This window comes from Cottoperca gobio, chromosome 20 (assembly GCF_900634415.1).
Source record: "Cottoperca gobio chromosome 20, fCotGob3.1, whole genome shotgun sequence".
Lineage (NCBI taxonomy): Eukaryota > Metazoa > Chordata > Actinopteri > Perciformes > Bovichtidae > Cottoperca > Cottoperca gobio.
The window spans coordinates 14,467,746-14,539,834 of record NC_041374.1 but is presented as its reverse complement, the minus strand read 5'-3'; the positions used below and the strand labels follow the sequence as shown (position 1 = coordinate 14,539,834).

Genomic DNA, 72,089 nt, shown 5'->3' with positions numbered 1-72,089 from the left:
AGTGCAGAAATTAAGTTTTCCCCCCTACAGTCCTTTAATACTATTTTCTCTAGTGGTGAGTATGGAGGTATAGATAATAATTGTTTTTGGTTTGCTCCAATAAAGCTTCTAATTTGTAAAAATTTGCAAAAAAAATTCTGTGGAATGTTGTGTTTACTTGCAAGCTCCTCAAACGACATCAGTTTATCATCATTGAGCCGATATAGATCCTTAATTTTCTGTACACCCTTATCTGACCAAACCTTAAACCCACTATCAGCTCTGCCTGGAGTGAAGTCATCATTTCCCCAAATTGGACTAAAACGTGAGAGAGAAAGTACTTCCTCACTTCATGCCAGACTCTAATCATGTTCCTAGTAATAGGGTTAGTGGGTTTTTTTTGTAAGTTTCTTGAGACTAGTTGAGTACAAATACATGGGAAGAGGTAGCTCTAAAAATTGGTACTCCATCTCTCTCCAGGCAGGGAGGTTGTTGTTTGCAAAATAAAACAAAGTAGTCCTTAACCTTCCTAATAGTCCCCCCCCCTATCATAGGGCATATACAGGAGGGTTAAGTGCAAGCGGGCTCGTTTGTTGTTCCACAAAAAACTTCAAAATAATTTCCTTAACTTTGAAAATAAGTTTGGAGGAGGAGGCAGGGGGATGTTTTGGAATAGATACAGCAACTTGGGTATGTAGTATGTTCATTTTTAATATATTAATTCTCTCAATTAAGGAGATCGACATCGACTTCCCTCTATCAATTGTGCTGGTAATTGACTCCATAATAGGATCGTAATTAGAATTCACCACATCTGCTAGTGATTAATTTGGCCTGCCCTGGTGTGTGGTGTCTGGCCGCCCTGGTGCTTGGGGCTTTGTGCTCGCTGTTTTGAGTTAGCTGTTAGCGCTTCTAGCTGCTAGCTGCTAGCTGCTAGCTGCTAGCTGCTAGCTGCTAGCTGCTAGCTGCTAGCTGCTAGCTGCTAGCTGCTAGCTGCTAGCTGCTAGCTGCTAGCTGCTTTCCCGTGTCGTCTCCTTCTGCTGAATGACCAACGGCCTCAGACCATCTCGTCACTCATTGGTCAGTTAAAACCAGCCGTTGCGCGTTGCTCATTGGTCAGTTACAACTGAACACGATTGTCCATTGGTCAGTTACAGCTGAACACGTTCGATTCGTTTATTCAGGAAGTGACAAAGTGTCAAATCTATTCGAACTGATAGCAAAGGAGTTTCCCTTCATATAGATGTCAAATAAACCATATTATTTTTCTGTATTTTGATTTGGAAGCCTTTAAACCTCCCCAACTGCCAACTGCGGTGTGAGGCACTGATCTGTGACTTTTCCCTGTAATATCACTGCTAAATGCTTTAAAATACTTTATAATCCCACTAAAGCTAGTTTATAAATGTATTCTCTAAAGTTTGCTGGTAATTAAGCCCTATAAAACATTTCATATATATTTCAGACACTTATGAATCATTGTCTGAAGCACAGTGTAACTGTAAGCGCGTCACTTCCGGTACGTTTGTCTTGCTGGTTGTGTACTTCAGCTGTTCAATTCATTTTGTTATATTCTTGATCACATCGGCTAACTACTTGTCAGTTATCTAAACCTACACGTGCACTTCTTAAGCACTTACAACTCTCTCCTTATCCTTCTTCTCTTAGTGACTCTCGCTTAATCCTCAGTTGTTAACACTCCTTTTGGCTCTGCTAACGTTAGCTACTGTAGCTTGGCAGCTAGCGATGACATCTCTCTCTTCCTTTTCTGCTCTGTTGGGCCAGATAATTGGCTGACTTTCTGGGGAACTCCTGGTCTGATTAGCAGTGACGGCATCCATCCTACTGATGGAGCTGATCTCATATCTACTAATATTACAAAGTTTATAAATGGACCTAATCTATGACAACCCGGAGTTGAGACCAGCAGGCCGAGTTGCACTTTTACACACTTCTCTGTTCTTCCTTCTGGGCAGTCGCTCATTCAAATCCCCATAATGACTGTGATTGCCCCATGACCACTGAATATAATCAAATCAATGTTAAACAGAGGGGGTGTTATACAAAAAAACCTAATAAAAATTAACACCACCGCTGCTAAAGTGCAACTAAGTAGAAAAATTAAATGTGGGCTCTTAAACATCAGATCGTTGTCATCTAAAGCTGGACTAGTAAATGATTTAATATCAGATAATAAGATTGATTTATTTTGTCTCACTGAGACTTGGCTGAGACATGAAGAATATGTCAGTCTAGATGAATCCACTCCGTCTCGCCATAATAATACTCACGTTCCTCGAGGCACAGGCCGAGGAGGTGGAGTTGCAGACTCAAGCTTATTAATCAATCCTAAACCTAAAAGCCTTGTTCTTACACTTTCAACCCCAACATGGAAAACAATAAAGCCAATTTAATTTGTTTTACTGTTCTGAATTTATATCTGAATTCTCAGAATTTAGTCCTTAAAACAGATAAAGTAATTATCGTAGGTGACTTTAATATTCATGTGGATATCGATAACGACAGCCTTAATAACGCGTTTATCTCATTAGATTCAATTGGGTTCAGTCAGAATGTACATAAACCAACTCACTGTTTAAACCACACCCTGGACCTTGCAAAAAGTCCAGGGTTGAATCAACTCCCAGAGTTGATTTCAACACTTTTTCAGGGTTTATATTGGTCCACACTTTTAAATGAGTTAAATGAACACTTTCATAATAGTTAAATATGTAACACTGTGCCAGAGTTCCTTCTTCAACTCACAAAACAGAGTTAAAGTAACACTAATTAATATGTTATTAAATAATATATTAATTGATTCCAATAAGCAAATCCATTTTCATGGTATAATGTCAAAACTTTCATCTGAAACATTGTATGAGTTTGAATATCAAATGGCTTATGGAATTTATGCTCCGACATTTTTATTATGAACCTTTCCTCACTTTGTAACACTCGAAATGCATTCCCGTTTTCGTTTCCTGTAGGAATAATGTCACTAAACAACAGTGGGATGTTGTTCACAAGACACAATGTCTGAATAGAATTCAAACCAATACCATTGCCAGCAATGTCCAAAATGATCTTTGTGGGACATTTCTTTCGTTCTAAAAATCCGTAGTCAAAACCATAAATCCTGGAAAGTAAGTTCTGTGATATTAAGTCTTTTGTGAGATATTCAAAAAGCAATTTAATCTCACACTGAGTCACACCCTCAAAAAGGTCATGCATCAAGTGAGTAATTATTACAAACATGGAAATACTTCAATGAGTTAAGGGTACAAGTCTTTTTCAAACCATACAAGGAGTTCAATTGTGGGTTGCCTTGGAGACATTTGTAATGCATATCAAACATATTTTGTCCACGAAGGATCACTTTGGGATCTTCCTCACTGTATACTGTTTGAAAATCATGACTAAGGCCTTGGGTTTCCAGTAATTTTATATAATTTATCAACGGTTCCAGTATAACACCATCAACTTCTGGCTGCTGGGATACAAATTCTGACACATGAAACCGGTCAGTATTGTTTTAGCTTCTTACTCAGAGAGTGAGACCGGTACTAGCTGGTCAAGCAGTCTGGCTCTCAAGTCTCTGACTCTGGGTGACTCCTTCATTTTCCCCACATCAATGTTATACACTGTTGTCTGCAAGAATGTGTGCCTGGTGTGGAATGAGATGCTTATCCATGGTAATGTAGAAGCTGTCAATCTTGCTCTTCTGACGCCCAACAGCGAGGAGGTATGGCTGCCGACCCTTCTGGTTGCGGAGATGCTCCTCCAAACTGAAGCACGACTAGGGTTGAGATAAAGAAACCTAACATTACACACAAGAATAATGTGCAGCCACAGAGAAAACTACATTATACAAGTGATGAAGTTATTCAAACATCTTCTTACTGGCTAGTGCAAGATGGGAATGCTTATGAAGACTTCATTTCAATTTCCTTCACTTGTTAACAACCCTCTTTTACACATGTGACTAAGAAGGTCACGTGACAATTATAATCACCTTAATAATATAATTACCTTATGAAAGACTAAAAGTATTTTTGGAGATATGGCAAGTGCTTTAAACAAGCTAAACAAATACAACTCACTTGTCGTCTCATCAAGATCACTTCCTGTGGGACTCTCTGCTGACTGCAACAAGCGACACAACTCTGCGTGTTGAAGTAAGCCACTTAGCCTCTTTTATGACATTTGGACTGAAGAACACATCCCATTTCTGAAGGAGCCTGGAGGATGTTTCATGATCAAATAGGAGGGTGAAGTCTTGATCCACCTTTACGAAAGAAGATATTACTGTTACTACTACAGGAAATGTGTCAAGCCATTGTAAACATTTAATTCCAAACTTACCAATCCTTTGGTATCCAGGGATCTTGGGAAGGTGGAGAGGATATCAACACCTCTGCTTGGGTCATTAACAAGCTTCTGACGATGCTGAAAGGTTTCTCTCATTTTCTGAAAAATCAGGGAATTGTCTGTGGTATGGTTGAGCAAAGACATGTCCTCTTGGCAAGCATCCCCATCCAGCTGTCTTTCTACATTAACAGCTCGTTGGACCTTTGGGAGAAGTGACCATAGGGCTATTTGGTGATGGTGCAGATCCTCGACAAATCTTTCGTTGGATTGCTTTCAGACGCCAAGAAATGTATCCTGTGCTGCTTGTAGCATCATGGAATTGTTCCTGAAAAAAAAACAAAAAATTATTTTGGTCATACTTTAAAGAACTCAAATTTCAATGTCATACAAACGCCGTTGTGTCATAATATGCACGTTTGATATGCAACTTTCATACAAACAATATACAAACAATAATAAGGAATATTACATAGCCTTTCTTGGTATATGGATCCTTGAGGGAAGGGAACGGCGTCACTATCCCAAGAGCATACTCTTCTCTTATAGCTTTAGTGGGGATGTGCCCGAGAGGAGATATTAAATTCCTAATCAAAATGTGCACAATGGGCATGCAGTTATTTGGCACAAATGAAACAATATAAAAAATACACTTATGATTTTCAATCATTTCTATTGTATTGTAGTCAGCACAGCTTCAATCAACTAATAAAGAAAACATGATAACGCAAAACATAATGATAAACAGCTTTTCTAGAGAAAGCGTTAGTAGACACTGCATCAAGTGTATCCTCGATTCTTTGTCTCTTGCTCGGAACCTCATCGACATTCGCAATTGATGCGCTTGAGCTGAAGCTTGATTCGGACTTATCAGAAGCAGAGGAAAAAGGACCATTCAGAGAATCTAAAGAAAAAGAAAAAATATTAATCATTTTATTCTGTTCAGTGAGGTGTTTGATTATACTGGCCTTTTTATCTTACAATCACCTGAGAAAACTATCAGCACCACGTTGCCTCATGCACTGAGGTCTCTGAATATTTCTGTATTAACTTCTGTCTCCGTTGCCTCCTTGGATACAACTTTTGCATCAGGTGGCAGGCAAAATCTCTCAACTACTGGAAAAGACAGATCAGACTGAATGTCACAAAGCAAATTACTTTTCCTGTTAAATACATTGTTCACATAACAACATGTTCACCATTGTATAATACGTAGACAAATCAAGCATTTCCCCTTCACAAAACCGATTCCCTGGTGTATGCTTTACACCAGGGATGGGCAACTTTGAGGATAGGGAGGGCCTCAAAAAATGTGTCCTCACTACCAGAGGGCCACTTTGTGCCCATGCACTTCCATCAGTAGGATACTATAACCCCATCATTTAAATAGCCAACTATAGCGACTCATTTAATGAAAATAACTAAATATATACAGGCAATAAATGTTTATTGTACCAATTTTTATTTTTCAACATGTTTCCACAGCTTTCTCTGTATTACAACAGCACTATGAAACTTTCTATTTTTCATATTCAAATGCATTTAGTAGTCCTAATTCTTAAACTGCTGCTGCAGTGTTTATATGTCGGCTCTGTTCTTGGGTAATGTTTTCTCACATTCGGAGGCATCTTTGCGCATCTCTTCACATGAGGAGAAGTGTGCCAAGTTAGGACTGTCTCTGCAGAGTTGGTCTAACTCTGACATGGTTAACACTGTGAAATAACTCCAACCATAAACACCATTTAAATCAGAAAATGTTAAAGTAACACTTCGTGAGTTGAAATCAACTTGGAAATGTTTAACCCTGAAATGTCAATCCTCCCGTTTTTCCTGGGATTATCCCGTATTTTTCCTTCTATCCCGCTGTCCTCCCGTTTAAATATTTTCCTGTTATTATCCCTTATTTTTAACCTTTCAAAAATGAAAATAGGCCTAATTTAAAAGAAGTGTACAGTAGTAAAGTGGCCTCCGGTAAAGCAGGTGGCAGTATTATGTTTAACTTTAGTTGAAACACATTATCCGCCAGTAAACACACAGAAGAAGAAAACAGGAACAATAACACAGAAGAAGAAGACGAGAACATATGGATGAGAGTCACAGTGACCGGGAGATAGATGGAGACGCAGTTGTACCTGCCAAACAAGTTAAAACTTTATGCGAGTTTGACACCCCTGGATTAGACGCTTTGTTATATGGATTCATTCCTTTGATAAAAAAAAACCCATGTTGTGAATTTCTTACCTGGGGCCCATTGGTAACCAGGAGTCATTTTAGTAAAGTGTCTCATTGCCATCACCCGACGTGATGGTGTATGGATGAAATGCCTGTATTTCACAAAGTTAAATGTCTATTGCACTTGCATGGGGTTCACCCATACAACCCAATGGAGCTCTATGAGACAAACTGATCAAATCAAATCAAATTGATTTATATAGCCCAATATCACAAATTCCACATTTGTCTCAGTGTGCTTTACAGACTGTACATAATACGACACCCTCTGTCCTTAGACCCTCGCATCGCACAAGGAAAAACTTCCTAAAAGAAAGATTCATGATCCTGACGTAAACTTCATCAGTGGCAACCTGCCACATGAAAGACACAGAAACTCCGGGGATGATGCCCCGGATTCTGTGTTAGTAACATACATTTACATAATGCATACAGATAGAGAGGGAGAAGAAGAGAGAGGGAGGGGAGGAGAGAGGAAGAGAAGGAAGAGAGCAGGGAGGTGTCCCCTGGCAGTCTAAGCCTATAGCAGCATAACTAGGGGCTGATCCAAGGCCAACCTGAGCCAGCCCTAACTATAAGCTTTATCAAAAAGGAAAGTCTTTAAATGTGGAGAGGGTGTCTGCCTCCCGAACACAAACTGGAAGCTGGTTCCACTGGAGAGGAGCTTGATAGCTGAAGGCTCTAGCTCCCATTGTGCTCTTAGAGACTCTAGGAACCACAAGTAACCCTGCAGTCTGGGAGCGCAATGCTCTAGTTGGTTTATAAGGTACTATGAGATCTTTAAGATATGCTGGAGCCTGACCATTAATTGCTTTGTAAGTCAGGAGAAGGATTTTGAATTCTATTCTGTATTGTACTGGGAGCCAGTGCAGAGCAGCTAATAATGTAATATGATCCCGTTTCCTAGTTCTTGTCAATAGACGTGCCGCTGCATTTTGGATCAACTGAAGAGTCTTAAGAAACTTTTTGGGACAACCTGATAACTGTTTGTTAAGGTTTGTTGAATTATGCTTTTATGTTACGTTAGATTGACAGTTGGATAGTACTTGCTTACAGTTGACATCAATATTGTGGTCAGAACTTTCAGAGTAGCGTAATGGAAAAGATATGACCCCGACGTGATTTGAACACGCAACCTTCTGATCTGGAGTCAGACGCGCTACCGTTGCGCCACGAGGTCCAATACGCCTGTTATTGCTATAAAATGTTTTTATATAATTCATTTGGTAGGATATTGTAAGTAGAATTATTCATTCTTACTTGTATGTCAACATTTTTTTATCAATAAATTACAAAAAAACACAAACACAGTGACAGATATAAGACCTTCTCGACGTCACCCTCCAGTCTAGTGAATAATAATAATATATGCTATGAGTTTCTTCTTCCTTCTTGATGAATGAGCTTTTCTCACTCACTTTGGCCTGCGTCAGCACCATGGACAGCTGTAAGCTCAACAGCTGGCTCAACCGGCTTACCCCGCTAGTGCTGTTGCACTCATAAATGCTGCGTACTGAACGCGCATAACGCAGTTTGTTTTCGTTGCCATTAACATGAAAACGTTGGACGTTAGTTAGCTGCGCATTTAAAGCAACTTCAAATGTTTTTATACTCAGTAACTCACTATTACTCTACTATTCACGTTCCTATATTTATAATCCTTTGTCACCGTTAAATGTCATTGAAGAGATGAATGCTGGGAAGTTTCCACACGGATGTTTTTGGCTGAATTCTGAACTGAATCATTGTTAATGTTATGAGTAACGCCTGTTCTTTTCCTACTAGGAGTCAAAATGTATGCTGATAAAAAGGCCTCGTATCTGGGGCCCAACCCAGTGGGTTCTGTTCGGTTACAGTTGCTCTCAGTACTTGTTGCTGAAGATTCCTGAGCAAACTGCTGTGCTGTGCTGATGTCATGGTGAAACTACTTGGGTTGCAGTGTTCAGTAGTCTCATAGCAAATGCATAACATAGCCATTGTTGTTTGTAGTTTCAATGTGCTTCTTTGTTCTTGTTCTCAATTTTCCCCACACAGATCAGAGCCTCTGTGTTTTCTCATCTCCTCCCCTTGTCAGGGCAGCATTGAAGTCAATTCTTTTCTTACATTTGTTTCATCAAATGATACATCACTGCATGCAGAGAACACATTCATTGACAAACAACTCCAGAAATGACTGACATATGGATACACTTGACAAATGTTTACATAAAACCTTTCAGTGTTTTTATTTATTTATTTGACAAGCAGCAGGATCATGTTTGTCACCTCATTTTTTCTTTACATTTGAAAGTAGATACAATAGTCAGTATACCAGTTTTATTACAATATTTTTTTCCTAACTTCAGTACATTTAACAAAGAAAGAAAAATAAACACACAACTGCAAACGTGAGAAAAGAAAGCATGTTTTTTAATGTGTAGCCACCAATGTCTCATTGATGTCTCAACTCTTTCCCCGGGTTTCTTTTTTTTTCCTTTATTTTCGGTCGACTTAGTATGTTTATCAGCTCTTTCCTCTCGAACAGCGATAGGCATTTTCTTTTTGTCGTTTGACGCACAGGTGCGTGGCACTGGTGATGTTGTAAACAGCTTAAAATCAGAAGGTGGGTGGGGTTGGAAGAAGGGTCTTGTGGGTGGTGGTTGTTAGCTGGCTGTCTGACGTGACACGATGACCTTTCGTTTTCAAAGATGGAGGCACCAGTCCTGCTTTTAGTCACCGCATAGAAACACAGCAGACAGCGACAGTCCAAAACCTAAATGGATGAATGAGTCTGTTTTGTTATTTATTTCACGTTTTAAACCTGCATCTGCCGGTCAGTCACACAGGCGAGTGTTTGTGTGGAAGCGCTCCCTTGCTCGGCTCTTCTGCCTATGCCACGTAGCTGTACTCGTCTGCCGAGGTCTGGCTTCGCTCGATGTACTGCTTGTCGATGAGCACCTCAATGCACTTCTTGATCATGCTGATACTTGGGTTGAACCTGGCTTTGGACTGATTGATGACCTGCACACAGGGACAATTTAGAAAAACATGAGATTTAGCAGAACATCTAATGTTAAAACAGAGATGCAAGAATGCATGTAATGCAAGTATATGTGGGGATACATGAATCTAAAGTGTTACTTTATTTATCTTGTGAATCTGTGACTGAACATGTGCAGGATTTGAAAACATTAAACACTGCTTGAAAAGTTTGGCTCGTTTAATGACCAAAAGTGGTTAGGGAAAGAAAATGTGACCATCTGAACTAAAATCTTTAAAACATCATATTACCAAAATGAATCCCTTTGAGAACTACTTCAGTTTGCTGCCTGTTTGAGTGACATGCATGCACAATTGATTTCCCTGTTCCCCCTCAAATGATCCAATCAATAAAAGCTTTTGAATGGAGAGGACTTTCACCCACCTCCTGGATGAGGGCGTTGTGTCGGAGCACCTTGCGGGCTTTCATGATTCTCACTATAGCAGCTTGTAAATACATTTTGCGGTCCTCATCTACGGCGCTCCTCGTCTGCTCCATCTCCTAAAAACAGATAACAGGTATGTAGGTAGATATACATATCAACATAAGACAGGGCAACAGCAAAGCTTGAGAAACTTATTTAGAAGGATGGATAACCATTGTTCTAACCTGTGGTGTGTCTTTCTGCATTGATGTAGTGATCTTGAACTTTGTCCTTTTACTGGTGAAACTCATATTTAATGAAAACGTGGACTCAGTTTCAATCTCCTCCTGTGAGCAGAGGGGAAAATATCCTGTATTTAAATAATCATCATTGCTTTCAAGGACCTGACAAGGCATCTGGTACAAATAAACATACATTTCCCAATCAATACCCATCACTAATGACAAAACAGCATGCCGATTTATGGGATGTGCTTCAGATTCCACTTGTTTTCGAATGAAAGTTCGGACCTTTTGTGAGTCGTGGTTGAGCATCTTGACGTCCAGCAGGGACCTGATGGTCTTCTGTAGCTCTTTCTCATTCATCTGGGTGCCGTCCTGCAGCTCCTTGTAGGTCACCGTCAAGCTGTTGTTGAAGGCCAGCAGCACAGCCATCTGGTAGGTGGTCACCATGGCAACATAGGGCTTGGACAGGTAGTTCATCTTCACCTCACCTGTTTGAGAGGAGCAGGCGCTGATTGAATCAACTTCATTACTATTTACCCTGTTTTTGTTTAGAATGGTTATTCTGATGCACCAAATCCAGGGATCTTCAGTTGCAGTGACACTTTCAGATATCGGCTCAAATAGTTGCATTTCTACATTCAAATCTAGCACAATTCAGCTTTAAATAGTGTCTGTGTGAGTTACCTGTGCAGAGATAATGCAGCCAGGTCAGCTTCCTCCCACTGAAGTGCTGATTATAGAACAACTCAAACTGTAACAGAAGGTGAAGACAGAATTTATTGTGCAATGTTCTCCTTTTATCAGTATTAACCTACAACTGACAATTCAGCTGAGCCGTAAACTCACCATCTGCACGCTCTTCTCTAGTTCTTGAGGGATGGCGAATGTGGAGGAGGGGACGTGTGTGAGAGGCCAGGCTCCAGCCTGCAAACACATGGCATTTACCACAACATTACACATTTGTGCTAAAAACGTGGGAACAAAAGCTGTGGCTAGTCTGATAAAGCCAGGGTGAATATATTAATGTGAGTGTAAGTACACACATCTAATAAAGCTCATATTGGTCTTAGATTTGTTATCCTAAAGTTGTTGGTATGAGTGAGGTATGTCAGCCTCACCTGTAATACATAGATCTGAAAGCTGATGCCCAGGTCCACCACCGTCTCCTGTGTCTTGATGAAATTGTTGAACTTGTTATTGAGGTCGGCGCTCACGCTCATGTCTGTGTACATTCTGTGGAGTTTGCTTGTGAACTCGTAGCCGCATGCTTGCTGTAGAAATAAAAAGGGCAAAAGGTGTATTTGAACACAGGAGTGTCAGACAAATCACAAGTCTTACATTAATAATGTTCAGCTTTGCATTTACCTTTAGTTTGTTGATCATGGCTTCTTCTGAGTCCATTGACAATGATAAACCATGTATTAACCGCTTTGCTAGCATTCTGGCATAAAACTGTGGAAAACAAAGACAAACAAGACTTGAAAATCAATGTGCCCCTTGAGAATATTTGGCAAAACCTACCCTCCTAGTCAAGGTTTGTACATCAGAATGTCACAAGATACAATATAAATATAATATTCCCGCATTAGAGGAATTCTGGTCACCTTTTGAAAGATGTCCTTGTCGTCTATGTACTTGAACACTGTGATGAAGCTCGTCAGCTTGTCCTCCACCTCATTCTCAGTCATTCCCTTTGCAGACTTTTTCAGGAGATTGTCACAGTACTTCGCCAGCTGCACAGAGACACCAGGAGGGACATGACCTGGTCAAGGCTCTGTGTACAATACTGTGTGTGTGTGTGTATTTGTGTGTGTGTGTGTGTGTGTGTGTGTGTACTCACCAGTTCAGGGGCTTTACAGATGGACTTGGGCTCCCTGAAGTTCACCACAGACGTCAAAGCCTGAGAAAGAGAAATAAAACAAACACATTCAGTCCAATTGTGAAAATAAATATTAAAAGTGTCCTATTAGTCTTGATGGTAAAAAATAGTCGATTGAAGCAATAGATTGCTCAGTGCGTGCGTATATGTAGGCACTGCCGGCACGGCTCTGCGATCAGGAAAACTCAGCTCTCCGTCAAGTACGTACAGAATTTACTGATTCAATTGACTACATTTACCATCAACACTGGTTGGTCATCTACATAAAAAGCAACATTTCTTATCTTTATTATACTTATATCTTATGTTATAACGCATATATAACTGTAGTTTTGCAGTTACAGAAAGTATACTAGGGAAAAAGAGAAATTGTATAAAAGAATGTCACTTTTGCCATCGAGCGACCGTTAAGATTATGTTTTTCAATGAGGCAGCAGCTATTCTGGGGGTTTAGAGTCTAGGGTTTATTACCTTATCAAGTGCGCTCATGAAGTGCTGATCTCCATTTAGAACTGTGTTTATGAGCTGAACAAATTTACTGTGGACCTCCAGCACTGATTCCACAAACAGGGTTGGCATCTAGAGAAGTCAGGTTAGAGAGTGAGAGAGAGAGAGAGAAGAGAGAGAGAGTAGAGAGAGATAGAGAGAGAGAGAGACGAGAGAGCAGAGAGAGAGAGAGAGAGAGCGAGAGAGAGAGATCAGAGACAAGAGAGAGAAAGGAGAATAGAAAAAGAGAGAGAAAGAGAAGGAGAAGAGATCCTCTCTCTCTCTCGAAGAGAGAGAGCTCCTCGAGAGAGATCCCTCTCCCCTCCCTCCTCTCTCTCCTCGCTCCCTCATCCCTCCCTCCCTCTCTCGCTCTCTCCCTCTCTCTCTCCCTCCCTCTCTCTCTCTCCCTCACTCTCCCTCCCTCCCCCTCTATCTCTCCCTTTCTCTCTCTCCCTCCCTCCTCCCTCTCTGCTCTCTCTCTCTCCCCCTCTCTCTCTCCCTCTCTCTCCCTCGCCCCCTCTTTAGACAAATTTTTATTAAAATACAAATTATTTGCAGCTAAAGTTCTAAAGTTGACAGACAAAAATGACAGTTTTACAGCGGTCGTGATAATTAATCCTGGTCTATTTTAAACTAATAGGACCGTACAGGCAAAAGGATACTGCATCTATGCAAGACAGTGTATAAAGCCCTACCAAAGCCATTTCTAAAAATAGAACAGCATTTAGAAAATCCACTATACTGTACGCACAAGTGCTGTAGTACTTACGTTTTCCTGAGAGAGGTTACTGGTGCCTCGGATGCCCTCGTTGTGGATATGGACCTGCAGCTCCTGAATCATGTGGGGCAGCCCGCTGGCGACGGCCCTCAACAGGGTGTACATGTTGGCCATGTCTACACAAAACAACACAAAAAACACACAGTTTGATTCAAATGCCACAACTCAAGAGTGTGTACTGCATGAGTTTATATACCATAAATAGCTTAACGCAAAAATCCATCCATCCGTGAGGACACAAAGAAGCGTAGCGCACTGACCTTCTCTCTTCTCCTGCCGAATAATGCTCTGGCACTCCCCATGAAGGAACTGCAGATGATCTGCCACCATCCTCTGCTGGCATTCATGGATGACTTTGGCATAGGAGCTGGGGTGCAGGTACTTCCGACATCTCATCTCTTCGTCTTTCAACCGCCCCAAAACCTGGAGGAAGAGACAGATGGAAATTTGGCAAAATGTTGGGCCATTATTATCATAGAAATGACTTTGCTATTATAAGCAAGACATTTTAAAACAATCTTACAATGAATTTAAAAACTACCAAACCTAACAAAAAAGAAGATTTGAGTCTAGATCATTTATGATGAGGCTGTATTTGAAATGTTTTTATTTTTTTAAATATATTTTCACTTTTGATATGAATTGTTTCAGATGTAACTCTCCAATGATGAATTCTTAACAAATGATGCAAATATAACACATTTTTACCATTTATGATCAAATTATAAAACAGTTATTGCTGCACCTATAATTTGCTTTACTTTCCAATACTGACTCCACTAAATATTGTTAGGTATAAAAAACAACTGTAAACTGTATGCAACATGTCCTTCTGTGGCATCAGGGCAATTGATATTTTTCAATCTCCATATAGTTTTGAGCACACAGCATATAAAATAAGAAAAAAGCCAGATAAGAGACTGTGATATGACTCTGTCCAGACGGGACTGTACTGCAGTGCTGCTCTTTCACAGTCATATCACATACTGCCCTAATGCCTGGTAAAGCTTTAATGATGATCCTGATTTACAGGCTTGAGGAATAAATCGATCAGAGAAATCTGATTATTGCGGGAATGAATGAATGAGAGAGAAAGACAGAGAGAGACAGAGAGAGAGAGAGACAAAGAGGTCATGACAGCTGACGTTGCACAGGGGTCTGTGATCTCAGCCTTAGCGAGTTAATAGTAGAGCTAATACTCGGATTGAAACTCTTATGTCACCAGACTGACATGACCTGACAGTTCACATACACACACATACATACACATACACACACACACACAAACACACACACACACACACACACACCCACACACAAAGCAGCTGAGCTACATTTTTTTAGTTCATGCCGAACATAAACAACTCAAAAAGAAAAGTGAGAGTGATAGCAGCACGTAGGATCCAGCATGCAGCTTGAAGATACACATCATTCACATACTTGCATTATCTATCCATCAATCCTACCTTCTCCATATACTGTGAGCAGTTGGATTCTTGCAGTAGATTGGAGGCTTCCTGTTTGTAATACTCTCCCGTTTTTGACAGAAATGGCCCTTCGAAGATTTCCTGATAAAACTGCGGACACAGGAGGAGGAAGTGGCCCGCATAGGATTTAGTATACATGTATATATACAGACCTATATGAACTGTTCATCTTGTGCATAAAGCACAACAATACACAAATAGTAAATAAAGACATTTAGCAGTGCAACGCAAAAAAACATTTCTTTGAATTTTGACCTCATTGTTCACATTATGTACAATAACTGAATAAATAACCGAACATAAAACAATGCAAACAACTGTATTCCTCTGGGTCCTTATTTGTCGTCTCACCTTAAGTGGAAACTTCTTCTTGTACTGTTCAACATGAACAAAGGAGTTGATGACCCCGTGGATTACCTTCTGGTTGGGGTTCTCGCCACAACGATCACTGTAAGACACGAGGAAGCTCGCGTTAGGTACGACATTTGTATTAGTTTTTTTGTAGAGCACTGAAGTTATTATCATGTTGGAAACACTGATAAGTGTAGGTTAAATCCTGCAGGCCAATTAGACTACACGTCTAGACATAAACAATGGGAAATACTGGAAATATGGCATTGCAATTATGCTAATTACAAACAAATTAGTGTACAATTAGAGTACAACGACTTAATAGGTTATCCCTCTTATCTTTACGCTTGCAGAAAGCCAGAAACATTCATTTCTTGCGTCTCAGCTTGTGTGGAAAACATACTTTTTGATTTCATTCAGCAACATCCGGATCAGGACAGCTTCAAGAGGCTCGATCATTAGCTTCCTCCACATATCGAGCGCCAACTGCAACGACAAATGAAAAGACGGTAAATAACGATAGTGTAAACAGATCTGCGAGCAGCTCATTGTAGTATACCAGCGAGAGAAAATCATTCAATACCTCTCCAATCTCCATGAGCGGCTCGTTCATGTCCACTCCCCCGTAGCCGTACTGTAGGTCTGCTTCCGTTAGTTTGTTCTTCTTGATGAACTGAGTGTTCAGATACCTGAACAAAGTAGGAGGTCAAGATGTGAAAATCAATCTCGAGGGATATTGAGGGGACACTTATACCACAACACTGCTGCTGCCAGGGGTCACTAGTTGCAGGTTGGGTTCATTCACTGATGGAGGCATTGAGAGACCGTGCTTCTGTGCTCACCCCAACCATCACTTGCTCACACTGTGGCTTTTGAGTGTCAGGTTAGCCAATGAAAGCAAAGAATGTCCAGACATTCTGGCCAATTATTCAACCAGAGGCAGACTTAAAGGCATTTTTGAAAATATTTTATTTATAAATATCATACCTGTTTGGTATATTAAGGTGGTTAGTTTTAGTGTGTGTTTAAGTTAGAGTGAGAGAGTTAGAGTTTAAACAGGGTTCTTACAGCTTAAGGAAAGTTACATTTAACACTTTTAAATGCTGCTCAAAATTTAATTTAAGACCAATGTTACCGCTTTCCAGATCTGCGTGACATTAATGTGAGAGACATTTGGTCAATTATGTATATATAAAACATTAGATGTTATCAATTATTTTGAGATTTTACAATGTAATGTCAGAAAAATAACAACATTTTTAATCTAATTTATGATGATTTAAGACATATTTATACAAATTAAGGCCTTATTTATGATGAATGAATTAACGCCTTTTAAGACTTTTTTTAGGATCTGTGGAAACCCCCGTTATAAATGGCTACTACTTTGGGGAGACATGTGATATAATAATCAATACAACAAACTAGAGTAAAGGGATGCAGCATTCCTTTCAGCTAACTTCACAGTTCCAGTGACACAGAATAGATACCCAATAGTCATAGACAAACTGTGGAACTGATGGTTGACATTAATGTTTTTAGACCCAACATTAACTAATCAAAAACATCTTGTAAATAATAGACCAACAGATTACATTTATTCAGATAAAATTAACAAAAACATTGCTTTTCAATCCTCCATGAATCAATGTTTGATATTTTAACTGAATCATACTACTTTTGTCTTATGTGAAAAGGATCAAAACACTAAAATCAATGAGAGTTACTGTATATCATCCAAGTCTGCAGCTCTGCAGAGCATTGTACCACAATGTTTTGGTTTTACAGCCCACTCATTCATGGTTGAGTCTCGCTGCTCTCTTTAACCCACTATAGGCAGCACTTTCTGGCAGACGCTCTGATAATCCCACGGTGCACTACCTGCCCAGCACTGAACCAGCAGACAGACAAAGTAATCTTGTTGGCTGGTGAACACAGTTAACAGTCGAGGGAGGCAGCCAGACATTTTGACTTGTCACAGTAGGAAGCACAGGTGTTACTAATGACACTAACAATGGCTCTGTTCTATTCAAGTGTTCCAGTGAGTCGTCATGCCCGAAACCAGGACTCTGAAATCAAAGCCACTAAATGGAATTCAGCCAGAGTTCATTTCCTTCTTTACACCTGTGCTTTTCTTACTGTGACAAGACAAAAGGTCTTCGGTGAAAAAGGAGTATAGAACATTGGTAATGCAGCTTTGAAAGAAGGTCGTGTTTCCATCTCACTGGAAAACTTTTATATTGCACAAAAACACGTGGGAGAATCAATATGAGGAAGATTCATTTAATACTACCGTCCCTAATTCATATCACAGATACTCTGATGTTGAAATGCACTGAATTTGTGTCACGACTGTGTTTCAACATTTTTCAACAGAAGCAAGGAGTAAGTTAGCTATCTGACAGACAGACACTCATTTTGATGGCTTTCATGATCTATGTTGGCTGATTCAGTCCACCTTAAATGATGTGTAGTTTTCACAGCTGTGCCGTCTGACTCCATCAGCAGTACAGCAATCACCCTCAGCCTGATTTCTCTCAAACAGTCAAGCTTTGACAAGCATAAAACCCCAGCATCAATTGTTAAAGGACTGCTAATACATAGTGTTGATTACCAAATTAAGATTGAAAGTGTTATAGGTTTGTTTTGATTCAGTTGGCACTTGAGTCTAACCTCCACTACAGGATCATTTGTGTTTGACAGGACGCAAACATACACATGTATATTCTATATACATGTGTATGTTCAGGTGAGGATATCTTAAGAACTGAACTGAACACTATTATGTCACCACTAAAGCCAAGAGTGTATACTTACACTCTTCTTTTTTTTTTTCTCTGTCATTTTTGTCTGTCAACTTTAGAACTTTAGCTGCAAATAATTTGTATTTTAATAAAACTTTGTCTCACTTGCTGTCTCACTTGCTGTCTCACTTGCTGTCTCACTTGCTGTCTCACTCTTTGCTTGCTGTCTCACTCTTTGCTCTCTCTCTCTCTCTCACTCTTTGCTCTCTCTCTCTCTCTCTCTGACATAATAAATTACAAAAAGCATATGTATGCACAGACGGTCTGGTGTGAAGTACACATAAAAATAGATCTGAAAGCTCTCCAAGGAAGTATTAATTTAGAATGGATAAGGACACACCAAATGCACGTTGGCACCTTACACTACGTTTTCAAGGTAATATTTTAAGTGCACAAAAATGTCAGGCTAGCTAGTGATGACTGAGTACTCTCTGCATCTAAGGACCTTGACACACAGAGCCAACATTAAAGAACCAGCCAACAGCAGGCTGAATACAGACATGTCCTTTATTTGTACTTTTAAAACATTTCAAAGATACATCAAAGCAAACTAGCCAACCGTTTAAACACCATTGTGAATTTAAGGAAACAGTCTCATCATAGATACCTCTGATAAAAAAAATGTAAGTTTCTCTTTGTTTTGTTTTGAAAATGTGGTCTTTCATTTGTAAAAGTAAAGATGGCGGAGAAGAGAAGAAAGCAATAAACGTTGAATCAGCAAAATGACTCACTGATATTAAATATTATATCAATAAAATAGAAACAAAGAAGAAGAAAAAGGCAATGTTACCTGTACAGGCAGTCCATGTAGTCAGCTCCTTTGCTGTACTCGTCCCAGTATCTGTGGTACATCACTAAAACCTTCTCCTCTGAATCCAGGACTTTCTAAAATGTACACACACAAGCATTAGTGTTATGTAAAGATGCACAATGGCGGTATAATATGCACTCTGAAGTTTTTTTTTTTTTTTTGCCAGCCATTGAAAAGCTTTCATGAGTACTTACCTTGTACAACTGCCGAACATGATTCTCAAGAAACACCTTGGTCTCTGTGTATAATCTCTCACCCAAAGGCTCTGGGTATGCAACGCACAAGGCATAAATGTCACTGGTCTCGGAATTTAGGATAAAAAATAAGAACAAACATGGTTCTATTATGCATAAATGTAAATATACAGTTAATAACGATGTAGTATGTACTTTGCCTCTGCCGGAAAAACAAAAAGCTAATTTCACACTGACATTTAACGTATCAACTATAATCTAGTACAACTTTTTGAAAAGCTGATAGTGCCTATCTGAATTAGCCATATTTGCTGTTTAAAGTGTGACTTCCTGCCCACAAACGCTGCTCTAAAACTTGTTCTATGCTAATTTCAATATGGAGAAAGTTGGCATAGGATACGAGAACCGATCATTCCACGTGGCTCTCTCCACATAGTCAAGCATCACAACAGCCTTGATTGTCGTCAGTAGCTTGTTCCATGTCTCGTCAAAATCCACCACCCGCGGCTTTAAGGACATTGTACAGCTTCTCTTTCAGCCTAACGGAAAAAAGAATAAACAGAAATACAGAAGTGAGTAGGATAATTAAAAGAATTAACACATACATTGCTTGACGCTTGGATTCAGTTTCTTAATAATCATGTCATGGAACCATCCCCTTTCCCATCCTGCAGTTTGGACTGTTACCTGTTCCCTAATTGAATGGTTTACATCTTAGTAGTGATCCAGGCAGTAGCAACACAAAGGAAAGGAACAGGTATCCTTAGCAAGGTGACAGAATAAACATAATGATGAACATAATAATTTTTATGAACCTCATTGTACTAAATATATAGTAATTACAATATTTGTTGTCATAATTAAAAAAATAATATAAAGAATTGTAAGGATTTGAAAATAGCATTAATCCAGACTAAATACATTACACAGATGTCAGTATGTAGGGCAAAGTGAACATTTACATCAACAGAAATCGAGACGAATGATAAATAGTCTGCTTCAAAACAGCTGCTCGCATTACTATGGTAGCAACAGATGAGATAAACATTGTGTTCAAGTTCATGGAGGTAATACTAACGTTCATCAACAGTGAACACAATGGAGTAAACATCAGATATCAATACTACCGTAGCTGTGTAACTCACCAGGCAAGACTGCTGCACATACTAATATATACACTTCTATATCTGTCCCAAAAGAATCACAGATTACCAGCAGGTAGAAGAAACTAGGCCCTGTGTTGTTTCTCGTCATTCATACCAGTTGATTTCACGTCAGTGAAAACATTGCAACATCATCATAGTTTTTCTTGCTATCCAATTCACATATACCCGATATTCGTCTTTCAAAAGATAGTGTTAACGTTACAAAATAAACAGCCCTCTTACAGTAATGATAAAGGCAGCCAAGTTTAGGTTACTAGCTAGCGGAATGCCAATCCCAAAATAGGATAGCTAGCTAAAAGGCTAGCTAGCTTCTAGCTCGCATGCTACTTCTTCCTGTTCCAAGTCCCAACTGTTTTAAGGCATAGGCTAGCAGCTAGCTGTTAGTCAGCTAGCAGGAAGCTAACGATAGCTCAGCTATCGCTAGCAAATGGTCATCTTCTTTACAATTTCCCCACATTTGTACTGACAGCTCGGGGAAACATGTTGCTGTTGTTAAACAAAACAGGTTACTGAGGTAAAGCGTTGACTTTTGAATAGTACGTACCTCTGTTCAGTATTTATTTGTTATAAAACTCAAGTTTCTCCGCTGTCACAGGCTTGATTTGTCTCACTTACAGGTCTTCCCTACCTCTGGGATTATACCATTGTATTCGAGGGGGGTGTATTATGAACAAGCGTAAATTGGTTGTTACGCTTTTTTACTTTTTACCATGGTAAAGTGTCTGTGAGATTTTTGTATTTTAAATAACATATTCTATATCGATACATACTGATGAGAATAACTTCAAACCCATACGGATCCAAGCCATAAGAACACCTATACCCATGGTATCGCCTAAAACTACGGAAACCTCTTAGGAATTGAGTATTACAAATATAACCATAGATATCCTGTAGGTTATAATGTATTTTAAATATTTTCCAATTAGAAAGGGTAATGTTAAGCATAAGCGTAAATTATACAATTTACAAATATCTAATTGCTAAGTTACAGTTATTCTCCAAGCAGCTGTTAAAGTTATGTATGACCTGTGATATTTTTACATAAATCCCCACCATAAATTGACACAAACATGACACTTGTGGGAGAGAAATATCAATAACAAACATGAACGTCGTTTGCAAAGAATGGTCTGTGTGGTGGTGAATACCATTTTAAACCATAGGAGCTTAAAAACATCACAAGTGGCTGCATATGAACTTGTATCATATACATGTAAGAATAGAAGAAAAATCAACCAATCAGAATCGTCGAAAGAAAATACTGCCTAACGTTCCTTGGAGTTAGCTAAGATTTTAAATAACGCGACGTACAAAAACAAGTTATAGCAATGTATCAGACTTTTATTACTGAATCTACGTTTCTTTTTAATCGTCGTTCAGGTTCATCAGGTTACCCACAACAGGTACCCCATACTTTAATGTGAGTATGCTGGTAGAAATAATTCAACCTTTTATCAACAAGTTATTCAACGCTAGGTAAACTGCTAGTTAGCTTGTCATTATTAAGAATTTAAAGAGCATCTGGCAAACGTAGAGGACACATCAGTTATAATAGCTTGACCAAAATAATCAATTTATGTAATTTTATTTTATTTATTTTGTACAGAAATGTTTGGATTGGTAGCAATTTGTTGACAGCGAACTATTAGTTTTGACAATCTACAAATTAAAAAAAGAGAAAGCCTTCATTACTAGTTACTTGACTTGACTTTTCAAGTAACAGTACGGCACAGATAGGGAAACTATGCATGAATTCCAATGTTATTTTATACTATTTTAATTCTGCTATTGTATCTGCTATTTTAATTCTGCTATTTTATCTGCTATTTTAATTCAGCTATTTTATACAATTTTAATTCTGCTATATTATATTATTTTAATTCTGCTATTTTATCTGCAATTCTATCTGCTACTTTATCTGCTATTTTATACTATTTTAACTCTGCTATTTTTATAATGGTACTTCAGACTCATTTACATCAACACTGATTATTGTACTGTAAATGCTCTTATTCTGTCTAATCTTGTACTAATTGTTATGTTTTTGCTGTCAAGCACTTTGGGCTGCAATTCTTATATGAAAGGTGCTATACAAATAAAGCTTATTATATAGTATTATTATTGACTGAACCAGCAGATGGAGCCATCCAAGGCCAGTGTTCGGAGGCCACTTTTCTCGAACATGAAATGACACCTTCAATGTCAACATGCCCACCAAAAATGAATAGTTGTACAAAATGCAATATTGTCTTACTGAGAAATTGCATTGAAATTAGGCAGTGCCTGAGTGATTGGTTTGATTATTATTTGAACGGTCAAATTATTATTTGACCAGTTAACACATAAAAGGATAAATCCCTTGGAGATACTAGGATGATTAAGATGTGGCAGCCCAGGAGCAACTCTCCTTTCAATGTCTTGCTGTACACATGACAAACTTATTTCTGACCCTCTCTAATCCCCAAGGAGAAATCACAGTGAACTCACCGATCAGCAGCCCCAGTCAGTGCCTGTCAGAATGAACCAAGTGAAAACAGATGAGAGATATCAGCCAGGTTTCCCTATGCCCTGCATTCCTACTCCTGTTTACCAGCAGATCAACCACAGTAAGCATCTCTGAAACACATTTACTAGCACACTATCAAATTTCTAAGCAATATACTACTACAAATAGCTGCTACAACTTCTCCAAATCATGACAGCATATGCCAAAAATAGACAACATGAATCAGAAAAGTAGTCCCAAGTTGACACATACAAACAGCGATACAGTATAACGGACACAAGGGGTTGACAATCAGTGTGTAATGTCTCGCCCATTTAACCAATAAAAACAATTAGCATTGTTTGCAATGGTGTAGTAGTTATTTAAATGTTAAAGTTATTTATCATGTAACATTATGTTGTTTATCCCACCCATTTGTTATGATATTTGATAATGTTGTATGTTACACATTAAGAAAAATATATAATACTGTAAAAAAAGAGAAGAAGCTTTATCACAGATTGTGTAATTAAATTGTCTTATCTATGATTATTAGCTTAGCATTTTCACCGTTTTACCCTCCCAGTTAGGTATTTTCAAGGAGTTCCCGCCAACTTCCATCCCATGGGGACACAAGACGTGCCCAGCACACAAACACCACAGCCTCAATCAAGCACCTTTCAATACTGCGAGGAGGTGCTGAATTACACAAATAACTATCGTTTGGCTTCACTACCAGGTAACATATAATAACCAGAGCGTATTCTAGTGTACCAAGGCAGTGGTGTCAGTGTTGCATCTTATAATGGATAATAAATGTCATATTAATCCAATTCTAGCGTTATGCATAAAAAAAGAAGAAATGTTATTGTTGCCATAATCCCAACTACGTTGTGTAAAAAAAAAGCTTGATCCATTATTTTTAACTTGATACCTTTTTCTCTACCCAGTCAGATTTTCTGAAGGAGGTCCCATCAGCTTCCACTCTAACGGGACACAGCCTCCACCAGGAACCTTTGAGTATAACAGGCACATGTTGGATGGCCCGCAGAACAATAGTAAGCCAAAATTGTCAGGTGACCCCTGATTTCCAGACCACTGCTACTTAATAATTAGGATGGGTAGCAAAGAAGAGTAAAAAACAAGAAAACCGTAACAGGTGCTCAGGGCTTCTTGCATCACCTCTGTAAAATATTAACACCATCTAGTAGAAACGTCAGAATAGATTTATTGATCACATCGTAGGTTCGCTTTGCAGTTTTCCTTCTCCTGTTACACATTTACCTGGTGGTAATAATATGTTTTATGACCAATCAAATGTATTATATCTGTATGAAACATAAAGTACGGTGACATTTTAATAACTAATACAGTTAATCTATTTAAGTAGTGTACCTAAGTACAAATGTGTGGTAACTTGACTATTTCCACTTCATGCAACTTTATAGTTCTACTATAAAAATATTGAAATATTGCACTGTTACCCCCATATAACGTCCTCTTTATACCTCTGTAATGCCTGCAGAGGGAGCCAGCCGGCTACTTTAGCTTTGGGTATGAAAGGAATCTGTTGAGAGATTATATTTAGCTGTGACAGCGGCAACATGTACATGCACCTGATAACATGGCTTTATGAGCAACTTGGCTTTATTGTAAAACTTATTTTGCGATGAACCTTTATCTAGATATTCCATTGTGACCAATGAAAATACACAAATGTTATTTCTTGCCTTCACAATTAATTTATATAAAGGGTTTGAGTGATAGAAGTCCATTTCATTGATGCCTTTACTGACTGTCATCTTCAACAAGCTGCATTCCTTCGTGTTTTGCTCCAGTCTGGTTGAAGAAAATTCCTTCCCAAAGACAAACAGCAGAGTCCCTGACTCATAGCGCTGTGTAGGGGAGTGAGCAAACCGTACTGTTGACATCAGGAGGCCGGTGATGTCATGGTGATGTCAATGCCTCTAATTGTAAATTGCACACATAGCCTCGCTGTTGGCTGTGGTAACATTTCAGTCAGAGGGAAGACTCTGAAGGAGACTGTTTCTCTGGGAAAACCTGCGAGTAGATACATTATGGCTGTAACTGGGGATGAGACAGAAACAGGTATGTTTGCTATCATCTCTTTTACTGACAGATAAAAAAATATAGGGAGTTTTTACAGTTGTTGTTGTTGTTGTTGTTGTTGTTGTTCAGTTAAAATGCTCATTTAAGAATCTCTCAAAAAATAGTCAGTGATTATTAATGTCAACAATCAATGTGGCAAAATTCACAGTTAATTTGTCAGTATTGGAATTGGAAAGAAAAGTGTGATTGTAATAATGCTTTTCGGACATTACACATTTTGTTTTTTTAGATATTTTTCCCCAAATCCCTATTAGCAAACTTAATCATTTACTCAAATAACATCACAAGTAGGCTCTACTAACAGAGTCTCATTTTCCACAGTCAGCAGCAACAAGCTTACTTAAATATTTTCACAGGGTTTGCTTGTCCTCACAGCCATGCTCTCTCTCTGTTTTTCTTTCTCTCTGTCTCTCCACTGCTGCTCCTTCTCTCTATCCGTTTCTCTCTATGAAATGCTTCGATGCTCTGCCCACTCAGAGCACATAGCAGCAGTAGCTGACGTCACTGCTTTTCCTGGAACAGGCCCCCAGCAGCGACGCGTAAATGCAAACCAACGAATAAGATGTATATTGACGTCAGTCACCAGCCAAGCTGCGAATATATGCGGTTCCTTTTATGATTCCCACATATCACAGAATTAATCATCAACTTATTACATGATATGGTGGGCGGCGAGTTCTACTGGCAAACAATGAACAGAAGAAGTAGATAAGAATGGCACCATGTCTCAACGTGTAATTCTTTCTTTTTCGGTGACAAACAGCCATTTGATAAGAAATGTGGAATTCAGTCACTTACACGCTCTAATTATATTTGTTTATTATACATTCAGCACAGCCTTATATGCAATCATGCATTTGACAGCACACATGGAATGAGCATATGATAAATTAAACCATAGAAATCTTGAAAATCTAAATAAACTACAGAGAATTTACAGTATTTTTTGGTTGCACTCTGTGAAACATTGTAATGGAACCCTGACAAGAGCTTAAGAGCAAAAGTCATGTGAAAAGGTTAATAGTTACAGGATTCTTTAGGCTGTGTAGTAGTTTTCTGTCATTAAATTGAAAATAATTTACACACTGCCTGACATGTCGCACCAGATCTGTGTAAATGAGTTGTTCCTAATATTTACATTAGGACTGAAACTAACAATTATTGTCATCGTTGTTTAATTTCTTGATTAATCGATTAGTTGTTTGGTTTATAAGGAAATGGAAATGGTGAAAAATGGCGATCCGTGCATCCCACAGGTCAAGATGACGTCGTCCAATATCTTGTTTTATTCAAACATATTTACTGTCGAAGAGACGATAAGAAACCAGAACATATTAACATTTAAGAAAATGGAGTCAGAGAATTTGACTTGACTCAAACTGAAAATAGTTGGCAGTTATATTATATTTTCTTAAATAATATGTAATTATATATACCAGGTGTAACTGCTGCTTAGCTAACTGACCAAATCAACAGCTTGCAGATATGTTGACCCAATTATACTGAAGAGTAAACAAAGTCATTTGATATGGTCAACAAATCTGACCCGACATTTAGGAAACCGGCAAGATTTTAAATGACATTTTACAAAAATAACAAAATATACATGAAGTTACAAAATGATATGAACAGCTTAAATGACCAAATAGCACTGGGTAGCCCACCATAAGCAGATATATCCCTCTCAGTCTATACTGCAAAACTATTGCTTTAATATATCACCTCTTACAGTAACTTCCTGCTTACATAGTGCATTTTTTAAATTTGGTTCAATTGTTTTTCAAGCAGCTGATATACACGTTACTAAAGGTTTAATTGGTGCATACCAGTTGAATAACTCATGTTTGAAACAAGCCCGTTGTTACTTAGAATTTGGGGAAAACCTTTCCACACAAGCTTCATAAGGGATTCACATGAGCTGGTGCATCCTGATGACTGACTGTTGTTTTGTGTCTCCCCAGGCACCTCAGGTGACTTGACTGCCTGCCAGCTGCATAACACCAGCTCCAGCCTTCCACAGGGGGTGGCAGCCACCAGCACGCATAGTTTCCTGAAACCTGTGGACCCCTTACAAAAGAGGGAGCACCGCTTGATGAGGAACAGGTAGAGAGGACCGTTCACACTCATCAGCTTGGACCCGATACATAAATCAGCCATACTGATCATTTCCGCCGATATGAACTATATTAGATAAATGACAAATAGATAAACGCAGTACTCAAACTCTGGTGCTGAACAACACGACCGGTTCGAGACCACTTCCAATATGTGGTCTCGGAAGGTTTCTAAGCGAACCCTAGTGCGGTTCGATTGCAGTGAGAACACAATTACATTACATTACAGTTCATTTAGCTACAAATAATCCCACCCAATTGCAGAAAGTGAACCAAAACACAGGGCTTATGGGCTGCCTGCTGGGCACTTCTGCAGAAGTTGGATGTTCTCCTGACATCTGGGCCGAAGAGAACATAGAGAATATGCCAAACAAAGTCCAGTGACGTTTATAAAGACATTCGAGATAAACTGGAGGAGAAGTGATTCACGTTCTGTTGATTTATTACATATAAGTATTTACATTTTCCACCACCAGATTTCTGACCATCAAGAAAGAGTACATTTCCGGCCCTGCTCCTTCGTACACGCCCTTCAGCAAATTATTGTTTTTTTATTTAGTCCTCTTTAATTTGTGCACTGTGGAACTGAACCAGACAAACCAAAAGTATGAGTTTCACTATGGCTTGTGAAAGCGTCCTAGAAGTAATAGTTCAACATTCTGGGAAATACACTTATTTACTTTCTTGCGGAGAGTTAAATGAGAAGACTGATACCACTTTCATTCTTGTACATTAATATAAAGCTACTGCAGCAGCCGATTAGCTACGTTTAGCATCAATACTGGAAACAAGGGGGAATGACTCTTAACATGTTATATCCTGTATGTCTCCGTAAGTTTTCCCAACAGAAAGGACGGACAAGTTCATTTTTCAATTGTAAAATGTCCCCTTTAGTAAATATCTTGTTCAAAGTTCTTCTAAAAATGTGCGGATCCTTACCAAAAAGATCTTCTATGTTAATGTCGAAATACTCCCAATTGTTCATATTGATATTAACCTTAAACACATTAGTCGGGCTCCATTGGACATATTCACTATACCCTTGGAGTGTCCTTTCTGCTGTGTCTAATGTGTAATACGCAAACGCATACCAAATGACAATGTGTGACAATGACTGCATGAAATAATAACATCCACGACCCTATCATCATTCCACCGCATGATTCTCCTCCATCCAGGGTGTTTAGCTGCTAATTCTTAAATTGTCTCCCAATAACCTGCTCTGTAATGCTTGTTTGGAGCGAGGAGTGAGATGGCTGAACAGCTTGTGTTTGTGAGTAAGTCAGTTGTATTTGGATACGTCTGCTTTGATTACCTCATGCTTTTAACCTGCTTTTTGCTTGCTGTCTGTAGAACTTTGAGCTTATTGTGTGTTTGCTGTAAACAGCCTTGTGTCACCATTGGCACTGACTCACACTTCTCTTGTTTGCATGATCCCTGTGCTCCCACAACAGCCATCAGTACATGATCTTGGATGCTTTTAAAAAAAATGTTTTTGGGTGTTTTCCTTTGTGACATTCACCTCCTTTGATTGACACGTCCGATCCCTAAGGTATCGCAATCACGTTCATCATTTCTGTCATCTAAACATTCCGTGCCCGCATGAGGAAACCGTTTGTAACTTTTCTAATGGGATCCTTCTTTTTCCCCTTGGTGTAAACTGGTTCATGGCTCAAATGAGTTCTCTGTTGTATCTGGGAGAGAGAAGCCGAGACGTGAAATCTTCTTTTTCACGGTAAATTTTGTTGTCGCTTCCAGGGAAGCTGCCCGGGAGTGTCGACGAAAGAAGAAGGAATATGTCAAATGCCTCGAAAATCGCGTGGCCGTGCTCGAGAATCAAAACAAGACTCTGATTGAGGAGCTTAGAGCCTTAAAAGACATTTACCGACACAAAGTCGAGTGATTCTTTTGATTGTGTGGAATGTGTTTTGTCTGCTTCTGTGGGGTGTCTTGAGAACTCTGGTTTTACTCACACACATACACAAAACTCTCCTTGTCCTGGCTATAAAATGTGTTTACGCGATGATGTCAATGTTTCTGGCTCTGAATGATCTAATGCGCCACCACCAGCAAAAACAAGAACCTTATTTCAGGTCAGGGTTATTATCGGTGAGTATTACGAGGCGCTTATGTCCCTTTGAACAGGAATGCTGCCAAGAGATACAGAAGGAGAAGGATGGAAGATGTTCACAAACTGCTCAATCGTCACGACTTACTGGAGCAGGAGAACGAGAAGCTGAAGGCCGAGCTGCAGTGCCTGAAGAGACTGAACATCCAAAGAAGCTGCCTTTATCTGCCACCACAGCCTTCTCAGCCACCACCTTAACTGCACTGCATTTTACATTCCTTTATGATGACATTTAAAAAAAAAAACATTTGTTTCTATTAAAATACTATAACAAAATTGAGTTTGTGATGGTCTGTTTTGCTATGGCCAAATGTTTAAAGGGAATCGGGTCATCAGAGCTTCACGTCGCAATGTTTGTCTTTCATGTTATTCCACTTCAGAACTCCTGATGCAAGCGTACTACCAGGAATAAACACCCATCACCCATCTCCCGCGGTATTTGTACAAAAAGAAAAGGAAAAGGAGTGAATATTTAGTTAACAAATACATACGTTTGTGAAATTGTATTGATTTACTGTTTTAACTTAACTGTTTTGTGCATAATCTCAGTATACATGGCTGAATTCAGAAGTTATTTATGTAACATTTAACATTTTAAATGTTATGATTACACCATAATTAGAGGTCTTATGACATTTATTTTTATGTATTTTCTTTAATAAAGTTCTTGCTCAATCTCTCTGTTTCTTTTTTTTATGGAAGTAGGATGAGCACATACACACACATCCAGAGAAATATGGAGGTACTAAGGGAAAGTCAGTGATGGTATTCTCTGATTTAGTGGCTACAATCGACATCTCAAATACTCAAGAATGTGTTGCAGTTAAAAGAAAATTGTGTTGCTTCTCCAGGCTGATAATGACCAACTTATAGTAAGGACCAAAACAAATCCTGATGACCTAGGAAATAACACTAAAGAAACATGGAAAATACTTGCAGTTGAACTTTGTGTTTGCAAGAAAGACTGATTAATAGTTATGATAATGAAAAAGGAATTTGAATTTGACATGGAACACTGTTTTTTGTTAGCTTGCAGTGATAGTGTTTCCTCACTGCATTATGGAAACAAAACAACTGAGGAAAAACACCAATACCACTGAGACTTGCACTGCACCTGGGCCTGTTATGAAACCCTATTCCTGTTCAGTCTATAACAAAACACCGTCAACTTCCACCCTGATAGAGACAAAACAACACTGGAATGCAACAGTAGGGAAAAGGAAATACCGTCCGACTGTAGCCATAGACTTACTGCATCACAGAAAGCAAATGGAATGCTTTGTGTTATAGACGACAACAATACAAACATGTCATTGTCTCTGGTCAAGTCACTGATCATTACACTGACGGTTTTATGTAATATGTCAAATGCTGGACACTCATTCAGCTACAGCACACTATTTAGTCTGTGATCTTGGTTTGCAGAATTTCAAACTAATTTAAATTCAACTAAATTTCAAAGTAGCCTGTGTATCTTCTATAAAGTTTTAAGATGAAACGCAACGATAAGAAGAGAGCACTCTTGAAAAAAAACCTTTCCGATCCTGTAACAGTAATGTGATGTGGGTGTATTCTCTCTTTAATAGCAGTACAGTTGCCATACCAGCAGGCTGCACTACAGCACTATGCCTGATCATGTCAACCAATGCAATCGTGCAAAAACACTGTCAATTCTCATGTATTCAGTTTCCAGCATCATCAGTGATCAGTCTGAGGCTTCAACGTATAGATTACATATTGTCTTGCATGTCATGGAAAACACATTAAAGGATTAGGATATTCCTCAAGACCTCACTTTGTTTACGTTAACCTCTACTAATCTCACTTAATCCTGCAGAGAGGTTTAGTATGACAAAACATTTCACTCTGTCACAGGTAAACCAAAGCCCTTGTGGATTTGTCAGACATTAGTCAAGATTAAATCATTAACTAGCACTCAAAATGATCTTAAGAGGGAAATTACAGATGTCCATAACATGTCATAACCCAGTGATATACAGCAATTATGTTGACACAACTGTTAAAGCAAAAACACATTGCTATGTATTCTTAGTTTACTGTCATTATACTTACCCGAGATACATATTGGTGGAATGGAACAAATAATTGAAGGGCTTCAGGAAACCACCTGGACCCATAAGAGGGTCTTTTTACTTTCAACTTGTTTTTATATTTTTATTATTATTATTTATAATTATTTTATAAATGTCATAATTGTTCATTTATTACATACTTGTAACCACTCACTTGAACCGGAACCTTTTCCATCACAGCCACAGTGCTGTAGGTTTTTAAGATACATTTAAGTGCTGCTGGAAATGTTGTAATTTCTGCTTACAAATAGTCTACGGCCCTTCTCCAGCGATTTGGTAAAGGGGATACAAAAAGACAAACAGCAGGAATACAGAGTAACCGAAGGTAAAAACAATGAACATTGCTAGTAGCCTATACGTTTTTCTTGGCAAATTGTTTTCAAAATTAAACAACATGCAAATAGTCAACCTAACCCATACCTGTCAACATTAGAATTTCAAAATAAGGGAAATTTTCTCTCTGAACCAGCCAGCCCCAACCCATATAACGTAAATGTAAACACATAAGGGACGGGTTCAGGATGGTGCTATACTGGAACTGTTGAAAAATTATATAAAATTACTGGAAACCCAAGGCCTTAGTCATGATTTTCAAACAGTATACAGTGAGGAAGATCCCAAAGTGATCCTTCGTGGACAAAATATGTTTGATATGCATTACAAATGTCTCCAAGGCAACCCACAATTGAACTCCTTGTATGGTTTGAAAAAGACTTGTACCCTTAACTCATTGAAGTATTTCCATGTTTGTAATAATTACTCACTTGATGCATGACCTTTTTGAGGGTGTGACTCAGTGTGAGATCAAATGGACTTTCCAGGATTTATGGTTTTGACTACGGATTTTTAGAACGAAAGAAACGTCCCACAAAGATCATTTTGGACAGTGCTGGCAATGGCATTGGTTTGAATTCTATTCAGACATTGTGTTTTGTGAACAACATCCCACTGTTGTTTAGTGACATTATTCCTACAGGAAACGAAAACGGGAATGCATTTCGAGTGTTACAAAGTGAGGAAAGGTTCATAATAAAAATGTCGGAGCATAAATTCCATAAGCCATTTGATATTCAAACTCATACAATGTTTCAGATGAAAGTTTTGACATTATACCATGAAAATGGATTTGCTTATTGGAATCAATTAATATATTATTTAATAACATATTAATTAGTGTTACTTTAACTCTGTTTTGTGAGTTGAAGAAGGAACTCTGGCACAGTGTTACATATTTAACTATTATGAAAGTGTTCATTTAACTCATTTAAAAGTGTGGACAAATATAAACCCTGAAAAAGTGTTGAAATCAACTCTGGGAGTTAATTCAACCCTGGGCTTTTTGCAAGGTCCAGGATGTGGTTTAAACAGTGAGTTGGTTTATGTACATTCTGACTGAACCCAATTGAATCTAATGAGATAAACGCGTTATTAATGGCTGTCGTTATCGATATCCACATGAATATTAAAGTCACCTACGATAATTACTTTATCTGTTTTAAGGACTAAATTCTGAGAATTCAGATATAAATTCAGAACAGTGTATAAAATTGGCTTTATTGTTTTCCATGTTGGGGTTGAAAGTGTAAGAACAAGGCTTTTAGGTTTAGGATTGATTAATAAGCTTGAGTCTGCAACTCCACCTCCTCGGCCTGTGCCTCGAGGAACGTGAGTATTAATATGGCGAGACGGAGTGGATTCATCTAGACTGACATATTCTTCATGTCTCAGCCAAGTCTCAGTGAGACAAAATAAATCAATCTTATTATCTGATATTAAATCATTTACTAGTCCAGCTTTAGATGACAACGATTTGATGTTTAAGAGCCCACATTTAATTTTTCTACTTAGTTGCACTTTAGCAGCGGTGGTGTTAATTTTTATTAGGTTTTTTTGTTTAACACCCCCTCTGTTTAACATTGATTTGATTATATTCAGTGGTCATGGGGCAATCACAGTCATTATGGGGATTTGAATGGGCGAGAGAAGTGTGTAAAACTGCAACTCGGCCTGCTGGTCTCAACTCCGGGTTGTCATGGATTAGGTCCACTAATAAACTTTGTAATATTAGTAGATATGAGATCAGCTCCATCAGTAGGATGGATGCCGTCACTGCTAATCAGACCAGGAGTTCCCCAGAAAGTCAGCCAATTATCTGGCTCAACAGAGCAGAAAAGGAAGAGAGAGATGTCATCGCTAGCTGCCAAGCTACAGTAGCTAACGTTAGCAGAGCCAAAAGGAGTGTTAACAACTGAGGATTAGGCGAGAGTCGCTAAGAGAAGAAGGATAAGGAGAGAGTTGTAAGAGCTTAAGAAGCGCACGTGTAGGTTTAGATAACTGACAGGTAGTTAGCCGATGTGATCAAGAATATAACAAAATGAATTGAACAGCTGAAGTACACAACCAGCAACACAAACGTAGTAGAAACCGGAAGTGACGCACTTACAGTTACACTGTGCTTCAGACAATGATTCATAAGTGTCTGAAATATATATGAAATGTTTTATAGGGCTTAATTACCAGAAAACTTTAGAGAATACATTTATAAACTAGCTTTAGTGGGATTATAAAGTATTTTAAAGCATTTAGCAGTGATATTACAGGGAAAAGTCACAGATCAGTGCCTCACACGGCAGTTGGCAGTTGGGGAGGTTTAAAGGCTTCCAAATCAAAATACAGAAAAATAATATGGTTTATTTGACATCTATAAGAAGGGAAACTCCTTTGCTATCAGTTCGAATAGATTTGACACTTTGTCACTTCCTGAATAAACGAATCGAACGTGTTCAGCTGTAATTGACCAATGGACAATCGTGTTCAGTTGTAACTGACCAATGAGCGACGAGATGAGTCTATATAAACTGCCGGTTTGAGGCCGTTGGTCATTCAGCAGAAGGAGATAAGACGGGAAGGCAGCAACAGCTAGCAACAGCTAGCAACAGTGCTAACAGCTAGCAGCAGTGCTAAGACGGGAAGGCAGCAACAGCTAGCAGCAGCGCTAAGGCGAGACGGGAGGACAGCAACAGCTAGCAGCAGCGCTAACAGCTAGAAGCGCTAACAGCTAACTCAAAACAGCTAGCACAAAGCACCAGGGTGGCCAGACACCACACACCAGGGCAGGCCAAATGAGTCTTGGCGACCAATAAAACCCCAGGGGGCCTAATAAGCCAGTGCGAGCGGCGGTCAAATGAGCCAAGACGGCCCTATACATGGGAGGTCATGGGGAGGGGGGCCAATTGTGCCCTAAAAACTGATTTGAAAAAAAAATGTAATAATAAAATATATACGTATATGTATATATATATATATATATATATATATATATATATATATATATACATATATATATATATATATATATATATACATATATATATAAATATATATATATACGTATATATACACGTATATATATATATATATATATATATATATATATATATATATATATATATATATATATATATATACATATACATATACATAAATATATATACATGTATATATCACTGTGTTATAATTATTGATGCATTAATGCATCATTATTGTTGCAGGTGGAAAAGATGGAGCTACTTTTATTTACTTTAAATACGGCTGGGTAGCCTCACCTATATTAATTCATCATTATTAGTTGATTCATTATTTATATTAATCTAAATCTGTAAACAGTAATTAATGTCAAATAAATCTAATGAAGTAAAAAGTACAATACTGGTTTCTAAAATGTAGGAGTAAAAGTAGAAAGTAGCTTCACCTATAATAATACATCATATATATTTATATATATACATTTATATATACGTATATATATTTATGTATATGTACATATACATGTATATATATATATGTGTGTATATATATAAGTATATATATATATATGTATATATGTGTGTATATACATATATATATATATATGTATATATACATATACATATATATACATAAACAAACAGAGCCACTTTTATTTACTTTATATACGGCTATATATATTACATGTATGTATACATATATACGTGTATATATATAAGTATATATATACTTATATATATATATATGTATATATACATATATATGTGTTTATGGATGTATATATATATATATATATATATATATATATATATATATATATATATATATATATATATATATACATATATATTTATATATGTGTATATACATATATATACATATAGATATATATACATAAATAAACAGAGCCACTTTTATTTACTTTAAATACGGCTGGGTAGCCTCACCTATAATAATACGTCATTATTATTTGATTTATAATTTGTATTAATCTAAATCTGTAAACAGTAATTAATGTCAAATAAATCTAATGAAGTAAAAAGTACAACATTAAAACACCATCAGGTTTTATAAAAGATCAAATGTTCAGTTCATTTACTGATGCACTTAGTCAAAAATACAAAAGTTCCCCCGATGATGGCACTAAATACAATATTACAATAGCACTCTCGCAGTGTTGTCATCATACCTGTCAACATTGGAATGACAAAATAAGGGAAATACTCTGGCGGACTCCGCCCAGACAGCCCAAACCCATATAACGTAAATGTAAACACATTAGGGGCGGGTTCAGGAATTACATGTTTATTTAAAGTATGTATTACTTGTACAGACATGTTTATAAGATGTATGTATTTAAATTGCATATATACATTGTATTCAGTGTGGGAGTCCCTAGCATCTGCAAGAGACTTGTTGCAGACTTTGCCTGCCTCAAGGCTAGCTGAAGGCTACATTATTTTTGGCGCAAAGCATTGACATCTTTACCTCAGCTTTGGTCACTTGGTTTGCCTCTGAAACAGTTTTTGTCACAAATGAAGTCATTGACAGTGTATGTGTTGTGCCTCTTAGGCGTACTTGTGCTTGGACGATTTTTCTTGCTGGTGAACATCGCTTTTTCCGCCGTGTGCAAAGCTAAAATCTGAATGGCACACTTTACAAAAAGCACGAGTTTGCCCGACGCTGCTTTTTATTAAATAAGGGAAGGTCTCCTCCCATTTGTCTAGTTACTTGCATAAAGTTTTAACTTGTTTGGCAGGTACAACTGAGTCTCCATCTATCTCCCGGTCACTGTGACTCTCATCCATATGGTCTCGTCTTCTTCTTCTGTGTTATTGTTCCTGTTTTCTTCTTCGGTGTGTTTACTGGCGGATAACGTTTTTCAACTAAAGTTAAACATAATACTGCCACCTGCTCTACCGGAGGCCACTTTACCACTGTACACGTTTTTTTAAAATTAGGCCTATTTTCATTTTTGAAAGGTTAAAAATAAGGGATAATAACAGGAAAATATTTTAACGGGAGGACAGCGGGATAGAAGGAAAAATACGAGATAATCCCAGGAAAAACGGGAGGGTTGACAGGTATGACTTAACCACAAGATAATGTGGTTCAACTTTAAAAACAAAAATTGTTTTATAGTTGTAGTAGTATTATTGTTATCATTATGGTTTTCTTTCGAGCTTTCGTGGGTTAAAAAACCTCTACGGAATGCATTTAGAAGTGCGAAGTCGTTTTTTTAACCTTATTGTCGAAAATCCGACTTTCCGAGGAGTACCTGAAAGCAACAAAGCAGCGGATGTAGCAGCAGCAGCAGCAGCAGTAGTCTACAGTACATCGGCAACCATGTAGCGCTGAGAGCAAAAATATCTTCCTCCGACTTGCTAAAGAATCATGTCCTCATGAAGTAATAGTGCATCAATATGTTTTCCTGAAGATAACTGGACGCTCGGACGGAAATTAAAAGGCGAGGGAGTCGAGTGTGAAAACAGAAGCCTGTAACATAGAGGCACTATCTGCACTCGGCTGGACGTTGTATTGGGCTACTATTCTGATTGATTAGCCTACGTTAGCGTTTAATCGGCCTTTTAAATGACTGCACTTGTCTGGCTACGCGTACTGTATACTCGGGGGAAGGGCGTGTAACGCTAACGGATACCGGGGTTTGTAGTTTGCAGGGTCTGGCTATCTGCGTTACCGCCCCGTTTTTTCTCTTCTGTAGTAACGCTAACAGCATTACCAGGAGAAAGCTGAAGATACAGTTTCGGGTTTGCACTATAACCGAAACCTGCTTACACCATGGGGAATACAACCTCTTGCTGCGTGTCCTCGAGCCCTAAACACCGGAGGAACAATCACTCCAGGCTCGAGCCCTACCGGCCGGAGCCGGAGCTGAGCCGGGAGGACACGAGCTGCAACCTCCAGCACATCAGCGACAGAGAAAATTTAGACGGTAAGATGCAGATGCAGTTACTCCCTCTTTACTGACTTGTCTGAATAACATTTCAATATGATAAAAAAACAACACACACCAATTCTTATTATTATTAGGCTATTATTTAGTGTTGTATAACAGCTGGGAAAAGTCATTTATTGCTCTGCAAATACCCACACCGTTAACAGATAATGAGAGCTTGCAACATCTGTGCAAAGGACCCACCCACCCGTTACACTAGCCTACAGTACTGTAAGCTTCCTTTTCATTGGACTTCCAATATGTTGGAAATTGGCCATATGGCAGTAGTTTCAAAACTGGCATGCAAGAATACCAAGTCACTTTATGGGAGAAAGTAAGTATACCCATTAGTTTCACTTTTATCTTCCATCCTTATTATACACTGACTTAAAACGCTTCCAGGTTGCTGCTGCTGCTGCCTGGTTATTTGGTGGTCTGAGCCAGGACCATGAGATTGTGTCATCACCCCCATGTGTCTTTTTGTAAAAGGGTGTATAACGTTGGGACAGTGTGTTGAAGGGCGAGTGAGAATTTGTGTTCCAGTGGGAGGTGATGTGATTCTGATGGACAGTGTTTATGGCGGGCTGCCCATTCACTTCCTACAGGGAAATGACGCAGCCACACATCTCAATGCTCATTATCACCAGCACAGTCACACTCTACTGTACATTTATTTATTTATTTATATATATATATATGGTCTGCAGGGTCCATCGGGAGGTGATAGGGGATTCTACAGCAAAATGTGAAATAGTTAAAAACGGCCTTTCACTTTAGACATTCACACAGTTATTGGAGACAAAATATGCTTTTACCTAAACAAATCTAGAAAGATGTGTTGGCCTGAGGTGGTTTGCTTGAAGCACTCCTTTCTGAAGTGCTTATAATTGTGTATCATTGACGCACACAAAAAAAACCAGGTCAAAATGCCAGTTGGAATTATGTATATCTCAGTTTCACTGGCATGGCATGTTTCTTCCCAAAGCTATATTGCTCAGTCTAAATAATGTGCTGTAAAACCAAAAAGGCCAGTCAACCTCACTGTACCTCCCTATGAGTAGTGGGCTCCCTGGAGTGAGTAATCAGGGAAGCCTCAAGCTCTGATGTGCATCTTTGTAACTGATGGTGCATGGAATGGGTCAAACGTGATTGGATCAGTAGGTTTTTTGAAACCCAATACAGCTATTTATAGTGTATTTTTGGACTACAACTGCACAGGATCTGGCTATCCTCCCTAGTTACTTCTTCCTGGGGGATCCCGAGGCATTCCTAGGCCGTATGAGTTTATGAACGATCACTCCCACCATGTTAGAATTTCCCTTTGGCCTCTGGGAAGTTGTGATATATGCTTTTCTCTATTTATTTATTTTAGACTAAATGATTTATCCATATAATAATCTCAATGATGAATTAAAAATACTTTTTAGTTGCAACCCTTGATTGATTAGATGCTACTTATGTCAGGGTTAGGCTGGTTTCATTTAAATCACTGTCATGTCATTGGACATGAGGTCGAAATGACCAACAAATACAAAGCTTGGAATTGTGTCTCTGAGAGTAAACGGGATGATGGAAGGAAGCGGAGAGCAAGAACTGGTTTTAAGCTTTTTGGTGTTTGTCTTATTTAAACTGTTTACACAAGTCTTTAGGTAATGACCCTTTCACCGTGTCACTGGACCTCTAATGGCATTCCACAGTCAGAAACCTCCTGTACCTATCCTGTGGAGGAATACATGCTTGGTTCTAGCAAATGAATATGACGGGAAAAGTCAAATATCCTGTGTAGATCATCATACCCAAACCTGGCTATAAAGAGCTGGTATCTTGACGACTTTGTAAACAGTAGCCTAAATATGGAAATGTGAAAGGAGACCATGTGGTGCCGGGAGATTTGATATCTGTTTCACGAAAGACTAAGGAATAAAGGAGGGCATTTTGATGGTAATCATTGTTACGTTGGATTTGGTTGTACCTGAACAAATAGGAGGATTTTGTTTGCATAGAGTTCCTCTGTTTGTGCGTCTGTGTATATGACCTCGGCTGCATCGAGCATGTGATTATAAAAAATATAAAAAATCAGTCATGAGAACTGCTGACAGTGGTGACGACACACACACCCAAACAAAACACACACAGTGCTCATTGAACTTACAAGTATGAGAGGGTCTTTCAGGTGGCCCCTTTCACAATTACGCAGTGTAATCTGATTTGCCTCAGCAATTGCTCGCTCTCTATAGTGACCCTCTCATCATAGCTTATACAACAGTCAGAAAACAATTCTGGAGATTCATGTTTCACCTGACATCTTTCTGTTCAGTCTGTCATGCTATATGGTTGTACTTCATATATCTGCTTCTTCAGGCATAGATGATGTACCATGACAATACCAAGGCATAGGTCTCTCAGGGTCAAGCCCATCATTTGTATTTGACTGTGATAAAGACATGTCAAACCACAGATATACAGACCTAAAGGGAAGTTAAGTTTTATGGTTGCTACCAACACAAAGGTTAAGTAATTGATTCCCAAGGGGAAGACATCACTTGTGAAATAGCCCTGCTCTCCGGCTAGTGTTGTTTGACTGGTGGCTTGTATGGTCACTGAGCACATTCCACAGTCTAGATGTTTTCCAGTCTAAATGCATTGAATATAAAAAATGCATAGGTAGTTGCATAAAGATGTGTTTTCTAAAGTTTATAAATAGCTTTTTTGGAAATTGGGTGTTGTTGGCCGGCAGCAGTAATGATATGATAAAGACTTTATAAGCATGGCTTCACACAGCATGACATATATTTTACCACTTGTATTTAACCTTTTTCTTTTAAAACAATAAAAACCTAGAAATATGGAGTGGCACTGTAATTAAATAAACTTTGAATGTAAATAGAAAAAAAGTACTTATTTGCCGTTTTGCTATATGTTGCCTTTTTAAAATCAAATTTCTGAAACAAGTGTTAGTGTATCAGTGACAGCCCTTTCTACTTCGTTGAAAATCAAAGAACTTGCTAAAATTAGATTTTTGTTTGTATGCTGAAGAGTCAGTTTCTCCTGAAAAAAGAATAGGAGAAGAATATACAGGATGATCAGAGATTAAGATTACAGATTGTCATTTACATGTAGTGCATGTTGCTCAGCATAGATTCACCATCATTGCAGTGCTAAAAAGAGAGAAGGACATTCTTTGCAATTTCCAGACCCACCAAACCAACAGCAGAGCTATTTTAGTCTAATTAGATCAAAGAACATTGTACGCTGTATTGCTGCACAGCAGCTCTAAGTAAAGGTAAACCGAGGCCACTTATGATGTCTCAGAAATAAGCGAGAAAGCGAGAGGGAAGATGAAACAGATGGATCTCTCACCCCGTTTAGTTTTTTACTTAACATAGACAACTGTAAATGAGCAATGGCTCCAGGCTCAACATCCGTCTCTGTCTCATCAGTGTTAAAGTTAGTTATTTCTGGAACACACACACACACACACACACACACACACACACACACACACACACACACGCTCACACTCACACACATATTGATGAGTCTTGCTTGCAGGCTAATTGAAATCTGGACATGGATTATTCATGCCTGGTTGATGAGCCTGGGGAGTCTCCTCACTATGAATTCCAGACCAGTTGACCTAGATGTACGATGTATGATACGATTTTGTTTTGATTGTTGCTGAGGTGAAAAATGCTCCTTTGTGTGTCTTTGCTTTCCTAGTCCCACACTGACAATTTTCACTTGTTCTACATAGCCAATCAGTTTCTAAGATCGACATAATCAAAAATAACTATTTTTAAAAACTGCATGTGAGAGCCATAACCTAACAACACACTTTTAACCAAACAAATGACAAATATCATGTTTTAAATGCTGATAATTTAGAGAACAAATGGGCTCTTTCTTGTCTGTCTCTGTCGAGTATGAGCTGTTTGTTTGACGAGGTTTAACGATTAATCTCTTGATTTATTTTCTCGATTAACTGACCATGTTTTATTTTTTATCATAAAAGACGCAGCGGTAACTGTTTGGGTTTTGAGTGGAGCGTTTGATAGGGTGTGATTCTCACTTATTTTGTTAGACGTGCTCTTTTCGACAGTGTCACCAATGCTGTCGCTATCACTTTCCCTATCGCTTGGTTAAAGGCATTTTGGAAAATGAAAGACATTAAAAAATGGAAGTGTGAGTACACAAGGCAGCTTCAAGGAAAGTAGACTTAAAACAGCAATAATGCAGCATGAGAGGCAACTCATGGAATGTTAGAACTTGAGATAAAAACCTTTTCTCACATTTTACAGACAAAAAAACCAGATTAATCAACAATGGAAATGATTGTTAGTTGGACCCCTACAACAACAATCAAAGGGAGGTAGGATTTTAGAAAATAAATAGTTTCTATCAGGATTTTAAATGTATGTTAGGTTATCTTATCTGCAGGTGTATGAAACTGTGTTATCCTGGGACAGTAGGTAGAACAGAAATGCTTGTACTAAGCATTGTAACTTAATTTAATATCAAGCAGCTGAAGTGGATGGGAGATTCTGAATCATGTCTGTTTAAGCGACCCATAATCATTGCCACATAAAAACAACTCATCTACTTGACTATTTTTTGCTGCACTTTCACATACGGAATAACAAATTGTTTCACAGGGAATGGTTTCCATTTCAAAAATAAATTAACTGATTCACAAAGTGTTAATGAAAACGCAATTGCCTGTGACAATCTCATTCCGTTGTCTGGTTTGGCTCGACTCGGCCTACGCAAGGGAAGATGCATCTACTGCCCACAGATTACCTGCTCACATGTTCCCTCATATTGTCGCTGTCTCCTGAGAAATTGACATTGTGATGGTATTCTGCCTGTTAATAATGCTAAAGAGAAAAGAAGACACACCTAAAATAAGACAAAGTGTCTGACAGAAATGCATACATTTTTATTGCTATTAAATTGTAACACCTATCCCACTTTTCTTTGCATCACTGGACTTGGTTTTGCATTGTGCTCACACTAGAAATAGGAGGAAAAAAGAATTTCACAAATGCACTTTTCAGTCAACATGAAAGGGACTTGTTCCCACGCTCAACTTGATAAACTATTGACCATTTGGAGATTTATTGTAGATAATATGTGGCTTATATGTGGTGCCAGTTATAAAGGTGAATGAAAGACACCTCGGGCTAAAAATAGTCATCCTTAGCTAATAGAAAGAACAAAGATGACAGAGGCAAATGCTGGAGGTGGAATGTCAACATTTATAAGGGTTTATGAACCTGTTCAAGTAGTCAAGGTCCAGCCATGCTCACGGAGAGCTATACATAGCTGTGTTTGACCCTGATGCTCCCATGAGACTAAAGGGAGCTTGAAAAAGGGTTCCCCCGCATGCTTGCTCTGAATCTTTTGATCTCCCTCTGAGGGCCAGATCAGGCTCACACTGCTTGAGAGCTGGAAAAAAAACCCCCACTAAAGGATCTGTGCAATAAAATTCCCTAACCTCTGTTTGTTTTGGTTTTGTGCTGTCAAAAAGTGTTAAACTCAGGCTTTGCAAGACAGCTGTGTAGTGAAGAGTGGGAATGCCAATATCCTTCAACCTTCATTGTTTGGAATGTGTTCCCCAAATCCAACTTGTCAAGAAGAGTGTGTGAAGTGAAACTCAGTGGCAATTAGATGTGGTGTTTGGGAGCTCAAGAGATCATTTGGGCACAGCTGTCAGCAGGATACTTGCATTACTGACACATTTGTGATGTAAATTGGGAGAGGCTGTTTGTCGGACAGGAACATCCTCATTTTAAGTTTGCAGGGTCAGTGTACATATTACTTCACACTCTATTCTAACCGAAAGAGATTTTGGAACAAAAGTGACCCGTTTGTGCCTAAAATAGAAAGATGAATAATTAGTGTTTTTACCTGCCTCCTTACCCAATGTTGAGCACAAGTGGAATGCAGAAGTACAAGTCTGAAGACAACAAGTGGTTGGGATTACAATGATGGTGAAGTTGTATTTTCTTGCATCAATCCTTCCTCTACTCTCTAGTAACCCAACAAACAGCCACGTTGATAGTGATCCAGTGGTAGGTAATGATGGTGATCTGCCTAATTTCAAAATATATTGCATATTTCTAAAGAAACTCCAAATGAAATGAGGTATTTAAACCTCACCCAAGAAAAAGGAACTTCTCTGCTGCAGTCCAACAATGCGGTACTAACACAATTGCAAGATTCACACATCAATTCTCATGACATTACATTTGCCATACAGCTGCTGCTGTTGGACTTTCTACATACACTGCAATGTGTGGATGAAGCGATCAGCATATATGTGTTTACCCTAGAAAGATTACCTCCTTGTTTTACTAGTACATTGTAGGTCTTCTAATATTTCTTAATATTTTTTAAGGAAGAAACTACTCCTAGTAACTGAAAATGTATTTATTGGAATATTTTATCATCATACAGGCAAAACTCAAATTGAGAAGCTGGCATACATGTCCTATTATCAGTATTGGCCGTTTTCATCCGCCTGGTGTCTGTAATACATACTGGCAACAATCTTCACATTAGTGCATTACTGAAAATTGCACACATTTACATATTTCTACCAGCATGTGACTTTCCTGTAAGGGAAGTTAATGTACAATCCCATGATGCTCTCTCTTATAGAAAGAGTCCTGTTTGAGTAGATCACACCTGATAGTGGGGGACGTAGAGAGTAAACCCACGGGGTTCAATTATACAGATAATTGAGCATACAGCCATCCGATGGGACCACTGGAGTTGCTGGTGGATGTTCGGTGAGCAGGTGTGGGGGTAATTACCTGCTGCTGATTGGCTTTTGGAAGTTCACTTGATCTGCCAGCATGGCGCACCTGACAAGCTATACAGTCAACAATAGATAGTTTAACTGGGTATATTGCAGTGGTTTGCTTCAGTGTGATTATGGTGCAGTGAATGTGCCATCTGTTCATTTTCAGCACAAGGGATAAGATGTTCTATTTCAGTTCATATTTTAAGTCACTAAATTATAGAAAGGTTCATACAAACAGCATCCCTGGAACATAGATTTTTGACGAGTCTGATTTCAATTCTGCTAATCAGTTTTCTGTTTTTATCAGAGTCTAATCCAGATTTATACATCTATGTTCTAAACAGCGTCTTCATTTCAGAGCCGTACACAGGAGCCTATCCCAGCACACAGTATACAAATGTTTCCAATCTCTCAGCTACCCAAATGTCTGCGTCTGCGTGCGTGCGACACTGATAAAATACTGTGTGTGTGTGTGTGTGTGTGTGTGTGTGCCAACATATTTGTGCGAACATGAGTTGTGTGGAAAATGTCAACACAGACAGAGTATGACAGAGCTTGGCCTTTCTGTCATCCTTGCCTCCTTCCAGAGCTTCACACCGGATGAAGCTCACACAGAGAGAGAGAGAGAGAGAGAGAGAGAGAGAGAGAGAGAGAGAGAGAGAGAGAGAGAGAGAGAGAGAGAGAGAGAGAGAGAGAGAGAGAGAGAGAGAGAGAGAGAGAGGAGAGAGAGAGAGAGAGAGAGAGAGAGAGAGAGAGAGAGAGAGAGAGAGAGAGAGAGAGAGAGAGAGAGAGAGAGAGAGAGAGAGAGAGAGAGAGAGAGAGAGAGATTAAACCAGGACGCTGTGAGAGGAGCTTACGGTGGCGGCAGGATAATGCATCACAGCTGAACAGTCCAGCAAACACATTTCTAACTGTTAAGTAATTGTTGGACTAATTCCTATCTATTAGTGTATATACTCAAACCTTACACTCTATACATAGTTTGATCCTAGACTATCCTTCTCATGTTACGGCCCACAGCGGCAAGATAAGAGTTAAGATGGGCCCAGTGTATACAGACTGGCAAGGTCAGAGAGATGCTATGACTGTCTTACTTGGAATGTGTTGACTAGGATTGGAGGAGCCATCTAGGTGATCAATTCTTAGGTAAACAATTGATGGAATGCCTTGTTTAGGATAAATATTGAGGCATGCATCTGCATCTCCATTCGCTTGTATTATTCATGATCTGTTCTCCTTGTATACAAGATTCTAATAAATCTTCAGCGTAAGACGTCACTTCGGTCTCCATCAGCTTCTTTGGTTACCAGGACTCTGCTCACGTTCCTTCACACTAACCTTTAGGGCAAAATCCACACTTTAGATTCAGAATAGGGAGTGAGAGCATGCAGTAGGTACAATAACATGTGTAGTGTGCTTGGCTGTTATGTACATATGCATTTATTCACAGAGCACAAAAGTGTCATCTGGTCCAGATGATACCAGCATAAAAACAACTGGCAAACAGAATCCGAGTAAGAAACAAGAACAAAGCCAAAGTCGTGCAAAAATCTTTTAACTTACTCTGAAAAGCCATCCCAAATGTGTTGTCCTTTCTCTCAAACCAATACCCATACATCCAAAACTGCTAGTCTGCAGCACAAACACGTAGGCTGACCAAACTTGTTTTTTGTTGTTGTTTAATTGACCTAAACACTCCAAACAAACAAACCCCAAACTGCACGACTAGGTACGAAATACCCAAAAGTACAAAACTAGACATTCATAAATCTTACCTTGAAGGCACGGCACAAACGGGAAAGAGACGACCCAATTTGTCATAACCCGGATCCTATACCATTACCGATATTCCCATATTTGGACACAGTGGAAGTTGGCAAATTAAAGGTAATTAGTGTACTATTGACTGTTGCCTCTGTGTTTAGTGTCCTGTAAGTCTGTAACTTGTATGGCACTGTTACCATTTGATCAGGTCTCTCTTGAGAATGAGACCCTGTGTCTCAATGAGATTTGACCTGTATAAATAAAACTAAAGTGAATTAGCTGCAAATGTGAAGTGAACGAGTCAATAACATTAGTAATGTGAATGTGTGAACATAATAAAGTGTAAGGTGTTGTAAGCAATAAGCTAAACAAAAGAAACAGTTAGAGGGTCTGTCACAGATGTGCATCTGGTTAAATGTGTCTATTCATACAGAAACATTAAATGTTTTAAAGCCGTGACATTCCTCAATATATTGGACAGATAGGCTTGCTCGTTTTTCTTCATCCTATCACAAAGGTTCTTTTCTTTACTGCCAGCTCTTTGTGCACACATTCCTTTATGCTGTTTTACCAAACGTTATTGGCAACACAGACCCCGACCCCAGAGCAGTGCAGCTCTTTCAGCCTTTCTATGTTTTTTTCGATCTGTGCAAACATTTTTGAGAACATCAATGTATTTATCGCCTTCTGCAATTGTGTTGTTGTTCACGATCGTCATTTACCCTCCATTGGAAAGGATGACTTCCTGTCTCTGCTAGTTGTACAATGTACAAAGAAGACAATGCAATACATTCTGTACCATCACGCACGATAAGACCCAGCAGCAATTAGAGTGTAGTGTACGAGCAGGTGGGAGAGGCAGGCAGAAAAAGATAGAGTAATAGAGAGGAGGAAAAAGACAGCGAGCCCGGCTGTCTGTCTGTCTTTGCCTTTGATGAGCTTGACTCTACCATCTGAATCGTTTCAAGCCAGCGTTGCCTAGTTACAGCGAGCAAAAGATGCAGGGATGGGAGGGGAGAGATAGAGTGGTGGTGGGTTTATGGCCTCTCCCTACCCATGGACTCAACCCCTAACATCCCTTACTTTGCCTCTGTCTCACTCATGCGCTATCTTTTACTCTCTCTGTTTCTGTCTCCATTTTTTTGAAACCTAAATGATAAACATTTGCTGTGTCTTCTTAAACACAAACACGCGTTTCTTTGTCATACGTGACGGTAAACTGAATATCTTTGGATGTTTGACTGTTGGTCAGACAAAACAGGAAAACATTGCAAGAAAGTCAGATTTTATCAAAGCATCACGTGATTTGCACCTTCATGTTTTGCATCTTTGTGAAAGTTGGGGAAGAAAGCACACAACTTTATTTTTTTCTGGAAAACAGCAGGCTCCAGATGTTCTGAACAGCAAAAGTAAAGGCTTACATGACACGAGTGTAAGCTGCCTCACTATAGATTCAGAGGAGAAATGAGCAGAATCCACTTTTAAGTTAGGCAACTTTAAGTCTCACTGTCATCAGTATTTAGACATAGCCTCAACAAGCAGATGGAAGTATAATAGCTGATGTTGCAATGCCATTACATTAAATTAGACTATGTTAGACTTAAGTGCCTGGAAAACAAATATGAGCTACTGGCCTCACTAAATGAAATGTCGATAACAATTTGTGAGTGCTCTCTGCTCGTCTTTGCAACATCTCCATCTTTTTGTCTGTGCAACATCATCTTGGTATATCAACATACATAGCATGTATTGAAAACATGATTTTTGCAATTTGTTGTATGCTCTGTCTGACGCAATATGGTGCTTTCTTTTCTTTCTTTGGGAGAACTGTTCCTTCTCTTTACTCCTCTTCCCGGCTCTGTGCTGGTTAAATTCAGCAACACCTATTAACAGCCATCCGTCAAGTGTAAAAGTTATCAACAGCAGTGCTCTACTTCCAACACATCAGTATACATAGTCAGGTAAACTGCTACGGAATGTGTCCTAACAAATCACCGTGATGGATTGTAGGAATATTGGGCTGGGTGAATGCTTTAATATAGTCGTCTGAACAGAGAGCTGTAAGGCTGTACTTAATTGTAGGTCTTTTATCATGTGGCGTGGCTTATCCATGGAAGTTTGACCTTTCGTGGACGTACAGTATTTGTGTCTGTATGTATGGGTCATAGGGAGAGGGTATGGATGTGTTATGTTACTTTGAAACAAATTAATTATGATATACTGATAAATAATAAGACTTTCTTGTAGCATGCACTTTTTTAGCAAAATGTCTTGACAACTTTCGGTGGATGCTAAGAAATTTCTGCTGACCAGTGATTTAATTTTCACTGCCTTTTGACTGTGGCTCAGTATTCTTCACATTCTCACAGAAATGTGAAAATACAGTGAAAATTTTTTCAGCAAGCGATTGACTCAAATGGCACAGCAACACTTCCTACACTTGTTGTCAGTCCGCTGTTGCTTTGACTTCCCACTAACTGCTGCCTGTAATCTTGTATACATATGTCTAATCTTAAGAAATATTGAAGTGATGGGAACAAAACGTTATGACTACTTCAGTGTACCAGGGGAAATTACTAAAACTGAAATGACAATGTTTTGCTGTGATGTGATGCTCAAAATCTGCAACGCAGACATATTTAGCGTGTTTAAGTGATCGAGTTCTGCTGAAGTCATCAGAATGAGAATATGTTTTTCTGTGCAGTTCAGTTAAAATTCACCCAACTCATTCCCCTCCATCCTCTTGTCCCTGTTGGCTTTTCTTTGATGAAAGCTAAGCTCTTTTCCTCTGATGATGAGTCTGTTACACTTCGTGGAGTTTGGCAGATGTTGTCGATCAATGATACGAGCTCAGGGCTGGTTTAAGCTGTTAGGAAGAGCAGTGATGCGGCTGCTGGCGGTTTGTTCCATTGTTGTGTGTAGGTGTGTAGGTGTGTAGGTGTGTAGGTGTGTAGGTGTGTAGGTGAAAGCTGAAAGTTGAAAGCTATCAGGGAAGTGAGTCATTATTAAGTGACAGCAAATTAATCCAGCAAATTAAATGCGTGTGGCGAGGATTGAGGTGGTAATAAAAGGCTGTTCTTCTATTTTCCTCCATACAGATAAGATTTACTGACTATAACCACTGAAATGTGAGCAGATGGGATATTACTATTAAGACTTTACATAAAAATCTTATCAGTGCAGCTCCTTCTTATCGCGCACACTGTTGAAATGAAAACACAGCGTCTGTATCATTAAGCGATACAGTAGTGAATGCCATAACACAGATAACATACTTTCACAGAGGTACAGGGAGTCCATACCCCCCCCCCCGGTGCTCTGCAAAGTGTTCGTTATCCAAGGTGAAAGCCACTTAACTGTCAAGATCTGCCCTCTGTCACACATTCACAGCCTTTACCCTATCCACAAACTCTCACTTTCTTTCTTTCTCACATTAAAACACACTTACACAGAAGTGTTATCAGGGCCAAATCATGGCGGTGCAGTCATAAGGTTTGCGCTGTGATAAGTGTTAAATGAACACTGTGTGCTTTGCTTCTCCAAACTGCACTCTAGAGGATGTTTTACACCAAAAACGTAGATGGATTCGATTCAAAGTGAGACAGAAAGAGCCATAGAGAGTTATATATTAGTCAAATAAAGTAGGAGCTTATATTGTTAAAGTTAAATCCACACAACAACAATTGTTTTCACATTTAACCTTTTGGAGCTGTGTGTGCATCTACTTTTAATAATGGTATTTCTATGCCCCCTTTTTGAAAGGACAGCTTGACTTTGCTTTGCTCTATTTGCTTCACAAACTCTAGATTACACTTGCACCTTAAGAAACAAACATTAAGTAAAATACTGATCTCCAAGATCAGTTTAGCCTGAGACTGTTTAGCTGAACTGATTTTAAAATCCCAAATCATCACACACATCAGTGGTGGAAACGGATTGCATCATTTCAAACTGCAACAAAACAGTCAGAATTGAAGTTACACAAATACTATCCAGTGTCACTGTCACACTAACTACAACCAAGCAGCATGATTTCCTTTTCACACATCTATTTTCAAATGGCTACAACTCTTGCTTATTTCTCAAACACTGCATTACAAGATGTGCCGTGTGCTTCTTAGCGTAACCTTGTGGCTCTATTGTTTGATAGCGTGCTGTTGACAGCTGGGTGGTGCCGTACTGTGCATCTGGATCTCCCCAGGCTGGCACCTCAGCAGGACAGCCAAAAACCAACAAAGGGCATTCCTCTCTAGGCTGATGTTGCAACCCGAAGCCACCCTCATGACTGGAGCCCAGGGCAGGCAGACAGTGCCAACAGCTAACCACAATAGTAAAGATATTCCTGGTCACAATGTAACTAAAGGCAATATAAAGGGCATCAGTTTCCTCTCGTTCTGCAGGTGGTTGCAGCTGGTCGAGTTGCATGTTTCAGGGCTTTCCTGGTTTAAAATGTGGCGCAGGTGTGATATACAGAACCTGTTTTTGTTTTTGTAAGGAATAACATTTAAACATTTGCCAATCTGCCCTTCCCCTTTGACCCTGTTTCAGAATAAACAGTAGGTGTGCAAGGAAAATAAATTGAAATGTTGCTCCAAGCACTGCATGCATCCAAGTTTGTGTAGTGCAGTTTTCTAAGTATAATGCTATGGAGAAGGACAACTTAATTCCACCAACTCGATCTTCAATGAAGGCAAGTGTTCATATGAATTTTCAATATTGATTTGCAACAATGCCCAACATATCCTAATACGACCAGAGGTGATAAAAGTGAGTTACCATGTTATAAATCTCTGATGTTTGACACATTTATGTCACCTTATGGTACATATCATATCACCGTACCCTACTCTCTATTTCTTATTGTGTGATTGTGCAGTTACTTACACGACAAGACAATGCCCAGGTGATGGATTTCCTTTTCTTTGAATGGAACACTGGAATGGGCCTCTAGTGTGCATGGGGGAGACACTCAGAGGAGAACTATAGGAATAAGGGCACTGAGTTGTGGCTGCTTTAGTGTCCATCTTTCTAGAGGTGTTTGTGTGTCTTCTGCAGGGTTTAATGGTGAAACCTAAAACACGTCTGGCTTAAATCTATACACTGACCTATTCCCTCCACTCTTTGTTCAGCCTACCTCCCTAACAATGTGTTACGGTCACCCCTTACTTCATTTCCTCTCCACTTCCTGAAACGCAGGAAGTTGGGTGCTTTCGTCTACCCCAGGTTGTAGAAAACTGGGGAGGGTGGAACCACGGCAAAGGTCACTGACACCAGACATGTAGAAGGACACTCCCTGGGTCTGTGGTCAGCTTCCTGTGTTAAAAATGTGACATCACCAGGGGTTAAAGAGACAGTGTGTAGTAGGAAGGGGATCTATCAGCAGACATGGAATATTATATTCATAATTATGTTTTCATTAGTGTATAATCACCTGAATCTACGAGTCTTTGTGTTTTTGTTAACTTGAGCCCTTCATATCCATATAGGGAGAGGGTCCTCTTCCACGGAGCCGGCTATGTTGCACCGCCATGTTTCTACAGAAGCTCAGAGCAGACTAACCAAACCCTGGCTCTAGATACGCATTTTTATGTTAGCCAAAGGTCACCATAGTTCCCCGACATGCTAGTAAAACTGCGGTAACATCAACTGAATTTCAATGCTTTTAAAGTAGTGTTATGGTAAGGATGGCCTCTGAGCGAGTGTAGGGTCCAGAAAGATGCTTTGGGCATTACCACGGTTTTGTCTTGGAAAGGGAGTGTTGAGCGGAGGGGTATTCTCAGTTGGCTACAATTGCAATCTACAACCCCAAATCCCATACACTGTCCCTTTTTAAGAAAAACAGCTTTACTCTCTGAATTATTTATGTGCAATTTCAAAGTAAAAATGTATTATCACACAAAAATTAAGCTATCAAGTTATTTGTGACTGATGTGTTCCAAATGCTTATGTGAGTGAGTGCGCTCTGCGTGTACAGCATCCTTCATTAATGGTTGAGCAGTGTGTGCAGCGTCATTAATCTACCTTCAGTTCTCCTTCACTGCTCTTTGCTTCTTCCCACACACCCATCTTTAATTCAGCACCGTGTGTTACTTCCTCCTACATTATGACTGTGTGTGTGTGTGTGTGTGTGTGTCCTTTGAGGCTCTTCAAGGGGCCTTCAAACACAAAAAGACAGTGGTTCAAAAGAGTTTGGATACAATAGCAGTGGCTCACATGTGTAATTTGCAGTGTGATGGAAGTGGCTGTATGCTGTGTAGTCGTCATTACATAGTGTGTTTTAATGGTAGATCTAAAGTTTTACATTAAACATGCTGATTTCCACAAGGTTTTATACTGAAGCGTGTTGACCTTTTCTTCTTCACTTCCTCTCCTTTCATTCTCCCCGATTTCCCCTCACCTTTTCTCTCTCATTCTATTTTAGTTTTTCATGTCCTCCTCTCATCCCTTCCCATGTCAATGTTCTTTTCATAATTTTCTCTCTTTTCTCTTCTTGCCACCCCTGCTGCCTTCTCTCTCCCTGTCAGTCATATTTTGAATCGTTCACTCTCACCACTTCATGTTCAGCTCTCTTGCCCTTTTTGCCATTTTCTCTCTCATTACCAGCTTGTCACTCTTCTTCTGTCTCTTGGCATCTGTTTCTCTTTCTCTCGATTAGTCTGTCTGGAAATCTTTCCTCCAAGGTTGTTCAGGATATTAAATCCCTTCACCAGGCCACCATAAACTTAAAGCAACCGTGGCGATATAGTACCAATCCACTATTCAAACTGCAGCGGTTCTGTTTCACTCGCCAGCCACAGCTATACACACACCAGGGTTGCAGGCTTAGAACACAGTGCAAGAATCAATCGAATACCAATACCTTTGTACATTTCTTGTTTATAATTAAACAATAAGAACTCATGTTTCTGCCTGTGAGATTTAATCGGGGCAAAGAACTAGGACACAGAATTGATACTGATATATTCAGTGGTTTTAAATAGCAGCCTTCTGCCAGGCAACAGTGTCTGTCACGGGTTCTGGTTTAGTGCATGTGAGTCTAACAAGGAATATGGTTTGTTTAGCATATTGTTGGCTCTGGGAACTTGGGATGGGTGTTAGTCACATTTTTTGACATTTTATAGGCTAAATGATTATCAGTTTATAAAAAAATAGCAAATAGATTATTCAATAATGAAAAAGAAAAAACTTGTACTTAGTGAAACAACACTTAGCAAGAGGCAGTCACATTCTCTTTAGCCATCAAAAATAAATAAATAATACATTTCAGAAGGTAAACCAGAATCAAATAGATATGGTGACGATTAGTCACTCATGTATCTCACGTCTGAACAATCTGATAACACTAATGTAAAGATACCAATAGCTTTTTACAACACTTGAGACATTTTTGGAAATGAAAATGCATTTCATTACCTCTCCATTGTAGAGAAAGTTGACGTTGTGAATTTAAAATGTGTTGGTATCAAATGAGAGCTAATTTAAGTCTTAGATGTTGTTGTAAAGGTCCTATTTTAAATAGTGTTTCATGTTTAACTCAGTTATTTGTACATTTGTCTTATATTTATATTTGTATGAAATGTACATGTCTTAAGGACTTATTGCAGACACCTTGTGACGGAGAGCACCTGGTGGCCGATGGCTGTATCCTGCAGCAGTCAGTGTCGCACTCGGAGGAGAGATGTTGTAAATACCTGCTGTCAGAGTTCATCAGCTCATCGAATGCTCCAAGATCTTTTTCGTGGGATTTATTGCGGTTTCTATTCCCAGCTACTTTCTGATCTGGTGGTTGATTCCAGGTGGTAGCCTATGTGTGTACAAACAATGACCTAAAACAAATCTATACCTTTCTAGTGTGTTTGCATAGCACATCGATTTACAAACCACCGTTTACACAGTGCTGTTGCAGCAAACTGTTGGCTGACTGATTGTTTTTCCATTTAGTTCAGTCCATTGCAAGAGAGGTGGTTAACCCCTAACCCCATCTAACCTCAGAATGAAAGCTTTCAGTCCGCAATGTGTTTTAGTTATTCTGTCAAACTACTTCAGCTGCTAAACATACACTACGCAGATTCAAAGGGACATTTGTTTTGTGCCAGAAGTGTATCTATTTTAAATGTTATATAAATCAGTTGTCTAAATTTGAATGCTGCCTGTCGGACTAAATTTGTGTTTCCTCTTTTTTTCAGATCTGCCCATGGAGTACAACCCCTCAGATCATCCTCGGGCCAGCACCATCTTCCTCAGCAAGTCACAGACTGACGGTGAGCATTATGGGCACCTTGCATTTCTCCCAAACCTACTTTTGAAACTTCGCCTGTAAAGTAGGGCCGAAGAATGTACGAACCATGTTAAATATGTCTGGGGCCATAATTGTATCAGGTGTGGGTCGATGGAGTGTGAGGCAAGGTGAATTTGTGTTATTGTGATGTCTTTACTGATTACTTTCTTAGCCCTATATGCATACTGTCTGATGACTGTAGCTTGAAGAATATGATGTGCAATTTTAAAGCACTGTGAAACGATGCATGCCTCAATGCAATACTTTGATCGCATGCATCATCCACCAGTCCATTACAAATTAAGTAAGCACATCATACTGCTTGGATACAATTCCACACAGCTTTTGAATTGTAAATCAGGAAACCTACAGTCATGTGGACATCAGCAGAATGCATTAGACGCACACATTTCAGACAGTTCCATCAAAGATCTTTAGTGTATTTTTGATTATGTTCACATCACTTCTCCCCACCTCCCTCAGGGCCCCTTTGACCGTACCGCTGTACGTTTTTTAATCAATTGCCGTTGTTTCTCAAAAACCCTGTTGAGCGAAGTCTTTCAAAGAGCGGCGTTGCTATATGTGGCAGATTGCACATAAAGCGAGAACCCATCCTGCAAAAAAATCATTTTAAGAGTATCTTTATGTTTCAAACTCATGCGAGTCAAACGATGGCATATGCCACCCGTGTTGTGGGAAAGCAAGCTGTTCCATTAATGCAGGCATTTCAGATGCGGAGCTATACAAAAGTACTGTTGATCTTTATTCACCGTAAAGGCTCCAGGCAGGCTCCTGTGGAGATTTTATACCAGCTGCCATTGCGTCTGATTTTTTTGAGGCACACTGGGGTGTTTTGATCATCTGTTTGAGGCAGAGAGACGGATCCTGTAGCAGTCTGGACCCTTCAGAGCCTTCAGAGTGACAGTAATGCATTTTAATCAACTGAAATGTGATGAAGTCAGTCTCTGAGATTCAGTGCAGCCATAATCTCTTTACTTTGATCATAAGAGGCTTGATATTGTTCCATTTTGCACACACTGGAGAAAAGCCGGTTCAGCTGAAGAGTGTGTAGCCTGAAGGCTGATGTATTGATCTGATATCAGGTGCTGATGCTCCTTTTATAGTATTAGCCTTTGTGTGTTTTCTCAACATATTGTATATAACAAGACATAGAGACAACTTGGACTTTGTATTTTTTCAGTTGCTGTGCCCAGCAAGAGAGGTAAGCATGTACATGTCTGGTCTGTGTAGGCAGGTAGCTCTGTGCTTACTGTGTGTTTGGGCTGGACTTTCCATGTGGTCTCAAGCTTTACTGTATTCTTGTACTTGATCTGTATCGTTTTCTGTTCGCGGGTGACCTGCCTTCACTGCTGAGCTGCTGATCTCATTCTATGTGTGCGTGTGTTTGTGCCCGTGTGCATGTCGGTCTATATGTACCTGTATCAATAAGCCTGCACTGGGCTGCAAATAATTGGGATTTGATAACTGAAATTACACATATCGACTGTTTATTGTCCTCACAAGCAGCGATTAAGAAGTCTGTCCTACAGAGGGGTTGTGAATTAAATAAAAGTTCAAGATTCAACTGGGAGTATGAATCTGTGATTAGACACACGCATCACAGCACGTGATATAGAAGACACATTAAATGTGTCAGTGTTGTCGGTTTAAAAAAAAAAAAAGAAAAAAAGATTTTCTTTCTTATTATTTCAGAAATCAATTCAGGTATCACTGCAGCCAGGATTGTTTTTGTTCACTAAAATATGCAGCCCTAATTATAACGCAAGAGGCCTGCTGCCATTTGCTAGAAAGCGGTGTCCACAGCCACAAAGGAGTAAAGAAAAATGTGCGTGTGAGTGTGTGTGTGTGTGTGTGTGTGAGAGAGCGAGAGGTGAGAGACAGACTAGGTCACAGTATGTATGTGTGATGCTGCGCTCTGCATCTGCTCCAGTTTGCTTTGCCGACAATCTTTCCCCCCCTTGTGTGTTCTCCTACATCAGAGCGAACATACACATATAGACACACATGGATGCACAAACGAACATAACCACATGAGTGCTGAAACACAGCTGTGTGCGTGCGTGTGTGTGTGCGTGCGTGCGTGTGTGTGTGCGTGCGTGCGTGTGTGTGCGTGTGTGTGTGTGTGTGTGTGTGTGTGCGAGAGATGCCACACACTCAGTGAGCTATATTAAACTAGGAAACGATCACATCCATTAAGCAGAATTCGCATTTGTATGAACAGAAAGAGCTCAAATTACAATCTCCTCTTGAATAAAGCAGCCACTTATGTTTCATTAAATTTGGACTCATGTTTGCCAAAATGATGAATGGATCAAATCATTATCTCATCCTCATTCCCGCACTTTTAAAACACAATTTCCGATACAGCAGGAGAGAAGCCATTTAAAAGCTTTTGCAATGCTTTTCTTTTTCACATTAAGAATAGTGTTTGCTAAAACTGCCGGGCTTTGTTTAATGTAGTGCACAATAATTAGTGAAAAAAGAGCTGCTCATCCAATATCTTCTCAAAATCTATAGCATAGGGAATTTAACCCTGGATTAACCCTGGACAAATGCTGCTCCCTGTCTGTCAAGGTTGTGTACTGCACTTGAGTTTGAAGTGCGTATTGCTGCTCGACCCCGCTGACCCTGTTCTCTCATTTTCCTTTTCAGTTCGAGAGAAACGGAAGAGCCTTTACATCAACCACGTAAGTATGATAAAGCACATCGTGTGTGATTCATTAAAAAGGGTAGAAGTGGGTGTTTCACTAAGGCTTAAGACTCTCATGAATTTAATCATTCAACTGTCAATTATTTGATAGTGTGATACAATTGTGAATATGATAATTGTGCAATCGGTGATTTTAATGTCTTGTATTTTTTGCAAGTTCACACACATTTCGGAGAACAAGGTAAAGTCCTCAAAATGACCCCAAAAATAATCCAATCATTGTCCCTCCCTTTCCAAACCACTAAGATTCCACTTCTAGTTGTAGTCACATGTGTGTAATGAGCATGTAGTTAATGTAGTTAAATGTCATTATGTAGATGTAGTAGTGGCAGTTTCATCACATTATGGTGTTGTTCATCGTTGTCCTTCAGCAATTGATCAAATATGCAATTATATTTATGTGTTAATCTTGGAAAAACATTATTTTTGAGTTAGAGCAAAAAATGGAATAACCCAATTGACATGATCGCTCAGTATGTGCCAAGAGCAAAGGAGTTGTTACAAGATGAGCCAATATAAATACATTTGGGGCTTCTCTAAAGGTGCACTCCACCATAAATGCCATTCCTGCATGCAACCATGTCAGAGGGCAGAATTAGTTTGTGGGCTTACAGGTGCCCTACTTTCCATAGCTGTTAGCAGGCCTTTTGGCTGGAGTATGACAGAAATAGAGATTGACGTGCATGTGTGTCTGTCTGTCTGTCTGTCTGTATGCGTGTGTGAACTCCAGCATCATCCAGGCCTGGTGAGACGGAAGTACAGCTCATGTTCCACCATATTCCTCGATGACAGCACCGTCAGTCAGCCCAACCTCAAATACACCATCAAATGGTAACTACATAATCGTTTCAGCCCAAACGTGAAATAATAATAATAATAATCTATTCAATCTAAGTCTACTGGCTCATTATCTTCTTATTGTGGTTTTAATTAGCTTTCTTTGTCTTTACAGTGTCGCACTCGCAATATACTACCACATAAAGAACAGGTACGATAAGTGCTTTTATTCATATACAAGTACGTGCAAGTCACTTCTCTTCATTTGCAGTCCTTTTCACAATCCTGCATCAAATATCGCCATCAGAGGTTAGCAGACAAAGATAAACCTTGGCAGAAAAAAGTGGCCCCCCCTTTTGATCCCAAGGCTTATGTTGAAAGTGTGATGATATTGGCTTTCTTTTTGCAATAAAATGTGGTGGGTAAAGTTACATCCTTTTTTATTTTTCTCTATTCACTACACATTTGAAGTGCACATGAATGGCTTCTTGAACAGGCAATCAGACATCACAGAGGGGGAATTCATATTTGAAATGAAATGAGTCTCATGCCATCTGCTTTTTGTTTTCCTACCATACTCTGATGTTCCCCCTATCTGTTTGTCATTCCAGAGAAGTCGACGGAAGAATGTTGATAGACATTTTCAATGAGAAACTGCACCCGCTCACGGTAAGGCCTTAACTGAAGATATGTTTTCATTACGTGAATGCTGTAGAGCTGACAGGACAAACCACGCGAGCTGATGAACAGCAGATGCCCACGGAGGGAAACCTTTCTTGTAATCTCAGGACCATCTGGATCATTCAAATGTATTGTCATGCTCCTTATCAGACAACTACCGAGCACTCTAATCAAAGTGAATACTCGTTTGTAAGCAGAAGTCTCACCTTGCTCCTTGTGTTTCCATTTGTGGTAAACAATCTCATCAAATGTTGTGAACAGAGTGAATCTTTCATTTTCATTTTGATGTCATTTTCTGTTTTTAGAAGTCTGAAATTCCTCCGGATTATGAAAAACACGACCCTGAGCAGAAGCAGATCTATCGCTTTGTCAGGACGCTGTTCAGCGCCGCACAGCTCACCGCTGAGTGTGCCATTGTCACGTTGGTAAGTGTGTGTGTGTGTGTGTGTGTGTGTGTGTGTGTGTGTGTGTGTGTGTGTGTGTGTGTGTGTGTTTCAGTGCTGACACCAGGAGGGAGTGTTGCTTCCTGATTCTCTTTCTGCGCTCCTTAGTGTCAAGCGCTGTCTTCTTTCTATCGCCGTCCTATAGACTTTGGACCTCATCTCTTTCCCCCGGATCCTATGAAATGCTCGATATATCCCTCCAGAGGTTGTGTCCTCTAAAATGTTGAAATGTTAACTAAACCTCACAGAGAGACCAGAACATTGGAAGGTGACACAATAATTGGGACAAGATCGGTTTGATCTGCGCAGTTTCCTTTCAGAATTACTGAGGCGTGAAGTATGTCTGTGTGCCTGTAGCAAGGATATAATTGGTGCTTCGCTGTACAGCCGGCTCTCTCACCACGACTTACTGTATGACACTCTGCACCGCTCACCTGTATTAAAAACCCTTGCAGCATTCATGTTGTGAGATTTATCTTATCATCAAACATGACAATTCCTTCCATTTCGTCTTCATTTTTTAACCAGATTATTTACATGTGTTCTGTAATTATACAAGTGTTTAAAGAAGACAATTAAATTGATACATAAGGTTAATTTGCTCCTGCTGGTTTTTCTTTAGCAGCCACGTTAAGTTGGAAGTGAACTCTCTCTCCCTGCCCGCTCATCTGCCCAGAAACATCTCTTTCGACACGTTGTCGCTCTGATATGGCTGGCCTGGTGGCCTCGTATTAAGTTGCTCTGCTTCCTGACAGATGCACCAACGTGTGACGTGCGTGTATGGGTGGGCCCCTTGTTTCCAGAGAGTGATGGGAAAGCAAGCACACCGATGCACAGTATCTGTCAGTGTTTCTGTGTCTGTAGCAAAGATGTGTCAGACTTCACACACACACACACACACACACACACACACACACACACACACACACACACACACACACACACACACAGTCTTGCACGCGGCCTCCTTCTTCCAGTCCCCAAGAGTAACGTCTGGCATGCAGCAGTAATTGAATAGGGCGGCTGGCTGGTGGTTATTATGTTAGCTTAGCTGACACAGCTAACTTTAGACAGGGGAGTGTTCCTGCCCTTCCCAGTTGTCACTTCACAGGATAGGAAAGGGAAAGCTTTTCTAGTGAATGGAGATGACAGAGACTCAGATAATCAGCATGTCGTCTTTTGTCGAGACAAATCATTGTTCAGGATTCCCAACAGAAAGCACCAAGAACAGGATTTCCAGGAAACACATTGCTTGTTTGTAACATGTGAAGCTAGAGCTCCACAGCTCAACATCTAACATTACCAAAGCCTTTTTCCAGGGGTGCAGAGGTCATTCATTGGTGTGTCACACAGAAATCATTAGTTCAGAAACATTTACTAATATTAGCATACTTCTAGATGATCCATATTAGACTGATATGTTAAACTGCTGCTGCATTTGAATCTGTCACTGGATAGTCCTGCACCATGTGGTCAATTATCTGGTTAGTTGTTGAAATGCGGAACGCTACATGTTGAAGGTCTGGAGTTTAAACTTGGAATGCTGACGAATGATAGAATGTAGTTAAAACCACCACCAGTCAGGAATGTGTTGAAGGGAATTCATAAACTATAAACTGCGATTCAAGTGCATCACGCTCGATTATTTTCTCAATTAATCATTAGATGTGTACAATGTCAGAAAATAGTCAAAAATGTCCATCGCAGTTTCTCAAGGTCTGAGACTTTTAAAAGTCTTGTTTTGTAAGATATTCATTTTAATATGATATAAAACAGATAAATCTCCATATTTGAGAGGCTGAAAACAGCTTTTTCTGACATTTTTGCATGAACAATTACTAATAACGGTTAATCGATTATCAAAATAGTTGCTGATTATTAATTCTATAGTAATTGTTGCACCTCTAACTCAGAGCAGGATTACTTTTTGAACACAAAAAAGGACTGAAAACCCGTAAGTAATATGAAAATAGTATGTTGTTTCATCCATATCAAACATTTCCTGATTACCACATTTTGCCCAGTTAGCACATCTGACGTCGGCCCAAGAATCACAAAATAAATAATTTGGATGTAATGTGGTTGAGCGGGGCGGCTGTTTGTCAACTGCCACCGTCTCTGGATTGTTTGTTGTGCTTGTTTGTGTAGTTTTCTCCCCGTGCTGCTGCATTCATATCCTTCAGCATGTGGTCTGCCTCTCATTTCATGCGGTCTTTCTTCAATGCTGCCCGCTGCCAGATGTGTATATGTGGTGTCTGTTGGCAGGCTCTGGGCCACAACAGTGACAGGTTAGCACTGCCTGCAGGCACAAAGCCTAACCCAGCATGACTTGTCCAATTAGCCTCCTGAGCTGTCTAGTAGGCGAGTCAAACCGGGCTGCAAAATAGCATAAAAGTATATTTTTATTGATCTTTTTCAACCTTTGCTTTTATCCAAACCACGAGGTACCATTTTTATATCTAATAATTAGACGGTAATAAGCATCAACTAATAGATTATTACCAACAGTCTTCTGGGATTCTGTTTAGGTTTTAATCACATAACACTGACAGTTCTGCGTGTATTCCTCTCTGCCATTAAAAATAAATAAATGCAGCTTCTCTGCAGAAAATCCTTTTTATTTTGTCAGGCTTGTCATCTGAGATGGTCTGGTATTCAGCTGAGCCTGCGCTACATTTTATTTATGGAAAATGAAAAAAAATGTAGTTCCTGGTGAGCCAGTTACAAGAATAAGATCTATTGTTTTTATTACATCATGGCTGTTACAAACTTTAGCAAATGACATGTTCAGAAAATAGCTAAAGTGCTACAAATACCAAAATAAAAAACAAGTTAAATATTTACCAAGTTTACTAAATATTAAACTAATATAATATTATTAACAAATCCATATTAAAAAATACAAATAAATACAAATTTAAATAAAGAATGTTGCAAAAAAGATGACAGAAGATGAAAAGTTGACACGTGTATGTTGGTGGACTTATTACATCGTGTTATTACATGCATTGTGTTTTTTTGGCGTGTGTAGTGGAGAAAAATTAGCGTTGTGAGGCATACTGTAGCTTCCATTTAGTCGTCTCCAGCAGATCACTGCAGCTTTCATGCTTGACATTGTCCTTCTAATAGAATGATGATCAGAAGAATCAGCTTCTGTACAAGTATTCCAACTTGTAAGGAACAGGTGCCCGCAGGCTCAGTCTTTGTGATCCGCAGACTGTGGGAATTCTGGCTACCGAAGCAGAGCGAGAGAAATGGAAATGGGGAGAGAGGAGAGGGGGAATGTTTCGATCCACATGGACATTTTAATGAGCCAGCTCCGGGGGGGAAGCTGGATTTCTTCTGACATCTTGTTATTTTGGTTTTTACCTGGAGGAGGAATAGGCAGGAGACTGCAAAACTGCAAAGCAGCAAACTAACTCGAAGAAAATGAATGTAGACCGGGACAGCCGAGGCTAGTTAAACACAGAAACACTTGAGGAAATGCTAATAAATAATGGAAAATGCATTAATGCAAGCTTCTGTTCTATTGTTATAATGCGTTATTCATGGAACAAAAGGCAGAATTCACAGCGATCAAAGTTATGTGTCCAATTTTGTACCTTCAAATAAGTATAAAAGATCAATATTTATGAGGTGTTGACATGTGACCTCTCTTTGTCCAAGGTGTATTTGGAGAGGCTCCTGACCTACGCTGAGATCGACATTTGCCCTGTCAACTGGAAGCGGATCGTGCTGGGAGCCATCCTCCTGGCATCTAAGGTGTGGGACGACCAGGCGGTCTGGAACGTCGACTACTGCCAAATTCTCAAGGATATCACAGTGGAGGACATGTGAGTTGCTGCATACACACCAAAACATTGCATTTAATTAATATTGAGGCCAAAAGTGCATAGAAATGCAATGCACACAACAAGAAGCTCTGTAGGCTGAGGTCAGATACGCTAAATGTTAGCAGCTGCTGCCAGTGGTTATTAACATACAGGAGCCTCATTTGCAGTGTTTTGTTTCTTGTGTGTTTTGTTTTGTACCAGTTTAATTTTGTTTTGCATAACAACATTTAGTATGCATGAAATGTATTAGAGATGATGGTGTTTTTGTGTTCTGAAGGTGCCCGCCTATGTGGGTTTTTTTTGCTAAAAGAATGTAATCTTATTACAATTACTAACACATAACAGCATTTCATTTGCATAATCTATTGAGAGCAGGCCAAAACAAATTGGCTACAGTTGATAAATGAACTTTATATCTTGCTGGTTGAGTTTATGTGTAACAGCCAATAATTATCCGGTTGGCAAATGCTATTGAATATTTTAAAGACGAGTTTTCCTGTTTTTGGTCTATAACATGAAAAAAGAAAAGACAGTGGAAGATGCCTCTCAGAAGAAGTTCACTTTTTCATATTGTTTAGTTCAATGAACGGCCCAAAACTCAAAAGTAGTTCACTATAATAGAAAACAACCAAACAAAATGAAAAACGGCAACCAGTGATTTATTGACATTTTTGCTTGAAAATGGCAATAAATGTTTTGATTTGAATTAATCAATTAATAGTTTGAGCCCTCTTTGAAGTGTGCTGTTGATCTGACTTGGTATACAGTCTCAGCCATTGTTATTCACCATTCCTCTAAACTACTGTCCCTGTCTTCACCCACATTTACAGACCAACATTCAGGGTCTTCCCAATGCTGACAGTACTCAAAGTGTTTGTGGGGTCAGCCTGGGTTCAAGGATGTGCTCAGTCACGTCATCTATGGTGGTCCGGGCATGTTTGTGGCGACCTCTTCCCAGTTTGTCTTTGGTTGTTGCTCTTGGACTGGTCCCATAAAAGCAGCGATGCAATAGGTTAGCCCAGTTAAATACAACTTAGCCTCATGATAAAGTTTGATCACCTAATAAGATGTCGTCTCCCCATCATTAGACCAAGATTCATGTGAGTAGGCTTGTAAAAACCATGCACCGTCAGTTTCCATCAGTTATTCTTGCACCTTTCCTAATGGAGATATAGTATAAATGCACATGCTATCATGTCACCAAGCTTTAAACGTGGCAGGTTTATTATATAGGTTTATTTAGTTCCCAACAAGCTGACAATCAGACATGCGTGGCTTTTACTGGATGTCGTCCTCTATTACAAATGAATAGAAATGTTACCATTGCCGTGTCAGGGACAGGGAAGAAGCATCTTGAGCATGATGACCCATCACAGTTTGTCATGTGCACCGGATGAGTCTTAAATCCACAGGAATCTTTGCTGGATTATTCTGAGGGCAAACACGATGCTGGAGACGTGTTGCCACTGCTACAACCTCTGACCTATGCTGCGTTCACACTCCTCTCCACCAGTCGCTGTGTATTCTTGTCCTTGGGCTCAGATTTTACAGAGCAATGACATCCACCTGTTTGGGACTCTTTCCCAGTGAGAGGAGCCCTGCAATGTGGTTCTGCTGTGCTCCCATATGGCAATTTACCAGACAGTGACTCAGTACTCGGTCAATGTTAGCCTTTTAAAATCCATGCTCGGGAACATGGTCCTGCTGAATTCCTCCTTCCACCCCCAACAAACACAAGCTTGACTTTTGAAATAACTGCAGGGGAGTCTGGGAAGAACTGTGAAGAGCAGAGACACACAAAAAGAAATGGATGAGAATAGCTGAATAGCTGCCATAGCGAGATAAAAAGGAAGGAGCATTATTAGGCAGTTTGGCTACAATGGAGTCTAAATTTAGCCCGTCTGTTGCTGCACGCCTGTGATTGCGCGTGGGTGGGGTAGAAAGGCTCGGAAGAAGAGATGGATAGTGCTTCTTATGAATGTTACAATGCAAAATGAATCGACCATGACTGAAGATAAACCGATGAAAGCGCCTGTCAGTGCGCCGCAGAAGGGCTCACAGAGCTGTGCAGCATGAGGCAATGCATGACAATAGCATTTTCAGGATGTGGGATTAATATTATATTTTACACATAATGCCCTTTGCTTAGATATCGCTCCTTTCAGTGTGAAGAAAGGCTTATGTTTGGTGGGTGTACTGGGTATTTACATGCTGCATGTGTATTGGTACTGCACATGTGAAAACAACACCAAACATCTGTGTGAGGGGATGGAGGTGCCAGGATGGTCTCATGAGCACTGAACAACCCCTCTCTAGTCCTCTTCAGTCTCTCTATAAAGAATGTATTTGGAGACTGACTAATTAATGCTTCCTAGCTAAATATCTAACTCACACTTCCTCTCTGACGAAAGGAATGAGCTGGAGCGTCAATTCCTGGAGCTGCTGCAGTTCAACATCAACGTGCCGTCCAGCGTCTACGCCAAGTATTACTTTGACCTGCGCTCCATGGCCGAGGCCAACAACCTCAGCTTCCCCCTGGAACCCCTTAACAGGGAGAAGGCCCAGAAACTAGAGGTGAGTGGTACATATAAAATCTTAAAATCCGAACCCAATTTATTGTGGCCTGAGGATATGAAATACAATGAACTGAGGCCATTCAGCTAATTAGTATTTGAAGTGCCGCAGATAACAGACTATAGATCACCTGCTGGGTGAAGGACAAGGACTGTGTTACTGTGTAATTAGCTCCACTGTCTCAACATCTGTCTCTCCCTCCCCACCATCCCTCTGCCTCACAGCAGTGATGACGCTGATGCTGGCAGATGCATCATCTCCTCCTTTTTCTCTGTCCAAAAGACTCTATTCAATTCCATTCAAAGAGGCCGAGACTGTTTGACCAAAATACACCTAATAAAAATATGTCTCACTGGTAGAGCTTACTATCACTTAATGGAATTGGAGCCATTTGGTAATGTTAAAAGTTCACCTGTGCTTTTCCTGCTATAATGAGTCAAACTGTCTGCTGTGAAAAAAGGGGTTACACATACACAATAAGAGAAGAAAACATATAAATAAACATAAAACATATTAAATTGCATTAAGGGAGGGACTGAGCTATCTTCATACAATAATTGATAAACTAATTAAAATGGGTGGAAGATTAATAGAATGATGCAGATTTCCCAAGTAGGTCCCTTAACATCCTAAACATTTGTTTGACCCTTTTTTGAAAGATGGAGAATCTGGTGATTTCCAGTCTAAGAGTAGAATATGTTGGGACCATGCCCCACAATAATGCCAACAACAAGTCCCATGAAAACCATCCGGATACTTTAAGCCATTAATCAAAAAAGTAATAAAATAAATGAGCTAAAACGCCTTCAGACAAAAAGCTAGGATTTTAACCCTTGATGATCTCACTTTCTGGTGACTGCACTTGTGTTGTGGACGTACTTCCTGTTTGGTCGATTGATTGTCGTCTCTCATATTGTACACGCACTGATGTTGTGTTTCGTCTTTCAGGCCATCTCTCGGTTGTGTGATGACATATACAAGGACTTGAAGAAACAAGCGAAGAAGCGGTCAGTGAGCGCAGACAACCTGACGGTGGTGCGGTGGTGTCCTGCCATCATTTCCTAACACTGGCCGCCTGTAGCACGCAGATAGACCTGTCAGACATACTGTACTGTATTTCCGCCTGGGTAATCAGGCAAACCAGGTGGGCAGCAGTCCTGTGGATCAGTACACACACACACACAGACACAGACACACACACAAACACAAACACAAGCTGGCACTTTTACAAGTGTGATTGCACCCTCTCTGGTTGTTGTACATAAAAGAAGTTCCACTGGCTGCCTGCACTGAACCAAACAGAGCTGAGCTGAACCAAACTGAAGTGTGTGTGAGTGAAAGTTGTGCAGAAGAAGAGGCCAACCACAAATACAAGTGGCAATATATGAGAGACTACGTGAAAAGAAAATAGGAACAAGCTTAATGTGGAAAAACAACAGGCGACAGCGACAACAGCGTTCCATAACTCCCTCTGAGGCTCCACTGGCTTGTACGCTTGATTGAGGGAGGCCGTGTACATTCCTTTCATTTTAATCTTCTGGTTCAGTCACTTCCTTCCCTACCTGAAGCATGAGAGGATATCTTTTTGGACCGCTTATAGGCACATTTAAATTTTTAAATGCTCAATTCCTCAATTTGTTTTGTTGGTGTTTATCTGGGTTTTTTTTTTGCATTCCCATCCAGCAGAAACTTCTGCGAGCAGATCCAAGACATGTACGTACATTCCACCGTTTCCTTGTTGATAAATTGACTAGACTACACGTCGTATTCACTTACACTGTAGCCATTTAATTCAAGTTCTCAGTCAGAGAACCAACGTTGAAAAAGCAAATCAGTGTTTTGCTCCGGGGCGTTCTGACAGGATCTGGGGATTCAACTTGTACTATTACAGTTACAGTTTCTCTAACAGCAACGCCATCCAGCCATAATTCAGATACAGCTATAACAGGAAAGCAATATTCATGCGTTGCTTTGTTGTTGTAATTAAATGCAATGAAGCGTGCATACTTGGAAGACGGCGGTCCACTACTCTCAGTCAGACGTGAGACGTCACACATGAGACGTCGTACTGTAGATCTTATGTTAATTCACTGCCATTGTCCTGACCTGTGGTGCCTGCAATAAGCTAGTGTAACACTTATCCCCTTTCTACTGCAGGAATAGAACAAATAACTGTATTGTTTTTCTTTAACATTTTGTATGGTTCTTCCAGCTTACAAAGAAACAGCACAAATGGAATATTGACATTTAGGAGCCACAAAACGCATGATTATTTTTCAGGGTGGTTTTGTGTTGTTCTGGAGAGTACCCAAATAAATCAAAAAGCATTAAGTGACGATTCAAACACTGCTTACAAAAAGATAGATTGTATACATTTTGCTAAATTGTCTCTGTACAGTGTAAATGCAGCACCGGTGTGCAAAATCTGTAGACTGGACTGTACTGTAAAAAAAATGAATGATGTTGTAATATGTATATCGGATCAGTTTTTACTGTACACGAGGGTGGTGGTAAATATGTTGGATTCCATGTTCTTATTACAAATCAATTAAAGACAAAGGTGAAGTATTAAGATTGAAATGGGAGACACCACTTTGTTTTGGTCGGTTTTCTTGTTACGATGTTTTCACACTGCTGAAAATGCCAATTCTTAATGTGTTACATACTGTATGATATATAGATAATATGAGGCAATTCAATCTGTTTTTCTTTTCTTTTTTATTATTATTTGTTGTAATTTAAAATATATTTTCTAACCCCCACTCTGTGGAAGCATTGCCAGATCCATGTTCTTAAGCAATGATGCTTGTTTCTTATGGAGCCCTGTAACTGATCAAATGCAGTAAAAAACACAGTAATACAGAATACATCAAGAAATACTATTGTTATTCCAATGATTTTCATAGCAAAAAAACCTTTGTATTTCTTTTTGTTCAACAAACTATTATTTATTGATGTATTCAGTTATATATTCAGTAATTCTTTGACTTTGCTGATCACCTTTTACATTGTTGTGTCAGTTTTGGGCTCCTCAGTTTCTTGCATTTCCTGAAAATAAGTGAAACTGTTTTTCTTCATGAACAAATCACTTCCTGAGGTCCTTGACATTTCCTAAAATCAGAAATAAGAATATGTACAGGTATCTAGTGAAGGGTAAACCTATACTTTATGGTTTAATTCATTCCAGTTTTGACACTTGAATGGTTTAATAAAAATGTGAAGTAATGCTTCTATTATATAAACTTCATAACAGTGGTTGTTGGCCTTATGATCAACTGAACTCCCATGTTCCTCCACTACACCATTGAACAGACGGTAAACTGTCTGTGTATAACCTGGAAATGTTTGAAAAGGGCACAAACATAGCTTCTTTTTTTAAAATGGATTTTAAAACGAAAAGGGTCAGATGAAAGTCCAAATTCAAATGTGACATCAGCGTAGACCCTTCTGCAAGCCTCTATCTGTCACATCTGTGATTCAAGTGCTGTTGTTTGTCAAGCTACTAGAGAAGCAGTCAGGTCAGTGAGATTTCCAACCTTGAGCAGCAGGTGTGAGAAGGGACAGAAGCGAACCAAAGTCGTGGAGAAATGAAGGAAGATCCTGTGGGACGTATTGCTCCCACCCAGCCCACTTGCACATGAAGTATATACAAAAGGTCTTGGAAAGAACTGTTGTTTTGCATGGTGCTTTGAATGAGTGCAAAATGTGTCTTTAAGAAAGTAAGGTTACTGGAGTTGCTGTCGTAGGTTCTAACTGTTAGAGGTATTCAAAGAGTGTATATCCTATTTATTGTATGTGTGTGCATACAGCCCAGTCTGGTGTTTTTGTAGACCCAGAAGTGAGTCCTGAGGTGGAAAATGTACTCCGACAGCAAAGACCATGGGCCTGTGGCGTCCTGTCGGCTGGTTAATAGGTGTGTGTAATAGCCTTGTGCACTGAACTCTACCTCTGCTTAGAGTTTTACTTTTCTCTCGATTTTTCTTCTTCTCTTCGAAGACAACTTTTAGAATATACACATTTTGCTTTGATCGTGGCGATCTCATGTGCTAACATCAGTCAACTTCAGTAGCTGTGACTTATTTATTTGTATTTTTTTCAATGATTAATAGTTTCAACATCTTGTGCTGTATTCTGTTGCCGTTGTCAGTGTATTATTTTTCTGTCATTCTGTTCTTGTTCTCAGTTTGCCAAACTCAGATCTGTTTTTCTCTTTGTTTTCAACTATGATTTCAAAACTGCTCCCAATTCTATCTTCTTAAGCAATGTTTAGTAAAACCTGTGCAAGAATTAAACTTTAAAACCTTGCAATAAACCCAGTGTTTGTCTCTTGTTTAATCTGAAAGATGAATTCACCCAATACACACACACACACTTACTCTGAGACCGCAAACCATTTCACATAAAGTCTTTTACCCAGGTGTCACAATATTTCAATATGTACTGCTACTGTATTGTATTGTACAACTGATGTGACTTAGCAGGGTTTCTTCTGTCAGAAAGAAACATTTGAATGCTTAGAGCAAGTGGTAATACAGAGATTACACTACAGTATATTGTCACTGAGGGACACATTTAATCCTGCATGTTAGCCTTGATTTGCATTTCAATCGCTGCTTTGGTAATTGCTATACAAGTCAATTCAATGAGATGAAGAGGTGCTGTGAGCTTTGGTGAGAGCAATTTCCCAACATCTCTTATGAACATCAAACATGTACGTTTGAAATACTATTCCCAGACACACACATGTCCCCTTAAAACCACGTCTCCTGGGTTAATGAACAGATATACTGTAGCTCTTATTCAGTTTGGCTGTCAGTTCATTTGTTTCAACTAATTGAAGTCCAGATTCATTCTCTATGCAATGTGGTCCAGAAGGCACTGGTAAAAAAAAAAGCCTTGGTAAGCATCTGTAGACTGCTATACCTCAATATACTAAATGATGAAAGTGAGGTTGTGTTATGTCAAGTCTGTTTATTTAGAGATGCTAAATTTGTAGCAGGCTAGGATTATTCTTTGGCAAAAGGTTCACCAGCTATTTGCGAACTTTGAGTGTCTCCTGTTTGGTGCTGAGCAGGTACTGTACTGTAAAAGTGTCTTCCTGCAGCTGCTGGAAACCGAGAGCTGTGAGAATCAACCAAAACGGTAAAGTCACAGGCCAAGAAACCAAAACAATTTGCTTAAAGACACTAGAGCTCTACATTGAACTACAGTGTCAAGTGTGGTTTCAATATTCCGAACGACTTCTATCATATACACGTTGTCATTTTCTTTATCCATCACTCCTATACAAATATTGTTCAGTGCAACTTTAAGATGATGAAACCATGTCTCAGCACCCGCATCTTATTTCCTGTGATTTGTTTTTTCTCAATGGCTTTTCTGTGCACCTTTGTTGATGAATTAGATCATGAACAGTTTTGCAAAAGACAGAAAGGTCCTGATAGAGAGAAATATTGACAGGGATTATCAGTTTTGCATCATAATGTTTAATCAAACCACTGTCTTCGTGTGCCGTGGTGCAGCATGTTGGCTCATGAAGTCCGAAACTCTGCTGAGATGTTTGTATCCTGCCGTGTGCATTGATAAGGGATAAGCTGTTTAGGCACAACAGAAACATGCTAATAGGGAAATGGGGAACAGCTGTGGGATCAGGTGGATGATCAGATAATGACCGAGGCTGGAAATGCAGCTGCTGGACTGCTACTTGGATAGTTAGTATGCATGGAAGTGATTACTGAGTTCTACTATTGCCAATATGGCCTCAAACACTGCCATGAAGGGCATTCACACTCGAGTACAACAGACACACTAATCCATGAGATGAAAGGCAGATATTAATCTTTGAAAATAACCTAAGGCTGAGATGTTTTATTAAAACTATTATTAAATTTCTTTTGACTTTGACGCAGCTCACATCTATGATTTTGTTTTGTTTTTAAATGGAGTAGAAATGGAGGAGACAGGTCTACTTCTATAGTTAGTTGAGGACTAACAAGTGCATCTAATATAACGTACAAACATATTGATGAATAGCTGATTGCTAAACACAAAATTCAGTACCTATGAACAAATATATGCTATCTACATCATCATAAACATAATATCTGGATATGAAAAATGAAATCAACTATGCAAAAGGAGAGCAACAAATATATGAAGCATAATAATACAAAATCTATATCTTTTTTGTTATTGTTTAAAAGCAGGTAATATGTTTGGAGAAAGCTTTCAATGTATATATAATGTTTTTGTTGCATGTAATCTGCTCAATCAGAGAAATTGAAAACAGGTGTGCCTCATTATCCTGTAAGGGAGCAGTAACTGGGCGCACCCAAGTAGTTGACGGAAGAGGTAAAACAGTTCAATTGATGACACTGCATTAAAGTTGGTGTACTCATGTTTGACATGTGTGTGCTGATTACCAAATTGAAATGCCGTTATTACTGTAACTAATTATCTTAAATGAGTTATTTATTTGTTATTGAGTATTTTAGGAATGGTTGCACCTGTTGCGCTCACCCTGCGTTTACTTGAGCAGATGGTATGTTCTAGTTTAAATGAGGCTGAGGCGTTGAACAGTGTCACTCCTCTGTAGTGGGTGTGAGAGTCGCAGTATGCTGTGGATTTTATTTTGGGGTTTTACATTGCTTTTGCTGGAGTTTCTTGGTTTAAACCCCCCCCCCCCCCCCCCCCCAAAATAGCCTAACATTGCTTTGTTTATACAACTCTGGCCTCACTTGCTCATCAAACCTTTCAAACTTTCCCAATGACACACATCTACTGCCCTTTATATGCATGGTCAACACTACAGTGCCACTTTAAATG

General features: G+C 39.3%; 3 protein-coding genes and 1 non-coding gene across 10 annotated transcripts; 2 read left to right on the top strand and 2 right to left on the bottom strand.

The window, feature by feature from the left end:
• Positions 1-7,687: 7,687 nt before the first annotated feature.
• trnaw-cca (transfer RNA tryptophan (anticodon CCA)) lies at positions 7,688-7,759 on the bottom strand. The gene has a single exon. It is a non-coding gene; the product is annotated as a tRNA-Trp (tRNA).
• Positions 7,760-8,775: 1,016 nt separating this feature from the next.
• On the bottom strand, positions 8,776-20,798 carry cul2 (cullin 2). 3 transcript variants are annotated; one of them, XM_029458213.1, is made up of 21 exons: positions 20,708-20,798; positions 19,398-19,536; positions 18,998-19,100; positions 18,783-18,877; positions 15,772-15,877; positions 15,592-15,674; positions 15,189-15,285; positions 14,817-14,927; positions 13,611-13,773; positions 13,342-13,466; positions 12,558-12,665; positions 12,048-12,107; positions 11,812-11,940; positions 11,573-11,659; positions 11,326-11,478; positions 11,054-11,131; positions 10,892-10,958; positions 10,493-10,695; positions 10,208-10,309; positions 9,983-10,099; positions 9,448-9,579 (listed from the first exon to the last, which is right to left on the bottom strand). In XM_029458213.1, exons 2-21 carry the CDS (start codon positions 19,514-19,516, stop codon positions 9,448-9,450), a joined length of 2,238 nt encoding a protein of 745 aa, XP_029314073.1. In that variant the 5' UTR covers positions 19,517-19,536; positions 20,708-20,798. The 3 variants fall into 3 exon arrangements, with proteins under 3 accessions (XP_029314075.1, XP_029314073.1, XP_029314074.1); XM_029458214.1 differs by lacking the exon at positions 20,708-20,798 and adding an exon at positions 20,143-20,519; XM_029458215.1 differs by lacking the exon at positions 20,708-20,798 and having other exon boundaries at positions 8,776-9,579; positions 19,398-19,516.
• Positions 20,799-24,642: 3,844 nt separating this feature from the next.
• LOC115025237 (cyclic AMP-dependent transcription factor ATF-1-like) lies at positions 24,643-29,699 on the top strand. Of its 2 annotated transcripts, none has more exons than XM_029457269.1 (3): positions 24,643-24,760; positions 26,743-26,884; positions 29,041-29,699. In XM_029457269.1, exons 1-3 carry the CDS (start codon positions 24,730-24,732, stop codon positions 29,219-29,221), a joined length of 354 nt encoding a protein of 117 aa, XP_029313129.1. In that variant the 5' UTR covers positions 24,643-24,729; the 3' UTR covers positions 29,222-29,699. The 2 variants fall into 2 exon arrangements, with proteins under 2 accessions (XP_029313129.1, XP_029313130.1); XM_029457270.1 differs by having other exon boundaries at positions 28,654-29,699.
• A 6,998-nt stretch (positions 29,700-36,697) lies between these two features.
• On the top strand, positions 36,698-69,576 carry ccny (cyclin Y). Of its 4 annotated transcripts, XM_029457626.1 has the most exons (12): positions 36,698-37,375; positions 54,134-54,208; positions 55,427-55,447; positions 56,899-56,933; positions 57,114-57,137; positions 57,687-57,787; positions 57,909-57,944; positions 58,345-58,402; positions 58,720-58,839; positions 62,524-62,690; positions 65,102-65,264; positions 66,213-69,576. In XM_029457626.1, the coding sequence occupies exons 1-12, from the start codon at positions 37,222-37,224 to the stop codon at positions 66,327-66,329; spliced, it is 1,071 nt and encodes a 356-aa protein (XP_029313486.1). In that variant the 5' UTR covers positions 36,698-37,221; the 3' UTR covers positions 66,330-69,576. The 4 variants fall into 4 exon arrangements, with proteins under 4 accessions (XP_029313486.1, XP_029313487.1, XP_029313488.1 ...); XM_029457627.1 differs by lacking the exon at positions 55,427-55,447 and having other exon boundaries at positions 36,699-37,375; XM_029457628.1 differs by lacking the exon at positions 57,114-57,137 and having other exon boundaries at positions 36,699-37,375.
• Positions 69,577-72,089: the final 2,513 nt, after the last annotated feature.

What these genes read in the sequence shown, in the direction of transcription:
- cul2 (XM_029458213.1), bottom strand. Translation starts at nt 19,516, where the DNA reads ATGTCCTTAAAGCCGCGGGTGGTGGATTTTGACGAGACATGGAACAAG. An exon ending in TTGCTGAATGAAATCAAAAA is followed by an intron (nt 15,286 to 15,591) that starts GTATGTTTTCCA and finishes CGTGTCTTACAG; the next exon opens with TGATCGTTGTGGCGAGAACC. An exon ending in GTAACCTCTCTCAGGAAAAC is followed by an intron (nt 12,666 to 13,341) that starts GTAAGTACTACA and finishes TGACTTCTCTAG; the next exon opens with ATGCCAACCCTGTTTGTGGA.
- LOC115025237 (XM_029457269.1), top strand. Translation starts at nt 24,730, where the DNA reads ATGGCTGTAACTGGGGATGAGACAGAAACAG. An exon ending in TGGGGATGAGACAGAAACAG is followed by an intron (nt 24,761 to 26,742) that starts GTATGTTTGCTA and finishes GTGTCTCCCCAG; the next exon opens with GCACCTCAGGTGACTTGACT. An exon ending in CACCGCTTGATGAGGAACAG is followed by an intron (nt 26,885 to 29,040) that starts GTAGAGAGGACC and finishes CCCTTTGAACAG; the next exon opens with GAATGCTGCCAAGAGATACA.
- ccny (XM_029457626.1), top strand. Translation starts at nt 37,222, where the DNA reads ATGGGGAATACAACCTCTTGCTGCGTGTCCTCGAGCCCTAAACACCGG. An exon ending in CACACATTTCGGAGAACAAG is followed by an intron (nt 57,138 to 57,686) that starts GTAAAGTCCTCA and finishes TGTGAACTCCAG; the next exon opens with CATCATCCAGGCCTGGTGAG. An exon ending in AGTGTGCCATTGTCACGTTG is followed by an intron (nt 58,840 to 62,523) that starts GTAAGTGTGTGT and finishes TCTTTGTCCAAG; the next exon opens with GTGTATTTGGAGAGGCTCCT.